Raw genomic sequence first — 71089 nt, forward strand, 5'->3', positions numbered from 1 at the left:
TGAGGTCCTGAGTTCGATCCCCGGCAGCACATGTGCCAGAGTGATGCCTGGTTCTTTCTCTCTCCTATCTTTCTCATTAATAAATAAATAAAATCTTTTTAAAAAATAAATAAATAAATTTAAGTTTAAAATGCAAATTTCGGGACAAGTTTATATTGCATCCTGGAGGGAATCACAAGCTACTATGCACAGGAACCAGGGTTCACGCTGCTGTCCCAACTTCGGGGTGTGAGGGGTGCTTCAGGAAAGGTGGAGTGGGCAGCAGGTGTATCTCTCCCTTTTTCTTCCTCCCTCTCCCCTCTCAGTTGCTCTCTGTCTTATCAAATTAAAAAAAAAAAGAAAAAATTATTGGCTTCTAAAAGCAGTAAATTCATCATGTAGATACTGACTACCACCAACAATCCTAGTGACAATAAAAGGTAATAATAACTTAGACTGGAGTTGATGTATCGCACAAGAGTAAAAGACTCTGGGGTGAGGTGTGGGGAGGAGGATTCAGATCCTGGAACATGATGACAGAGGACCTAGTGGGGGGGTTGTATTGTTATGTGGAAAACTGGGGGATGCTGTTATGCATGTACAAACTATTGTATATACTGTCAGCTGTAAAACATTAATCTCCCAATAAAAAATTTTTTAAAAGTAATAATGATACTGGAAAGCGATTATCTAAATTTCTGTCAGTTAGGAATTCTTCTCCAAGTTCCTCACTTAACTGCTTTAACTCCTTAAAGATGAAGGGAACTGTTTTTCCCAGTTTCTTAGAAGAGACAGAAAATAAATAAGTTAATAAATAAATAAAGCAGATACCTAGTGTCTCTTAGCAGTTTTCTCTGTGGATTTAGAGTTGTTTTGTTAAATTCAGAAATGAAAGGATTTCTCAGGACATAGATAAAACCCAGACCTAAGGACACAAGTCTAAAAAGAAAGAAATTGAAAGCTTGTTCTGAAAATAAGAAACGTCCCCTGACCAAATCTGCTGAGTCAGCCATCAAAGAATTAGGCTATTTGGAAAACCTTTTTGTTAACTCTTAAATCTTGTATCCCAAGAGTGATTGGGAGCCAAGAACAAATTTCCTTTCACTAATGTCAACTATTTTTTAAGACCTAAAGGCTTATGAGTCAAAGCATGCATTGCCACAAGATGGTGCTATAGCTTTCTTTCCTTGAGGAGCCAGAGATCCAAACAATACATTTGATTCAGAGGCGAATCTGTCAAAAACGAAAATGCATGTTGTACAGAAATGTTCAAGCACCAGTGGAACCAAGAAGGTGAAGGTCGTTCTAGGTAATCAGACCTTCTGCCACCTCCACACATACCCAAACTGCTGTCTCAAGGCTTCCTGGCTCACCTTTCTGCCCACTCCTTCACCAAAACGCCACTCCAGCCAAGACCAGGCAAATGTGCTTCAGGGAAAGTACTTGGAATGGTAGAGGGTGTCTCTGACCATGGAGACGCAGCTCCCAGAGGAAGACCAAGGCTCACCTCTCCAAAGCACTGACCCTTACCACTCTGGTCCCACTCATAATTCTTTCCTGTGAGTTTCCATAATCTGGTTGTGTTTAGCTCTTTCTGAACCCATCAACAGTAATTTTAGAACACTGTTGTTTCCATGTCAATTCTTCAAGTTCTTTTTAGCACAGAATCCGTGCCATAATGACCTCTCTATACCCCACTGCGCTGAGTATCTGACCTTGAACTGGCTGGGTAGGAATGCAGACAATCTGTAGTAAGAGATCAGTCCTCTTAGTGGACAGCCCTAGTAACTGGGTCTATGACTTGATTACACTTCAAAGTGAGTTCTTACAGGTAGGGTAGTGTAGCACCTGGTTGAGTGTACACATTACCATTTGCCAGGACCCAGGTCTGAGCTCCCCACCTGAAGGCAGGATGTTTTCAGGAGTGGTGTGTCTCTCTTTCTATCTCCCTCTCCCCCTCTCAATTTTTCTCCTATCAAATAAAACCGAAAGAAAAAAAAAATGGCTGCCAGGAGCAGTGGATTCATAGTGCTGGCACCAAACTCCAGCAATAACCCCAGTGACAAATAAATAAATACATAAGTACATAAACAAATAAATAAGTGTGTTCTTTGAAGTCATGCTTCTCTGGATCTATTGGAGTCATCTCTAAAAGATGAAGGTTTGACTGTCCTCCAGACTTTGGCTTCTTGTTGGTGTTTTGCTTCTCTTATGCTAGTGTATACAGAAGCCGTGTTTCTAACAGTGGGAAGTTAGAAATATTTGGATTGTGAAGGAAACAGAAGGCTGTGTCTGCTCAAGTGAATGATATTCGTCTTCCTGGAGCAATTTGTCTATTTCCCACCCTGTGTCTTGACAATCTGAGCTGTGGCACAGCAGTGCCTACCTGGCCCCTCCCTCCCTCTTCTGCCACCATATCCTCTCTAGTCCCATGGGGAGTCAAGGGCAATTAAGTGGAAATTAAGGGACATAGTGATGGCAGTCCCTGGCACCTATTCTGAGCCTGCTTGTAGCCAGAGGCTGGAGTTTAAAGGAAAATGGGAAAATAATGCTTCAATGCTACAGTGCTATTCTCTTTCCCTCTCTCTCTCTCTCTATTTTTCCTTTATTATTTTTTCTTTTCTTTTTTTTATTACCATCAGGGTCATCACTAGGCACTGGGATTCTGTACCTGCACAGGAATCCACTACTACTGGTAGCTATTTTTGTTTTCCTTATTTAGCAGAACAAGAGAAACTGAGAGGGGAGGGAAAGTAGAGGAGAGAGAGAGAGACACCTGTAGCACTTGCTTAATTGTTCACCACTTCCTCTTCTTCTAGCGTTTGCCCTTCTTCCGTAGCCAGTCAACAGCGTCAGGTTGAGCCTGATGTAAAGTTTCGAGACCTCCTTTGAATCTGGAGAGGTGGCAGTCATTGACTATGTGGGTCATAGTCTGTCTGTAGCTGCAGTGGCAGTTCGGGTCATCTCTGGCTCCCCAGCGATGGAACATGGCGCACCGGCCATGGCCTGTTCGATAGCGATTGAGGAGGGCCCAATCTCATGAAGTCACACACACACACACACACACACACACACACACACACACACACCTACACATACACGGAAGGACTGGAGACTAGAACCCAGTGTCCCATTTTTTCTATCTAAAAATAAAAATTGACAAAAAAAATAAAAATAGGGAAATTTGAATGATGGAGCAAGAATAATACTTATCCCTAAGGATAATGTCTAAGGACTTTGCTAGTTGGGAAACGAACACCAGGGACTGGTGATAAAAGACAAGTTCAGTGACTTTTTATTAGCAACTGGGAAGCGCAGTGTTTATTTCACTGTTTTATTGTGACCATCAGAAGGGAAGGGGATACTCAAAGACCCAGGTAAGACCCAAGTCAGGTATTCAATAATGCAATCAGGTTTTCATGTAGAAAGCGCCAGCAATCAAAAAAGAAATACATACCAAGTGTTTCCCAACTTTCCTTACATAGGATACGTAATAAACATATACGATAGAAGACTGACGTGACTTTAGCCTTCATGAAAAGAATTACTAGGACTCAGCCTCCCTCTTTTCCTAGCAGTAATATTCAGCAGGAGCATTTATCGATGCATCAATAATAATTGGGTCTTGCATTTCTCAACTTGTACCCCAAAAGTACAGTGTGTCCCCAAAGGCGTATATATACACACACATATACATGTACACATGCAAGATACAAATAAAACATGTGAAAGACAAATTAGGCTAAAGAAAAATAAATGTAGAAAGCATAAGTATTTGCAAAGAAAGTAATATCACTGAAACTCATTTCGATTGGAAAAACTAAAAATCGTCATATTGACAACACATTTATACATATATATGTATATATACATATATATATAGAGAGAGAGAGGGGAAGAGAGGAAGAAGGGGAGGGGGAAGGAGAGAGAGAGAATTATGTATAGGATAAACAAAGCATATAAGATAAACAGAGGAGAACAAAGTCTTAAAACAAAATGAAGGAACCAAATAGGATATATATTATGCAGTGTTTAGAATTAATTCAACTTTCTCTGTCCTAAATTAAACAGATCAGTTATATATTAAAACCCAGGAAAGTTTATCATTAAGATTAGCTCTCGTTGATTTAGAGTTTAAGGAAGAAAAATTCACAAAGGAAGTGAACTCACTGTTGGATTTTGAAGGATGTGGAAGAGTTCACAGAAAATGGGGAAAGGGCAAGTGTGAGCAGAGGTTTCTACCTGGTGAGTCAAAAGGAAAAAAATGCCAAGAATGTGCAACCTTAGAAAGTGAATTTTTGCCTCACTGATGTGTCCTGGGACTCCGCCTCTCCAGAGCCCTACACAACTAGGGAAAGACAGAAACAGGCTCGGGGTATGGATTGACCTGCCAAGGTCCATGTCCAGCAAAGAAGCAAAGGGATAAATAGGAAAGCTTCCACTGGAGAGGATGGGGCATAACACTCTGATGGTGGGAACTGTATGGAATTGTACCCCTGTATCTTCTCATCTTGTTAAACATTATTAAGTCACTAATTAATTTTATTTTTTTTAATTTATTATCTTTGTTTCTATTTTTATATTTATTTATTCCCTTTTGTTGCCCTTGTTGTTTTCTTGTTGTAGTTGTTGTTACTGATGTCGTTGTTGTTGGATAGGACAGAAATGGAGAGAGGAGGGGAAGACAGAGAAAGGGAGAGAAAGACAGACACCTGCAGACCTGCTTCACCGCCTGTGAAGTGACTCCCCTGCAGGTGGGGAGCCAGGGGCTCAAACCGGGATCCTTACGCTGGTCCTTCGGTCCTTGCGCTTTGCGCCACGTCGCTTAACCCACTGCGCTGTCACCAGACTGCCTTTTTTGTTTTTTTAAATGAAACTTTTATCTCACCCTGCCGCTTCCCAGCTCTAAATTCTTCAGTGGTGCTGTGTGCGCAGTCTGCCATAAAGACTAAAATCCCTTAGCGTGGTCTTGTAGTGAGACTACTCTCTGCCCTCTTTGCAACTTCTTTGGTGTGTCCCCTCATCTCACCCTATAGGTCTGAAACACTCCCATTTTCTTTCAACTCCCAGAACGAACCTGGTGACCAACCTATGACAATGTTGTCAATTTTTTTTTCTTCCTAATCCTGGGACCCTGTTCTCCTCCCCTCTGCCTAGCTTATTTCTGTTTACCCCTCAAAATTCATCTGAAATATGATTTCCAAACTGTTGAGGTCAGAAAAATTACAGGAAATAGTTGGGGGGGAAACACAGAAACAGAAACGTGTTGCCTATAGGGAAATGGAAGAGGAACAGGTGAGGGTGTGGCTTAGAGAGGGGGTGAAGGTGGGGCTTGTATGATCATGTATACTAGTCCTCTGGGTGTGGCAAGGCTTTCTCTTGTTCTCCCCCCCCCCACACACGTGGGCTGCCAACATGTGAGCAAATTCCTGAAAATCACACCTTCTCAATTCATTCTTTGTTGGGTTTATGTGTGATGATCTTTTTAACCATGTGGGGAACAATCTTAGCCTGATTCCCCCCAGTACAAAACTAGGGATTTACCTAAGTTTCCAGGTAAGGTTAATCTCTTAGTTTACACAGACTTTTTTTTTAAGCACCCATTAATGTTACAACATAATTAGTAAGCAGTCATGTGTTGAATGTCTACGTGCTGATAAAAATTCCCTGAGATCAAGTATTTCCTGTACCCATCCCTCTGTCCACAGCCCTGCTCTTAATGCTTAGATATAAGGGGAATATAATCAATGTATGTATATAATGTTCCAACTAAATAATTGAGTAAGAGTGACTTGGTTGGTTTGGAAGGAGGAGATTCCAAGAGTTGAGGTCCAATTAAGAACCGATGTCCCCATTCCTTCTCTCAGGGGTTGACACAAGAGAATGAAAAGTGAAACCATGGAAGAAAGGGGATAAAGAATATGTTTCTTTTTATCTCATTATTCTACTCATTACTTTCATTTTTAAACTATCATTATTTGATAGAGAGAGCCAGAAATTGAGAGGAGGGGAAGGAGATAGATAGATAGTGAGAGAGACAGAAAGAGACAGACAGAGAGAAACAGAGAGACACCTGCAGCACTGTTCCACCACTCTCAAAGCTTTCCCCCTGCAGGTGGGGACTGGGTACTTGAACCCAGATCCTTGTGCATTGTAACATCTTCACTCAAGTAGGTGCAGTGCCACCCGCCCCCCCCATTACTTTTGAATGTAGAATTTTCCAAGGTGTAAAGAAATGCCTTTATGTAGTTTATAAAGAAACAAAAATATATATGTTGAAGATGCTCTCTGAAAATTACTTTTTGTCCATAGAAGGTAAAATTGAGATAGCTGGAACCCCCCACCCAAATCAGAAGGGTCCCATCATCACTGAGCATCAGGATGAAGAAGGGATTGCTTTCAAACTGTTATGCTTGACCTATCGAGCTGAAACTCCTTGGACTGAGGAGAAAGAAAATCCATAAAGCTCATCAGATGATGAGGACAGAAGCTTCTGGAAAAGAACCACTATTTTGCATAGCAGAGTTCCCAAATCTGACTTCTCTTCATAATCACGTGGATGCTTAAAAGCAGATGCATAAGAGCAAACAGATAAGTAGTCTTTCCTGGAGATTTTGATAATCTGCCAGATTTGGGAGCCACTGCCAATGAACCACAACTCCCGTAAATGAACATCACTGGTTTACTCTCTTGGCAAACAGACATTATACTCATCCCATTCCTTATTTGTCTAACCATGTGTTTACTTAGTGATCGGACAATGGTTCACAAAATTGTAAGATTTCCATGTATAATTCTCGATGGCACTGACCAGCAAAGTTCTGTGCTCCTCCCTGTAACAATAACCACAGGAATTCTCCCAAAGGCTAAGAGAGAATTTGACAGCTTTTTTTTCCCACTCCTCCTTCTTTTTCTTTTTCTTCTTCTTCTTCCTCTTTTTTTTCTTTTCACCTCCAGTTCCCTCCACTTTGTCTCAAAGGATACAATATCACATTGTTTAAGTGTAGAGCAGTATTCCGTTGAATATACTTCCCATAAGTTCTTTATCTAGTCATCTATCAGTGAACACTTAGCTTGCTCCCACTTCTTGGCTATTGGAAATAGTCCAGCTATGAACATGGGGGTGTATATGTCCCTTCAAATTAGTGACTTATTCTCTTTTGGATATATACCTAGAAAATGTATGGCTAGATCATATGGTATTACTACTTTATCTATTTAAGGAGTCTCCAGACTGTTTTCCATAGGAGTTGCACAACTTTGCATTCCCACCAACAGAGTTTATCAGCATTCCTTTTCTTTTCCTTTCTTTTCTCTCTCTCTCTCTCTCTCTCTTTCTTTCTTTCAACCAGGGTTATTGCTGGGGACTTGGTGTCTGCACGATAAATCCACTGCTCCTGGCAGCCATTTATTCCCTTTGTTTTTCTTTCTATTTTATTAGATAGGGCACATAGAAATTGAGAACAGGGAGGGAGAGAGAGAGAGAGAGAGAGAAACAACTGCAGACCTTCATTGCTTGAGCAGGCAGGGAACAAGGACTCCAACCCAGGTCCTTACGCATGCTATTATGTGCACCTAACCAGGTGTGCCACTGCCCCTACATCCTCTCAAACACACAGTATTTCCTATGCTGGTGATTCAATATATATATATATATATATATATATATATATATATATATATATATATGTGTGTGTGTGTGTGTGTGTGTGTGTGTGTGTGTGTGTGTGTGTGTGCGTGTGTGTGTAGTAGAACATTTAAGAACTCAGTTTCCTGAAATTGGGGTAAATAGAAAGCCAGTCAGATCATAATGGATTTTGTAGGCCACATGTGCTACTGACTTTGGACTTTATACTTGCAAAGAGTTACTTATAAGCATTAATAACATTTATTTTTAGAAGGGGGGAGTATAAAAGACTTCTAAAGAATTTTGTTAGGCTTTTGGGTGTATAACAACAACAACAACAATAATAATAATGCTATGTATTCAAGTCACACAACCAGACATTATAAAGTGATATTTGCCATCAAGCCAATAGACGTGCCCTGTACCTTACACAGCTCCTTTCCTTTTGACCACACTGGACAGAATATGATCAGACTTTTTTTTTCGCAGACCCCTGCTGGCATGTCTTTCCTCTCTCTACCCTCCTCTCCACCATGTATGAGAATTCTTTTCAGAGCCAAATGCACTTAAGTATGGCCTCATACGTTAAGACTTCCCTTAGTCCTGGAAGCAGTGCCCTTTCCCTTCCCTTCTGAGCCAGCAACACACTTCCCAAGCTGTCACCAGTATTTCATACTTATATATATATTTTTCTACTTAACTAGGCCAGGAGCCTTTTGGAGTGCGGTGCAGACTGTCTTTGCAGATCCTTTGGTCAAAATGCATACTGAGGGGCCAGTCAGTGGCATACCTGATTAAGTGCACACACTACAGTGTGCAAGGACCCAGGTTCAAGCCCCCAGTCCCCACCTGCAGTGGGACAACTTCATGAGCGGTAAAGCACTGCTGCAGGTGTCTCTCTCCCTCTCTGTCTCCCTCTCCCCTCTCAATTTCTATCTCTATAAAATAATAAGAAAAAATGCATGTTGAGCAAATGAAAAAAGGAAATAAATGCATGTAGGCATGCATGCTTATACCTTAAACATCACTAAGTATTGGCAAGCGTCAATCTGTCAAGGATGAAAAAAAAGAAGTAAGGCAGTACTAAGGGTGAGGAAAAAAAAAACCCTATGTTCATCAGAACTGATAAGGGTAGCTGAAGAAGACAGAGGCTGAGTCAGGGGAAGATTAAGAGGAGAGAGATGGGGAGATCACTGTTGATTCAAAGGTGTGTTTGGGGATCAGACAAAAAGAAGGCACAGAATGCCAAGAGGAATGTTCAATAGCACTGGAATAGCTAAGAGTTTAGCATTAACCAAAGAGGGGATCACATAGCCAGTCCCATGGGGCTGTGTCATCAGAACCTCTGTCAGGGCAGTGACAACTCCAGGCATAGCCAGAGTTATTCTTCATAAAAGGTCATCTCCTGTTTTATAAAAGGTCACTGGTATGAAACCAAGACAAGATCTTACTCTGTCTTTCACTTCACCTATCATGACTGGCACTCAAAAAGGCTTTGTCCCCTGTTAAAATGTATACAGACCCCAGAATCTACTCCTTTTCTCTCACCTGATATAATTCTTGTTTTAAACAACTTCATTTATTTTGTTTGCTTCCTGGGTTACCGCTGGGGTTTGGTGCCTGCACTACAAATCCACTATTTCTGGCGGCTATTTTTATTATTATTACTATTATTATTATAACTAGTCACTTAATAATGACTGGCAAGATTGTGGGATAAGAGAGGTACAAATCCATACAATTGCAAGCACCAGAATTCCACATCCCCTCCCCTCAAATGGAAGGTTCCCTAGTCTTTATCCCTCTGGGAGCATGGACGAAAGATCTTCACGGGGAGCAGAAGGTGGGAGGTCTAGCTTCTATAACTGCTTCGCCATTGGACATGGGCATTGATAGGCTGATCCATACCCCCAGCCCATTTTTCCCTAGGGAGATAGGGCATTGGGAAGGGGGGGAGGGTTCTAAGACACACTGGTGAGGTCATCTGCCCAGGAAAGTCAGACTGGCATCATGGTAGCATCTGCAACTTGGTGGCTGAAAAGCACTAAGATATAAAGCAGAACAAATTGTTTAATAATCAAGAATCTAAAGGTAAAAGTATAGCAGATGAAATTTGGGGTCTTCATGTTGGAAGGAGACAGGAAGTTCATTTGAGGTATATTCCAAGGAGTCTATGACTTTACTAATTTTTGCCTGAGTCTGACAACTAACACGTAGGTGACCTGGGAGGATTTTCTGGGAAGAAGATGTTATCAGAGTTGAGAATACGACTAGAAAGCTGGATAAGGGCAGAGAGTAGCTCCCAAATATGGAGAAAGTACATAAATACCTGTAAACACCATTGATCTGACCTCTGCCCCATGTCTGCTCATATTTAGCACAGGAGCCTGTGTAACCTCTGCATTCCTGTAGATCTCAGCTCACATTCCATGGTCATAGCTAGGAACATTCTAGCCTGCACTCATTTCAGGACCCGTCTTCCTTGAGTAGTAGAGTATGTTGACCCAGTCTCCCTCTGGCATGTGGGCAATTTCTACTACTGTTCTTCTACATCCTGTAGAGGCCCACTGGAGGGTTTATGATGTTGTTCCTGATGGAGATGACCAGTGATGATAGACAGAGGGACCTGTTAGAGGGTCTAGGCCTATCATATTTATGTGGAAATCCCAGGATTCCCTGAGTAGGTCCCTGGATAATGAGGTGGCCTGGTAATGACCAAAAGGGCCATCTCTAAAGTGTGCTGGTCTCTTGTCCTTTTCCAGCCTTTGTAATCTTTACTTTGCCTAAGAAGGTTGGCCTTGGAGTGACTGAGGGAATTGAAATAGGGAGTAGGTGAGGAGGGTATCTAGGTGTAAATAGAGAGTATCTGATTAAGTACTTTATGGTGTCTTTTTAGGTCTTTTTACTTGCTGGCTACACTTATTGAGTCACTGTAGACAACTACACACTTTTACTTTAAGGTCTGTGTTTTCCCCCAACTTATGGATACATGTGACATGTGCCCTATCTCATGGGCCCTGGTCTGTAGCTAGGTTCTGTAACTTTGTTAGGAACTGCACCACCCAAAATAGAACTAAGGAGTCCTATGAGCTAGGAAAACTCTCATCAGAGTATTGGAACTGGAGGGTTGGCATCCCAGGCCTGGCATCTCTGGACACAGTCTGAAATGAAACATGAGGAGGTGGCCCGTTACATTGATTTGCTTGAGACCAGCGGATGCAGCATCAAGTGGTCTGGACTGAGAGAAGCATGAAGGAAACCAAGCAAAGCCCCAAAGGTTCCAGGACTGGGAGAAATACAGGTTTACAGAGCATGAGGAAGGTTCCTTGCTGTCTTAAGAGTTTAAGAAGGCAATAGATAGGGGGTTGGGCGGTAGCACAGTGGGTTAAGTGCACATGGAGCGAAGCATAAGGACCAGCATAAGGATCCCAGTTCCAGCCCCCGGCTCCAACCCCCGGCTCCTCACCTGCAGGGGGTTAACTTCACAAGCAGTGAAGCTGGTTTGCAGGTGTCTGTCTTTCTCTCCCCCTCTCTGTCTTCCCCTCCTCTCTTGATTTCTCTCTGTCCTATCCAACAACAACAACATCAGTGGCAAGAATAACAATAACAACAACAGCAACAAAGTGGGGAAAAAATGGCCTCCAGGAGCAGTGGATTTGTAGTGCAGGCACCAAGCCCCAGCAATAACCCTGGAGGCAAAAAAACAGAGAGAAGGTAATAGATAGTTATTATAACCAAGTTATTTTGGAACTTGGTTTGCTTTGAAAATCTCATGGTTCGGGGCCAGGCAGGGATGCATCTGGTTAAGCACACACATTACAGTGCACAAGGACCTGGGTTCAAGTCCCTAGTCTCCACCTGCAGGAGTAGTGAGGCAGGGCTGCAGGTGTCTCTCTGTCTCTCTATCTCCCTCTCCCCTCTCAACTGCTCTCTGTCTCTATCCAATAATAAGTTTAAAAATATAAATATTTTTAAAATAAAAAAGAAGATCTCATGGTTAGGATTTAGTGTCCCATACAAGACCTTACCAGGATGTATGTCATTGAATGCTATTTACAAGGAACTCTATCTGATATACTGACAAAAATCATTACTTCTGGTTTTCTTGGCCTAAGATTATAGGCTAATTAATATTTCAAAAAATATATATTAGAAATGTATGAACACTTTAAGCCCATTGCTTAAATGCAATCAGTTTACTAATTTGAAACGTTAAGTGTTTAGAGTGAAAGAATATGTACTCAGAGCTGAAGTCTATACATGGCAAAAGCTCAACAGGTGGTCTGGGATGGCAGTGCCAAGCTCTCATCACCACAAGTCAGTCTTCAGTCCACACTGCCCACTCCCAGGAGGCAGGATGTAATAGGGCAGACATGGGCAACTTCTGCCCAAAGAACGTAAGTTTCCTACCTCTGCTCAGCCAGGACCAACCAAGCAGCCAATGACTAGGGAGATAACTCAGCTTGCAAAGTGAATAGAGCACAGGACTTGCTTGTGTGAGGCCAGGTTCAATCCCTGCACTGAGTTTGTGTGTTCTCTCCTCTCCTCTCTCCTCTCTGCTTTCCTCTTCTCTTCTCTTCTCTTCTCTTCTCTTCTCTTCTCTTCTCTTCTCTTCTCTTCTCTTCTCTCCTCTCTCCTTTTCTCTTCTCTTCTCTTCTCTCCTCTCTCCTCTCCTCTCCTCTACTCTCTCCTCGCCTCTCCTCTCCTCTCTCCTCTCTCCTTTCTTCTCTCTCCTCTCTTCCCTTCTCTCTCTCTCTCTCTCTCACCAGAGTTATAGCTGAGGCTCTGTGCCATCACTATGAATCCACTGCTCCTACTGACTTTCTTTCCTTTTGTTTTTTTTTCCATCATTTTATTGGATAAGACACAGAGAAATTGAGAGGGGAGTGGAGGTAAAGAAGGAGAGAGAAAGATAGACACCTGCAGACCTGCTTCACCGTTTGTGAAGCGTCCCCACCGCAGGTAGGAAGTGGGGGCTTGAACCCAGGTCCTTGCACTTAGTGCATAAGTATGCCACAGCCCGACCCCTCTCTCTTTCCACTGTTCAGTACCCTCTTCTCTCTCCCCCTCTCGCTCTTAAACACACACACACACACACACACACCACTGCATATCTCTGGTTTATGGTGGTGTTGGGGCCTGAACCTGGAACTTTGGAGTTTCAGGCATGAAAGTCTTTTTGCAGAACCATTATGCTATATTGCACCACCTAATCAGAGACTTTCATATACTCTGGATTGACTTCTCTATCCAGACATGGAAATAAATCTAGTTTATGCTTTTTTTCCACTTTATACCCCCCTTTTGCCTCGCCCATTTTTGTTTCACTTTGAGTATACAATCTTTTACTATTTATTTATTTATTTTGACTGAGATAATGTTGATTTATAAGACATTTTGAATATTAGCCAATAATTTTCAACCTCCTGAAAAACTATGCTAGCACCATCAAAGTACAAATATCCCTCCAGTATGAGGCACTGGACACTCCTCACTCCTTTTCAAGATTTATTTCTTTTTAAGAGAAAGGAATGGAGAGAACCAGAACATCACTCTGGTACCTGCTCAACTTCACAGGCCAACCTTTTTGGTTTTTTGTTTGTTTTGCTTTGGTTTTTCTCTTTTCGCTAAATTGAGAAATGAACCCAAGATTGGCATATATGCTGAGAAGTCTTCCTAATCCACCTACTTATTTATTATTTTAAAATAATATTTTACTTACTGTAATGAGAGAGATACAGAAAGAAAGATACAGAGGGAGGAGAGCACTGCTCAGCTTTGGCTGATGGTGGTGCTGGGGGTTGAACCTGGGACCTTGGAACCTCTGGCAGGAAGGTCTTGTGGGTAACCATTATGCTTCCTCCCCAGTTTTGGCTCAATGTTTACTCTTTTATTATTGTTAGTGGGTGGAAAGAGACACCGCAGCACTTTCCCTGCCATTCCCTGCTCCCTCAAGGCTGTTCCTGGTGTTCCCATGCATTGCTGGGGCTCAAATCCAGGGGGTTCACACACAGCAAAGTACGAGCTTGTCCAGATGAGCCATCCACCCATCCTTCCTCACCTTCTGCTACATGTGAGACCTCCCTTCCCCACCTGAACCTTTAGGCCCCTTTGCTGCCTCTGCTGCTTCTCACCCCTTTCAGACTGGTTCAGAGTAGGCTGGAGGCTGCTGGACTACTCAGGAGGAGTAGAGCTAAGACAGGATATTGTTGGAACACAGAGATGCTTCGGGACTTTATTGGAGAAAACAGCATTTGATCTTAATCACACCCCATCTAAAAGTCTCTTTGTAAACCTGGAAGGTATGGTGAGTCAGAATCTGTGGGAAGCTGTTAGGCACAGTGATTACAGATGGCCACCCCCCCACACACACACACCTCTCTGCCACCCTGTCTGTTTAGGCTTATAGGTCCCAGCATTCCTCAAACAAATTATCCAGAAAGTCCATGAAAATACTACTTGGCAGGTGGGAGAGATAGCATAATGGTTATACAGAACGACTCTCATGTCTGAGGCTCCAAAGTCCCAAGTACAATCCTCCATGTTACTATAAACTACAGCTGAGCAGTGGTTTGGCACAAATAAATAAATAAATCTCATCACTTGGTGGGGGGGAGGGGGATGAGCAGTGGTATATCCAGTGGACCAGTTGACCGCACATGTTATAGAGCTCAAGGACCTGACTCCAAACCCTAAGTTCCCACCTGCAGAGGGAAAGCTTCACAAATGGTGAAGCAGTGATGCTGCAGATGTTTCTTTCCCTTCTTCTCTACCTCCTCCTTCCCTCTTGATTTCTTTTTTTTTTAACTTAAAATTTTTTTTTAATTATCTTTATTTATTGGATAGAGACAGCCAGAAATCAAGAGGGAAGGGGGTGATAGAGAGGGAGAGAGACAGAGAGACACCGGCAGCCCTGCTTCACCACTTGTAAAGCTTTCCCCCTGCAGGTGGGGACCAGGGGCTCGAACCTGGGTCCTTGCGCACTGTAATATGTGCGCTCAGCCAGGTGCGCTACCACCCGCCCCCTCCTCTTGATTTCTCTCTTACTCTAGCCAATAAATAAATAAGCCCCTACTGAATGTCTGTCATCATAGAAACCTGCAATTAGTGGCATTGTGGGACTTGGGAGAATGACTGAAGGGAGAGAACACTAAGAAATTCTTAGTGTGTGTTGGAGGAGGTGAAGGGGGTGTCGTGTCTGTGGCACAGGAACACCCTGGCATTCTATGAAGTCAGTGGGGAGGCATAAAAATATCCTCACAGCCTTGGCTCTATATAGGAAAAAAAAGGAAGAAAAAGGAGGAGTGAGAGGAAGAGGAGGAGGAGGAGAAGAAAGAATACAAAAAAAAAAGCATAAGACACTGAGAAATGTCATGCATGTACAAACTACTGTACTTACTGTTGAATGTAAAACATTAATTCCCCAATAAAGAAAAAAAATTTTTAAAGCATAAGAAAACACAGGAGAATCGGGCGGTAGCGGGGGAATCAGTTCACAGTCAGTGAAGCAGGTCTGCAGGTGTCTGTCTTTCTCTCCCCCTCTCTGTCTTCCCCTCCTCTCTCCATTTCTCTCTGTCCTATCCAACAGTGATATCAACAACAATAATAACTACAACAACAAAACAAGGGCAACAGAAGGAAATAAATAAATATCCAAAAAAATTTTTTAATTAAAAAAAAGAAAACACAGGCCTGAGACACAGATATTTATTGATATTTATAATATTGATATATTTATATAGCAATTATATATTATATAATATTGATATATTTATCTATATAAAATATATTGATTTTTAAATTTTATTTGATAGAACAGAGAGAAATTGAAAGGGGAAGGGGAGAGACACCTGCATCACTGCTTCACCACACCATTTATGAAGCTTCTTCCCTGCAGGGGGGGGTCAGAGGGCTTGAACCCAGGTGCTAGCATGTATTGACATGTGTCGTCAACCAATGGGTGTGCCACTACCCAGCCTATAAAGGTATATACATATGTATACAGTAGAGCCAGGTCCTTGAACATACAAGATCTCAGCTCTTCCACTGACCTTTCTTTAATGAGATGAAAAGAATGAGAGAAACAGAGAAAGAAAGGGCAACACATCAGAACTTCCTGTGATATCTGAGGTACTCCTGTGTGGAGCTGGGGCTTGAACCAGAGCCATACATACAGCAAAGCACATGCCCTACTGGTGAATTCTCTCTCTAAACCCCTAAAAATACAGTTTTTTTAAATTTATTTTTATGAGACAAAAGAAAAGGGGAACTGGCAGGGGAGAGACAGGGGTAGAAAGGGAAAAAAAGGGAGTGAGACAGAGAGAGATAGAGGAGGGGGAAAGGAGGGAAAAGGAGAGGAGGAGGGAGAGAGAGAAGAGGAGTAGGGAGTGGGAAAGGGAGGGGGAAGGTGGGGGAGGAAGGAGAGAGAGGAAGAGAAAGAGAAAGAAGAAGAATGGGAAGAAGAGGGAGAAGTAGAGAGAGAGGAAGGGGGGATGGAAGGGAAGAGGGGTAGGGAGAGGAAAAGGGAAGGAGACAGGAGACCATCACATCACTCAGTTCTTTCATATGCTTCTTTCAGGAAATTAAACCCAGGGTTTCAGGCATGCAAATTCCCTGCTCTATTACTGTCGAATGTAAAACATTAATTCCCTAATAAAGAAATTTTTTTTTAAAATAAAAAATAAAAATTCTCTGCTTTATTGCTGAAATATCTCCCTGGTTCAAAGATATTCAAATGCATAGACACACACACACACACACACACACACACACACACAAACACACACCTTAGGAAGATTGCAAAAGGCACCATCCTAAGCTAAACCCACATAGATAATATGCAAGGGTAAGATAAGAGCACTCACATTGTTAAGAGATACCTAACCTCAACTTGGAGAAAATTCAGTGGGTAGAACACATGAGCCAGGTGTTGGTGAACCTGGCTGAGTGCACACATTACAGTGTTCAAGGACCAGGGTTCAAGGCCCTAGTCCCCACCTGCAGGGGGGAAGTTTCATGAGTGGTAAAGCAGGGCTGCAGGTATCTTTGTTTCTTTCCCTCTCTATCTCGCCCTCTCCTCTCAATTTCTCTCGGTCTGTAACTAATAAATAAAAAAAAAAAACATTAAAGACAAAAATAGTACCCATACTTTGCTATGCTCAAGGCCCTGGGGATTGAAGCCTGGTATCACACTGGGCACCATGGACACCACTGACGGGGATACTGGAACTGTGCTGCGTTTCTCCCTCAAAAATAAGTTAGTGATAATAAAGGGAGGATGGAGGAGAGGGAAGCACACAGAGGGAGAGAGAGAGAGATCAATATAATCACTTCCGTAAGGAGGGAAAGACAGACCGACATCTAGGAAGAAAAAACTATCTGGATACAAACAACAGACTTTCAAAAACACCAGCTGAAGGCAGAAGAAGGTAAAAGACCAGTATGATTGACAGCATCATGGAAGACCTACAAGAAAGACACCTAGTGAAACAAGGACTGGGTGTGGTGTATTGCACCAAAGCAAAGGACTCTGGGGAGGGAGGAGAGGAAGAAAACTGTGGACACCTGGTCCATAAAGAAATTGTATGCATATGTCAGTGACTGCACTATTAAACCCCTCATAAGAAAGGAAGGAAGGAAGGAAGGAAGGAAGGAAGGAAGGGAGGAAGGAAGGAAGGGAGGGAGGGAGGGAGGGAGGAAGGAAGGGAGGAAGGAAGGAAAGAAGGAAGGAAGGAAAGAAGGAAAAAAGAAATAAAAAAAGGAGGAGAAGGAGAAGCAAGACACCAGCAGATAGACAACAGATACACTGAACTGTAACGAATGGCAGAATTTCACTTGACCAGTCAGACTCAGTCTCCGTGGACAAATATCTACTCTCTTCCTTTTCTTCCTGGCTTCCTTCCTTCTTTCTTTCCTCTAGTACCTCCACCCTTCTTTCTTCTTCCTTTTCCTTCCTTTCTTTCTTCCTTCCTCCCCACTCCAAAGTAAGCCAGCCTGTTTCCTTCTTTCCACCTCCCAAACCACCTATTTGAGGCTCTGAGTGCATTTGTAACTCTGATTAATCTTAATATTTGCTTGTTTGTTTGTTTGCTTGTTTTTAAAATAGGAGAAGAGGAGGTGGAGAAGAAGCCTCCGCCTGTCTGAATTTTGTCTCAGATGTCTGATTTGAAGTCTGTGGGCAATGTTAATAAGCTCTGGTCTGTTACAAAGATGTAGGCTGTCCAGAAACAAGGTGTTTTCACCATGCAAGAGAAAACAAAAAATTGGGGGGGGGGGTAAAAAAACAAACAGGGCTGGAGAGACAGTATAATGGTTATGTAAGAGACTTTTGTTCTGGAGTCAGGCAGTGGCACACTGGGTTAAGTACAGATAGTACAAAGCACCAAGTAACCATTCAAGGAACCTGGTTCAAGCTCTGGCTCCCCACCTGCAGGGGGTAGCTTTAAAAGTGGTGAAGCAGGTCTGCAGGTGTCTCTCTCCCTCTCTATCTCCCAATAAAAATGGGGGGGGAGGTCTCCAAAAAGCAGTAGATTCATTGTGCAGGCACTGAACACCAGCGATAACCTTGGAGACAAAAAACAAACAAAACAAAACTTTCATGCCTGAGGCTCTGAGGTCCCAGGTTCAGTCCCCAGAATCATACTATAAGCCAGTGTTGCACAGTGCTCTGGTATCTATCTGTCTATCTATATCTCTCAAAATAAAATAATAAAATAGAATAAAATAAAATAAGATTAAAAAATAAGCAGAGGCCCAGGTGGTTGTGGCTCACCTGGTTGAGCACACAAGTTACAGTGTTGCAAGGACCCAGGCTCCAGCCCCCATCCCCACCTGCAGGAAGACAGCTTTGCAAGTGTTGAAGTAGTGTTGCAGGTCACCCCCTTCCCTCTCGATTTCTGGCTATCTCTACCCAATATATAAAGAGATAATTTTAAATTAAAAAAAGCACACATGTTCAAATCACTGGTGTGTGTGTGTGTGTGTGTTGGCTGGGTAGTGAGCAACTTGTAACAAGTGTCTCCCAAAGAGATTAAATGTGGGGGGGGGATGGGTGGGGGTGGCAGATCTCTGAAGGGGGGGGGTCAGGTGGTAGCACAGTGGCTTAAGTGCAGGGCACAAGGATCCCGGTTCCAGCCCCCAGCTCCCCAAGTACAGGGGAGTCGCTTCACAAGCAGTGAAGCAGGTCAGCAGGTGTCTGTCTTTCTCTCCCCCTCCTCTCTCTGAACTATCCAACAACATCAGGCAACAATAACAATAACGACAACAATAACAATCAGGCAACAATAACATCAGGCAACAATAACAATAACGACAACAGCAAGGGCAACAGAATGGAAAAGAAAATAGCCTCCAGGAACAGTGGATTCCTAGGTAGTGCAGGCAGCGCACCGAGCCTCAGCAATAACCCTGGAGAAAAGGAAAGAAAGAAAGAAAGAAAGAAAGAAAGAAAGAAAGAAAGAAAGAAAGAAAGAAAGAGAAAAGAAAGCTTAAGAAAGAAAGAAGTTAAGAAAGAAAGAAAGAAATGAAGAAAGAAAGAAAGAAATGAAGGAAGAAAGACCCTGAAATGAAGAATTCTCAGGATGCAAGAGAACACATGGAATGGAAAATAAATAAATAAAAGTACATGCACCCCAGTACCGGCTGCGGAGCTCAAGTAGAGAAAGAGAGAGAGAGAGAGTTTGTGTCGGGGCAGGAGGCGTGATCAGCTCGTAGCATGTGTCCCCCCCAAAGAGAATAAATGTCAACTGGGGGCGGGGGAGGCGCCCGGGGAACGCCCCAGACCCCGTGGTCCGGTGCCTTGCGCTCGGTCGCCGGGCGGCCGCCACCCGCCCTGCCCGGGGTCCCCTCGCCCGCCCGGGTCCCCTCGCCCGCCCGGGTCCCCTCGCCCGCCCGGGTCCCCTCGCCCGCCCATGGCCGTCGCACCGCCTCGCCAATGGGGCCGCAGCGCCGCCCGGCCCGCTCCTCCCCCGGGAAGGTGTGTCACCGTTTCCTCACCTGAAACTTCCGAGCGGCGCCAGGGCCCTCCCTCCGGCCCGGGGCGGGGAAGGCCGCGGGTGGGGCGGCAGGGGCGGCCGGGCCTGCGCTGGGACGGGCCGGCGGGTGCCTGGGACCCGACCCGAAGGGCGCTGCGGAGGCCAGGCAGCATGTGACGCCGACCAGGTGGGTGCCCTCCCCGCGCCCCTTGCGGATGGGGGGTTCTCGGGGCGCCGGGCTGGAGGGAGGGGAAGGAGGGAAGGACTGGGTGTCTAGGCCTGAGCTTCCTGGGACCTGACCTAGCAGGGGCCCCGGGGTGCGCAGGCTCCGGAAGTGTGTAGTGGGGGGGGGGAGGTGGGCGGTGAGAGAGGCAGAGCTCAGGGGACCCCCCAAGGGGACCCCATTTCTGGAAGAGGAGGGAAGTTGGAGGAAATGGTCTCGCCTGAAAAATTTGCTTCCGGGCCTGGTCCCCGCCTTGGAAATGGGCACCCTACCCCCTGGAGCGTCCCAAGCCAATCATCAGGGCTCTTTCTTCCAAGTCCAGGCCTTGGGGAATGCGAACCACTGCCCCCAAGGGCTGCCTGAGGCCCTCTCTCTCCCTATCTCTCTCTCTCTCTCTCTCTCTCTCTCTCTCTCTCTCTCTCTCAGGAATTATTATCTACCTAGACAGGTTTTGTGTCTTCTCTCTGCTTGCCTTCATCTGCTTGCCCAAGAACTCTCCTGTGGAGCATGACTGCAACTCACTACTCCCTTATCAACCCAGGCTCTTACACCTGTAAAGAAAAAAAAAAAAAAAGAAGAAGAAGAAAAGATTCTTGTTCTGTCCCCTTGGCCCAAATTCCTCCTCTGTGGGAAGCACTTTCCAAACTTCATGAGAGTTATCCACAAACCTTCTGAACCTGAGGCAAGTGGGAGAAAGGGATGTTTATAGTTGGGGTGCTAGAACCAATGTTTGCAGCTCTATTTCTGAGCATGGCTTAAAAGAACCTTCCAGTCAAACTGCCCCAGACAGATGCCACAGGGCTCTGGACTCCTCCTTCTATCCTTCTTGGATCTCAGTTTCCAAGGCAGGTGTTTGCTTCCTATGTAGACGTGAACTCTGCCCAGGACTCTTGTCAGACTGAGAGGGGAGGGTGTGTCGAGCTGACAGGGGAGAGAAGGTGACCTCTCTTTCCAGCTGTTTCCTTCTTTTGCTCCTTCACTTCACACCAGGATCTTGCATCCTTGACTTAGTCCAGGAATCGCAATTCTTCAGAGGCCCCTTTCATAGACTTACTGTTGTTTCTCCACCTGGACTGTGAGGCAGCTCCCAATCTTGGTCTAAGGGTCATGGGGCTATTTGTTAATGGATGGTCAAGGCTGAAACTGAAACCTTGTCTGCTGAGAGTAGCTTCTGAGAGGGGTCTCTGGGGCTGTTTTTTGTTTTGTTTTGTTTTGTTTTTTGTTTTGTTTTATGGGTCTTAGCCTGCAGGAGGTGTATGTATAGCAGGATCCTTACAGGGAAAAGTGAATAGCCAGGAGGCAGGCAAAGGAATCCCTCTTGTCAAAGGAACGTAGTGATTCTGAGTGGAGCTGACACTTGTATTGTATTAGGGTCCCCAGTCTGTCTTAGGTTGACTGTGGAGCAGAGAACTGTGTCTGTAGTTAGAGAGGAACAGGCCATTTGTGGTGTCTGGAGTGGCCAGTCCCTCTGTGGTGTGGACAAGAATTTGGTCACTTGCAAGCTCAGCAGTGTCACTGGAATGTAGATCCAAACAGGTGAACTTACAACATCTTGTGTAGACAGGAGTGAGTCATTCCCAGTGTCTGGGAATAGGAGCTGGTCATTTACAGATTGTGCAGAATGGACCAGGGCCGCACAGTCACCCGCAGGGTCTGTGTTAAGGACATGGACAGGTCACACTTACAGGGACCCAGGAGGGCTTGGAAGCTACATGTCAGCATTGCTGCCAATAATGCTTCAGCAACACCATAAACCGGAAATGGAGAGGACAGTGCACTACTTTTCACACTTTAGCAAAGAGATAATAAATGTTTATTACAGCTTTCGCTAGGATGGTGGTAGGACTTTCCTCAAGTGGACAAAACACAGGTTTTTTTTTTTTTTTTTTTTGTTATTTTTTTTTTTTATTTAAATTTTTAATTTAAGAAAGGATTAGTGAACAAAAGCATAAGGTAGGAGGGGTACAACTCCACACAATTCCCACCACCCAATCCCCATAACCCACCCTCTCCCATGATAGTCTTCCCATTCTCTAGCCCTCTGGGAGCATGGACCCAGGGTCGTTGAGGGTTGCAGAAGGTAGAGGGTCTGGCTTCTGTAATTGCTTCCCCGCTGAACATGGGCGTTGACTGGTCGGTCCATACTCCCAGTCTGCCTCTCTCTTTCCCTAGTAAGGTGTGTCTCTGGGGAAGCTGAGCTCCAGGACACATTGGTGGGGTCTTCAATCCAGGGAAGCCTAGCCAGCATCCTGGTGGCATCTGGAACCTGGAAAACACAGGTTTTAATAGTTCATGGTCCAGAAAGCTTCTCTTACTTTGCTATCTTTGTGGCGCTGTGGAAAACTGTCAAATGGTGAATAAAAGCATGCATCTGAGTGGCCATCTTCACATTCTAAGTCAGGAAGAGAATTGTGTTATGATGCAGGGAATGTTTCCTAAGGCAAGTGGTGGTATAGACAAAGGTGTTTTAAGAGTGTAATCTCAAGAGTAGCTCAGTGATTTTTGAGGTTTGCCAGATTATTTGAAGTTGACACAGTAAGCTATAGGAAGTTCTGGAAGCAGGAGACATAGGTCAAAAAGACATAGGTCACTTGATGTCAGTGTGAAGACTTAGCAATATCATGTGAGGAAGAGGAGAGTTTTAAAACTCTCCATCTGTTGTGTAGGCAAGGATGAGAATTATTATGCTCAGTGCTACAGGGGTAACACTAAACTGTGTCATCTGTCATGTTGGTGTGGTGACTTGGAACATTCTCTCCAAATATGCATATGGACGGGTCAGTAGGTGGAAAACATCTCTGGTCTGGAGGTAGGCCAGACTGCCAGGATGTCATGCTGTATGTTAGCTGGGCTCAGATCAAAACGGATGCTTCGTGGTCTGGGAGTGGCACAGTGGATAAAGCATTGGCCTTTCAAGCACGAGGTCCTGAGTTCAGTCCCCAGCAGCACATGTACCAGAGTGATGTCTGGTTCTTTCTTTCTCTTCTCCTGTTGTTCTCATTAATTAATAAATAAAATAAAATAAAATAAAGGGAAAAAACCCTGATGCTTCACCCTTAGGAGAGCTGGAGATGAGGGGGTGACTCTAATGCAATGCACTATGTAAGTAAGTAAGTAAATAAATAAATATTTCTGTTGATACATTTGTAAGAAAGTACAAGGCCAGCAAAGTAGCTCACCTGATGGTGCGCCAGCTTTGTTATGCACACAATCTCCAGAATCTAGATATGAGCCCAACCCCTGCTGATCTAGAGGAAGCTTCCTGTTTCCATATCTTTGCCTCTCTCCCTCTGTCTTTATCTCTTTCTCTATCTGGAAAAGTAGACTTGAAGAATGAAGTGCTGGCAACTACATAAAATGTCTTTCTGCCTTATTTTATTCCTCTCTCTCTCCCTCTCTCTTTCTCTTCCTTTCTCTCTCTTTCTCTCTCTCTCTCTCTGTCTCCCTCTCCCTCTCCTCTCCCTCTCCCTCTCCCTCTCCCTCTCCCTCTCCCTCTCCCTCTCCCTCTCCCTCTCCCTCTCCCTCTCCCTCTCCTCTCCTGCCTTGTTTTTTTTCAGTGCTGGAAAATGAAGCCAGACTCTGGCATATGTGACACCATCCTTAGCAGCCAGGCATTTCATTTTTTATTTTAGAGAGAGTCAGAGCAGGGGTGAGGGAAAACGAGACAGACATAGAGGGGGAAATGGCATGCCAGCCAGCACCGCTCTACCAATCAGGGAGCCCCTCAACGTCATTCACGGTACTGCCATGTGGTATCAGGGCTTGGGTTGGGGCATCCTGCTTGGTGAGGCACAAGCTCTAATGGGTAAACTATCTCCTTGCCCCTTTACAGACTTCCTTTAGTCTTATCTAAGTTCCTTTATTAAAAAATTTCGCCAACAAGGTTATCGCTAGGGTTCTGTGCCTGAACAATGCCTCTGCATCTTGGTGGGCATTATCTTTACTTTTACTCTCTCTCTCTCTCTCTCTCTTTCTCTCTCTATTTCTACTTATTTATTTTGCTGGAGAGGGAAACACGTGCAACACTATTCCACCACTCATGAACCCCCCACCCCCCACCCCATAGCCCAGTGGGGAACTTCATCTAATTTTCTAATGCCTGGTTACCATAGCATTGCTAAGCTAGGATCAAATCTGAAGAATTGGCAACCCATTTCTTGTGACCTTTAGCAATTCCAAATGGATAAAGTCAGTGTTTGAAACCATGTCAGCAAGGTTGCCAAAGACAGGCGTGCATGGCATCACTGGAAGGAAACTGAAGATGTCCCTGTCACATGTGATGTCAAGAGATAGAACCTGGATACAGCAGGGATGAGCTTCTCCATTCAGAAACGACTTTGCATGAAGGACCTGGCTGTAGGGCCAAGACAATTCAGCTGTGGGCAAGAGGAAGCCATGGGTTTAGTTCCTCACATGGCCTCCTTAGGCAGGCAGAAGCCACATTGCAGAAAGTGTTTACAGCTTGCAAGTCTATCATTTAACCGTGCGGTTGATAAGTCAGGGAACACCGCAGGAGTGTTTGTGATGATGATGATCATATTTTCCACTTAGGGCTGACTGCAGAAACTTACACAACCACATGCTACATCTGCTAACCTGGGAAGGATATGAAAGTCCATCCACACAGATGCGCTTGCGTTAGGCATGACTCTTTGCTCCACATAGATCATATCTGTGGCGATGGGGTGGCCGGGAGCTTGTCACATACTGCATCTGCAGGGAGGCTGGGCGCCTGCTTGTTGAATTCCGTAGAAACTGCAAGGACGGCTCATTCTTTGTGTGTGTCCCAGTGTCTGGGTCTGTGTGCAGTATCTCAGCATGACGGCGGGGCGCCTAAGGCTGTGGTCTTCCTCTCTGAACCTGGGGTCTCTTCTGGGCCGGGAAGCTGCCAGTTTTCTTTCTGCTGAACTCCTGGTTGCTTATAGTAGGCCAAAGTGGGGAGGCCTCACATTTGAGTTCATTTGTGCCCTTTTCTGGGGAAAGTTGAGTTGCTCTCTTGGTTATCTGACCATCAAGAATTTCCTCAACTGTCCATTAACCGCAGCTCTCTTTGTGTCTCCAAAGGCTGTTCCACCTCGTAACTCCTTTCCTTCTCTGTCACACGGATTCTCGCTCGCTCACTCAAGTCAAGGATAATTGCAACACCTGAATTTCTGTGACTGTACTTTTGTGTTATCTTGTTTGATCTTCAGTAGAACACCTTGCAAGGGAAATGTTTATCTTTTCTTATTTCTTACACTTAACGTGATTTATTTATTTCAATGAGACATTGGCTTATGGTGCTGTCAGGGGTTGAACCTGGGGCCACTGAGCCTCAGACATGAGACTCTGGTGTGCTACCATTGAGGTATCTCCTAAGCCCTTATTCCCTTTTTAAAGAATGTGGGTGTCTAACAGTTTCTACAGTTGTCTGAAAAATAGCAAGCCACATTCACAAAAAGGGCCAAACTAACCTTTGAAGCACATTCCTTCGGGTCTTGTTTTATTTTTTTATTTTTCACGCATGTGCAAAATCTCCACTGATCAGCTAACCTTCTGCAGAGGAGGATGAACCCTGAGATGTGCATCTTCCTGGAATTCATGGTCTGGACCAGACATTAAATACATAATGACAAACCAGGACAAGAGTTAGAGGGGAAGGTTAGGTCCTTCTCTGGCAGGAGGAGTTGGGTTATAAGCTTAGGTGCTACTCCTGTGAAGAACCTAGGAGACAGAGAGGCCTTGATGTTGTGGGAAAGGGAGTAAGAGGCTGCTGGATATGTGAGCTTCTCACATTGTAGTCACAAACCACTGGAGGACTTGAACTGAGAATAGGACTGTTTACAGATCATTCTTGCTTCTGGTGCTGTGGTCTGGATGGGAGGGCAGTAGGCCTGTGGGTCTAGCAGTGGAACTGGAGAGCAGAGAGACTCTTAAGTTCTGTCGAGGAGGAGATGGGACCAGTAGGGTTTGGTGAGCGGTTCGATAGTAGGGCACTGAGTTGAGGTGAGGCATGTTAGCCTGGAAGAAATGAGGAATTTCATTCTGTCTTTGAAAAATAAAGAGCACTGGGGCCGAGTGGTGGCGCACCTGGCTGGCCACATATTACAGTGCACAAGGATCTGGGTTCAAGCCTCCGGCCCCCAGCTACAGGGGGTTAAGTTTCACGAATGGTGAAAGCTGTGCTACAGGTGTCCTTCTGTCTCTCTGCCTCTCTGTCTCCCTCTTCCTCTTGAGTTCTGGCTGTCTCTATCCAATAAATAAATATAACTAAAAAAATTGCACTTAATATGAGTCAGGTATTGCTCTTGGTATAATATAGTTGAACATAGTAGATGTAGTTGTGCTAGTTATGTATCTATAAGCCAAGGTTGTCACTGGGGCTTTGTGTATGATTCCACACCTCCCAGTGAACTCTTTATTTATTTATTTATTTATTTATTTATTTATTTTATAGAGGGAAAGTGAGCAGGAGAGACGCTCTAGCACTATTCTGCCATGCATGAAGCTCCTCCCTTTTCATGGTGGCCAGGGGCCTGGACCTGTGTCCTCACAAACTCTCAAGAGTGCACTCTTCCAGGTGAGTGTACCACCTCTCAGCCTTACCTATATGATTTTTTTTAAAGATCTTTCTAAATTAATTTTTGATTACTGGGCAGAGACATAGAGAAATTGAGAGGGGTGGGGGAGATAGATAAATGGAGAAAGAGAGAGACCTGCACCCCTACTTCACCACCTGTGAAGCTGTCCTCCTCTAGGTGGGGACCAGGGATTTGAACCCGGGCCCTTGCACATTGTAGTGTGTGTGTGTGTTTAACCAAGTGCACCCCAGCCTGGCCTCTATTTATTCTCTTTATTTTACTTTTAAAATATTTATTTAACCTTTACTTATTTATTGGATAGAGACAGCCAGAAATCGAAAGGAAGGTGGAAGGAGAGAGACGGAGAGACGTCTGCTGCCCTGCTTCACCACTCATGAAGCTTCCCCTCCCCACCCCGAAGGTGGGGACCAGAGGCTCTAACCCACATCCTTGCACATTATAGCATGTGTGCTCAACCAGGTGCGCCACCACCTGGCCCCTAAATATTTATTTGTTTGCTTGTGTGTTTAAGAGAGAGAACCAGAGCATCACTATGGTACATGTGATGCTGAGAGTTTAGCACCATACCCACCGTATCACATCCCAGGATGCAGATTTTTCTTTTTCTTTTCTTTCTTTGCTTCCAGGGTTATTGCTGGGGCTCCGTGTTGGCACTACAAATCCACTGATCCTGGAGGCCATTTATCCAATTTTGTTGCCCTTGTTGTTAACCCTTGTTGTTGTCATTATTATTATTGTTGTTACCATTGTTGTTGTTGGAGAGGACAGAGAGAAATCAAGAGAAGAAGGGAGCCAGACAGGGGAGAGAAAGACAGACACTTGCAGACCTGCTTCACCGCCTGTGAAGCGATTCTCCCCCCACCCCCCGCAGATGGGGAGCAGGGGGCTCGAACCAGGATCCTTACACTGGTCCTTGCGTGTGTGTTCACGCCATGTGCGCTTAACCTTTTATTTCTTTTTAATGCCATATCGGGCAGTGAACTCGGGACCTCCCCCACACATGATAGCATTAAGTAGCCTCTCAAGGGCATTTTTTTCCATTCTTTATCTCTTTGAGAGAGAGAGTGAGAGAGAAAAGATACCACAGAACCACTTCACCGCCTATGGAAACTTCCTTCAGTGCTGTAATGCCCAGTGTGGTGCTGGGTCTCAAACCCAGGATCTCAAACATGGTGTAAAAGTGAGTTCCCTTCCAACCCCCAGATACAGTTCTTGACCTCAAGAAGCTTATTCTTTGAAATAAAGGAAAACAGGTATATCAATACATTTCCATAAGGATAGCAAAGCTATAGGGAGGTGTAAAGTAAGCTCTAGCTGTTGATCGGTCCTACAAGGAGTCATGCCGTATGCTTGAGCTGGGGAAAACACATGGCATTAAACCAGGAAGACGGTGTTTCACAAACAGCAAGACCACTTCCCGTCTCAGAAACGGGAAATCCTGACAAGACCCCAGACAAGCCCCCGTGGAGCCTCCTTGGACTTAGCGGCAGGAAGGTGGCAGCTGTGAGATGTTGAGGAGATGAGGCGGGAACAATGTCTTTGACAAGTTAGAAGGCCACGTGTGTGTGCTTTGATTCAGACAAGATGGCCGCTGTAGAGAAGGCAGTGGAAGGACAGAAAGGCCCCCTGGGTGTGGGGAAGCTTGGGAAGGCAAGAGAGGAGATTGCAGCCAACAAAAGCAGTCCTTCTCCCTTCCTTTCTAAAGAAGACTTCCCAAAGCAGGAGAGGAGGCTTCTGCTGGCAGGGAGAGGTATGGGGTGGGGCAGGACCAGTGTTGAGAAGCATTGAGCCCACAGGGCTGTGGTAGGGAAGGGGGAGTGAGAAAGTTGAGGGCCGTGGGCTTGATTTTGGTGTGTGTGTGTGTGGTGTGTGTGTGTGTGTGTGTGTGTGTGTGTGTGTGTGTGTGTGTCTGGAGAATGAACATTGTGCCTTGTACATACATGGTACATACATGACACACTTGAGTATTCTCTCAGGCCCAACTTTTCCACCTCTTATTTTAGAAAGAGGAGAAGAAAGAGGCAGATAGAGTAGAGACAGAGACACCATCACACTGCTCTACCCCCCCATGGAGCTCCTCTGTTATCTCTTGTGGTGCTTCTGTATAGTGCAGGGTCTCGAACCCAGGCCCTTTGAGATAATAAAATGTCTTCTACATTCAGTGGGCTCCCACCTGGCAGCTAAGTATTTTTTGTCTATTTTTTTTTCTGGATTTATTTATTTTTTTTAATTAATGCTTTATTTCACATTTATCTGAAAGGACAGAGAGAGAAATTGAGGTTTAAGTGGGGACAGAGAGACAGCTGCAGCACCATTTCACCTCTCGTGAAACTTCCCCTTGCAGGTGAAGAAGACCCAGGGCCTTGAACCCAGGGCCTTCAACATGGTAATGTGGGAACTAGACCAAGAGAATCACCACCCTTCTCTTGTATTTATTGATATTAATTTATTAATGAGTTAGTGAGAGAACCTGAGCCTTGCTCTGGCAAATGCGATGCTGGGGATTGAACTTGGGATTATATGCTTCAGAGTCCCGTGCTACTTTTACTATGTCTCCTACATCTACTCCCTGGCTCCCTGCTAAGTATTTTTTAAAGATTTATTTATTTATTTACTTATTTTACCACCTCTGGTTTATGGTGGTATGAGGAATTGAACCTGGGACTTTGGAGCCTCAGGCATGAGAATCCCTTTGCCTATCCCTTATACTATCTACCCTCACTGAAGACTTATTAATTTAAGAGACAAAGTGAGAAAGATGCGGAGTTGGGCGGTAGCACAGTGGGTTAAGCACACATAGCTACAAAGCGCAAGGACCAGCATTAAGGATCCCAGTTCGAGCCACCAGCTCCCCACCTGCAGGGGGTTCCCCTTCACATATGGTGAAGCAGGTCTGCAGGTGTCTATCTTTCTCTCCCCCTCTCTGTCTTCCCCTCCTCTCTCCATTTCTCTCTGTCCTATCCAACAACAGCAACATCAAAACAACAGTGACATCAATAACAACAACAGTAATAACTACAACAATAAAGCAACAAGGACAACAAAAGGGAATTTAGAAAAAGAAAAAGTGAGAGAGATAGCCAGAGCACCATGTAACTTTATCATAAGTTGGTGTCAAGGACTGAACCTTCTGCTTCAGGACTGAACCTTAGGCGTGCACATCTGGCGCCCTAACTGCCTAGCTATCTCCTGGGCCTCCTACGGTTTATTTTTATTCATTCCATAAGAGAGATAGAGACCAGAGCGCCTCTCTAGCATATGCGTGGCTGTAGATTGAATCCAAGACCTCAAGTATGCAAGTCCTTCGCTCTACCACTGAGCTACCTCCCCGGCTGCCCAGGTTCTGTTTAAAAAACCTTAAGCTATGCTGGGCCATTAGCAATGACAGCTGGACTTGTTTTAATCCCCTATGTGAGGACCAGGAGGTAGTTCTCTCTGAAAACAGCTCTTCTCAGGGCTGTTAAACTAGGGTGTGGTGTTCACAGAGTCTGGGAATTATATGGGCCTGAGTCATTGTTGCTGTCCAGGGAGCTAGCAAGGAGAGAGGGGAGATGACATCATGAGACCTGAAGCAGAGTGACCACTGGGAGTAACTATTCCTCTCAGACAACGGTCTCCTGCGGTCATTGAATCATCTACTATCTGCCTCACGCATGAGCCTAAAGGCTCCCCGGGGAGCAGACTTTCTGTCACTTTCACTCCCGAATATTCTTTTTTTTTTTTTTTTACTTTTTTAAAAAAATATTTATTTATTTATTTATTTATTCCCTTTTTGTTGTCCTTGTTGTTTTATTGTTGTAGGTATTATTGTTGTTGTTATTGATGTTGTCGTTGTTAGATAGGACAGAAAGAAATGGAGAGAGGAGGGGAAGACAGAGAGGGGGAGAGAAAGATAGACACTTGCAGACCTGCTTCACCGCCTGTGAAATGACTCCCCTACCGGTGGGGAGCCAGGGGCTTGAACCGGAATCTTTATGCTGGTCCTTGTGCTTTGTGCCACGTGTGCTTAACCTGCTGCACTATCGCCTGACTCCCCACTCCCAAATATTCTATGCGTCAAGGATCACCTTTCCAGAGAAATAATAAAGGCTACATGTTTTAAAGTCTTGTCTTGTTTGAGAGCTTCTTATCTTAGAGAAAGAGTCTCTTTTTTCTCAATAATTATTTTTCATTTCTATGTGTTTATTTTGGGTAGAGACAGGGAAGGAGATAGAGAGAGAGGGAAAGAGAGATGCCTGCAGCCCTGCTTCACCATCCTAACCCCCTTGCAGAACCGACCAGGAGCTTGAACCTGGATCTTTGTGTATAGTAAGTAGCATGTGTCCTCTACTAAGTGGGCTGCCGTCCAGTCCCCCAAAGGACTCTCCATAGAATGAGAGCCATGCCTCGCTGTTTGATTTTCCTCTTTACTTTATTTATTTCATATGAAAGAGAGGAAGCCAACAAGAAACCACTCCATTACATACAGCACTGAGATTCAAACCAGAAGCTTCAGGCATGGAAGTCTCGAGCTCTAATGACTGAACTCTCTCCCCAGCTATATGTCTCTCGTGTACTGAGTCTGCCCTTCTGAAGGCTAAATGCAAAGACAGTGCTAGAAACTTTGTCTTGTTTTCCTCCTCAGGCTCCAGCCCTGATGGCGGCTGAGGAACCTCAACCCGCAGGAGCCTCAACTTCCATTCCTGCCAGAGCAGAATTCCATGTGAACCCCAAAACTCTCCTGAGAAGCAGCCAGTCCCCAGCCTTGAGACACGAAGCTCAAGACCCACCTTCTGAGCCTTCACGGGGACTCAGCCCTTTGGAGACGCGACCGAGCGATTTCCAGGATGTGAGTGACTGTGTAGCAGAGAGCATGCCCTCCTTCCCCAAGGAAGCCTCCACAGAAGTGGAGACCCACCAGGAAAACCTTGGGACTGAGGCCTGTGACACCCCAGAGTGTCAGGAGGCAGGGTCCCCAAGCCTGGTGAGCAGACAGTCCACAGCCAGGACACTGATGTTTCCAGAGCTCTGGATGGAGCAGGACCCTCTTGGTGGGCTGGAGGTACAGTTAACATCGGAACTCACACCTCTGACACTTGTTTCTGACCAAGATGAAGATGAAGGAGGAGGAGGAAGAGAAGAAGGAGAAGGAGAAGTAGTAGCAGCTTCTCCAGACCCCTCTGCTCAAACCATACTTGATCCTTCCCAAGAAGGGCAACCTGATGGGACTCATCAGCCTAGGGACCCTGAAGGTGCAAGTGTCAGGGCAGGGTTTGAGCAGCCGTGGATAGGAGGCCAAGAAAGTCAAGAGCAAGAAGAGGCCTGGGGACTGCAGGAGCAGAGGCAAGTAGAGGCGAGGCTTCAGGGAGAAGGGACGTCAGGAGGGGATGTCTGTGCAGGTGGACTTGTAAGAGAAGAGGAAGGAGGACATCGTCTAGAGGGAGAGCAGAGGCAGGAGGTGAAGCAGGAGCAAGATGGCGAGGTGCTTGTGAATCTCGAAGGAGAGAGATTCAGTGGGAAAGTGGACAGTGTGTGTGAGGACGGTGAGTGGGCTCAAGAGAGTCAGAAAGTTCTAGAACAGTTGGGTCAAAGGGAAAGGACCCAGAGGAGGCCAGAAGAGAGCTTGGTGGGAGCTCCACAGGAGGAGAAGCAAAACTTAGAGGGAACATCAGAGAAAGTATCTGGAAAGGAAGGAAAGGGCCTGCAGGGGAAAGAGATGCAGATAGATGGGCTAGGGGAGGCAGGGTGGAGCAAGGAGGTACCAGAGACAGGGGAACCCCTGCAGGGAGTGGGCAGAAAGGAAGAGGGAGAGGAACATGATGGTCCTTCCACACTGCCTCTGGGGCCCCCTGCGGTTTCTTCTCCTTGTGAGGACCACTGTCCCCCCATACCTGGAATTCCTGGGATCAGGACAACACCCAGGCCTGAGGCACTGTCTCCACCTCCAAACCCAGAGCTGGGAGGAGGGCTGCACCCATCCATATCTTTAGCTGGCTCCTACCCTGCTGGGGAGTCACCCAACCAAGAAACAGACCAGGGCAGCCAGGAAGAGGGGTTCAGGCTGAGACAGGGGCCTTTATCTGGTCAGGGGACCAAGCTGGCCTCTCTCTGTCCACCTGCACTCCCTCCAAGGATGCCAGATTCAATTACTCACAGTCCCCATGAAGTTTCTGTGTGCACCCCCGCCTCACCATCTGCCAGCAGCTCCCTGACCATTCCTCTGAGGAAGCCTTCTCCTGCTGTCTGTTCTCCAGAAACTTCCAGAACTTCTCTGTCATCTGACAGCCCATCTCCTTATGGGGCTTCTGAGATGCCCCTGTCTGCCCTCCATGGCTTCCTTGCTACAGAGACCCTCATGGACCCCTGGACTATGCGTCAGAGCCCCCAGAACAACAGCATGGGGACAGTACCTCATCTGAGGAGCAAGTCCTTCCCAGGTTCCCACAGGGCAGGGTCTGCTCCAGACCTGGCGGGCACACCCTTTTCCTCCTCCCACTCCGAGTTGCCCCAGAAGCCCCCCAAGCCTGCCAGCTATGACTCTGCTGTCCCCAGGAGGGATAGGAAAATCAGAGGGCATGGTTGCATCATCCCAGAATCTCAGAGTCTACTCACAACTCTGGGGCAGGACCCAGGAGAATTCCCCTCACATCCGGAAAGACCCAGCTCCCCATTGAATCCGGCTTTTATCCCACACTCTTTGGCCTGTGGGTCTTCCCCAAACTCTGTCACCATGGATTCCAACAATTGTCACCCTTACAGTCCCCGTACCTGGGAGAAGAGGTATTCCCTGCCCTCCACTGTGCAGACAGACAGACAATTGAATATGATGGGCCCCACCCTGAAGCGGTGTCACCACCCTCCTCCGCTGACTCTGATCACCAGACCACACGCCCCTGCAAAAGGCCCGCTTCCCCAGGCTCCTGACCCCCTGGTGGCAAGGCAACTACGACCTCTGCCCTCTACCCCAGACAACCCCCATCATGTCCCGGCTTCTTTCTCCCCCAAGCTGAGGTACAACAAGCCACTGCCACCCACTCCGGATCTGCCCCAACATCCTGGTTCCTCAGCCAGCAGCCCAAGGATCTACAAGCCTCTGCCCCCCCTCCCTATCCTAGAGCCACCCTCTGAAGCACCCCCACTGCCCCCCAAGACCAGGGGGAGGAGCATGAGCACTCTGGGAGGACTCCTCCAGCCAAGTCAGCCCAGCCCAAAGCCGGTTCATCAGGAGTGGACGGTGCCCAGCCCACATTCTGCAGAAAGGACCTCCTGGCCCCCCGCCACCAGCAGGACCACGGAAGCTTTGGTCCCCTCAGGTTGGACTAAGAGTGAGGCGGCCTCTGTTCTGGCCTTCAGCAACATGACAAACCTGATGATGCCATCCTCCCCCTCCACCCCCTGGACTCAGGCTGAACCAGGTTCCTCTGAAGAATCAGAGACCCACGCCCATGGTAGCCCGAGGAAGACGACCACTCAGAAGTCAGCCAACAGCCTGAGGAGGTCGGAAATGGGCCGAGCAAGGCCTGAGGACAGACCCAGTCATCCCCAACTGGAGAAGTCATCCAGCTGGCCCCACCGGCGGGACCCGGGGAGAGCACGTGATGCCAGCACCAGTGGGCAGAGCAGTGTTCCCAGTGAGGGAGCCAATAAGCAAAAGAGCTGGAACCGACAGGGCCTGCGTAGACCTTCCATCCTGCCTGAAGGCATGACGGGTAGGCTGGGTCTGGGAACTCAGGGGCACTCTGGTCAGACCAGGCTTTTTCTGGTTCCACCCCCTTATCTCCTCAACAGAGCCTCTGCTGTCTGCTGTCACCCTCATGTCCACCCCAGAGAGAAGTCCTGGGTTCCTCCATGTTCTGCCCTCTCTTCCTTGTAACTCCCATCTGTCACCACACCTGGGCCTTTGTTTTTTCTGGAACTTTTTCAACTCTCCAAGGACCAGAACCTTCTCCATGTCCTCTTGGGCAGTAGAAGGCATGCTTTCCTTGTTCAGTTCATGGTCTGACCCCAGAGATGAGGACAGACCCCATATTTGCCTTCTAAGATGCTACTACTGGGATATGTCTCTCCCCTACAGATTCCCAGTAGAGTCCTTTTCTTCACCCATCCCTGACACCTACATCTTCCATTCTGGCCTTCACCTCATTCACTTCTCTGGCTTCTCAGTCTTTTTGCCCATTCCTGTTTTCAGATGCCAAGAGTTTCATCATGGAAAAATCTCCCAGTGCTGCAGACACCATTGTTTTCCGGTGAGTCTCTTTTCTTTTAATGGACACTCTTGGGCTCTCTTTTCTTAGGATACTCAGAGCTGGGAAAGTGGCTCTGGGTAGAACACACTCCTCACATGCATGAGAGGGTTTGATCCCTTTCACCAAAAAATAAAATGTAGTACAACAAAATAAAACTTAAGTATTCTGAGATTTCCAGTAGCTGAGAAGGAGTTAAGAATCCTGTATGGCTCAGCTGTAGCTATTCGAGGGGTGGGATATAGAGGAGAGAGACAGAAGGATTCCGGGCAGAGACCTCATTGATCTGTCTGATTGTGTCAGCTAAGTTCCAGTCTCCCATCCACCTAGACCCTCTGATGTTGATCTAATAAACCATTCTGCACATGGAGCTGTAACCACTCACTTCTGGGCGTCTGACCCTGAAATATAGGACACATCCCAAAAGACAGAGACATTCTCTTCTTTTGTCATCTTGGAGGGGTTTTCTCTATCGAAGGGCCTGCAAACACCCTGGGATCCTTCTTTTCCTCCGCAGGGAGAAGAAACCGAAGGAGATGAAGGCTGGTTTTGCCAGACGCTGCTCGAAGCTCATCAACTCTTGTGAGTACCAGTACCAGCCAACAGTACTGGAGAGGACTGGGAAGGAGCTGATGGCTCTCGGGCAGTGGGTAGTTAACATTCCCAGAGAGAGAAGACAACAGGACAGGGGAAGTTAAGAGGGAGGGGGATAGACACACAGAAGCAGACCCGTGACCTCTGTTTCTGTGCCTCTAGACTCACCGTCCCTTTCTCCTCCCGAATCCTCTCCCCTCCACCACCGTCCCACGTGTCTCCTTCACTCCTTAGCCCAGTTGCTCTACCAGGAGTACAGCGACGAAGCTCTGAACAAGGAGATTCAGAGCCAGCAGAGGCTGGACAGTATAGCAGAAGAGCCTGGGCCTGCCTCGCCTCGACAGCCCCGCAAGGGCCTGGTCTCATCTGAGTCTTACCTGCAGCGTCTCTCCATGGTCTCCAGCGCCTCCCTCTGGCAGGAAATCCCCTTAGTGCGCAATAGTGCCGTGCTGCTCTCCATGACCCACTCAGATCAGAAGCTGCAGGAGGTACCCGACTGGGGCTGAGGGAGGCTGCAAGCCAGCTGTCCCTGCTGTGCGTACCTGTATACCACTCTGCGGGGCTTCACTCTTCTCTCCGTTATGCGTGGGCTATGCGTGGGCTCCTTCCTCCCAGTTACTGGTTTGGGCTCCCGTACCTGGATCTGTTAGATATGCACTTAACTCCATCACTGCTGCTTCCGACTAGGCTAAAATGCCCCCCTGCAACCAGGGTTTCTGACTACACTAGAGTTCTTCTCTTTGACCAAGGCAGGTGCAAAAAGCTTTTGGGTTTGGGCCCCAGAATAGTACTTTTTGCAATGATCCTCATGTCCATTGGTTTCATAAAGGCTTTCGGGTGACCATACTTCTCCCTTGTGGTCCTGAACCCTAGTAGCAAGACTGACACAGAGGCTGTTTGCCTAATGTTACTGCCATGACTAGGTTTTACATGGGAAATGTTTTGTTTTGTTTTGTTTTGTTTTGCCTCCAGGGATATTGCTTGCTGGGGCTTGGTGCCTGCACTATGAATCCACTGCTCCTGGAGGCTGTTTTTCCCATTTTGTTGTCCTCTGTCTCCTTTCTGTCTCTCTATCCAAAAAATTAAAGAATAGGAAATTGACTTAGGAAAGCCACTCAGTTTAATTGTGCATGTGTGAGACCCTCCTTTCATCCTTATCTATCAGGCAAAAGAGAAGAATGCAAGGAGGGAGGGAGAAAGCGAGTTCGTTTTACAATGCTAGGGGGTTTTGATGCTTCTATTTGAGGACTTTTTTTTTTCTTTTTTTTTTACTTTTTAGAAAAATGTATTATCTTTATTTATTTGATAGAGACAGCCAGGTATTGAGAGGTGGGGGGAAATAGAGAGGAAGAGAAACAGAGATACCTGCAGACCTATTTTACCACTCATGAAGCTTTCTGCCTGCAGGCAGGGAGTGGGAGCTGGAACATAGTAACATAGTAAGCTTGAGCATAGTAACATGTGCACTCAACCTAGCCCCCTGATTTCAGCTTCTAAAGCACATGGAGGGATATCTTGAAGTTATTGGTTGCTATCATGTCAGTGAAATAAGCCATAGGGAGAGGATATGAACTCTAGCTATTTCACCAAAACCAGCCTCTTTAGGCCACTCCCATGTTCTTTGGCCCACTCTGGCCTCGTTTGCTGAGAAGAGAGGTCTCTGTGCCTCTTATATACATTTGTATTCCTGGACCTTTTACAATGTGGCCCTCCTAGGATCAATAGAGTCCCTCAAGACTATTTCTTTTGACTGCTCACCATCTTTGTGAGATTGAACCACTACACCTAATAAAAACACAAGCAAACTGAAATTCAGGAAGGTCATATGAGCCACTCAGATTCACACAGGGGACTGGTGGTAGCTCAGTGGGTTGAGCATCCATGTTAACTATGCACAGGGGCCTGGGTTCAGGTGCCCAGGCCCCCACTTTCAGGGGCAGAAGGTTCACAGAGTGGTAAGGCAGTGCAGCAGGTCTTTTTCTCTTCTCTAGCTCCTTAATCCCCTCTCAATTTTTCTCTGTCCTATCTAATAAAATCTTTTAAAAAATAAGTAAACTAAATTTTGAGAAAAAGTATTATTAAAAAATTCACAGTCACTGGATATTAGAGCAAGGAAGAAATAATTAGCATTCAGTGTCTAGATTCAGTGTTACACGGGAGGGTCACCTAGTTGTAGTATGGGCGTGTGTGTGTGTATGTGTGTGTGTGTGTGTGTGTGTGTGTGTGTGTGTACTGTCCGTGCATCTCTTTGTAAGCCTCATGCTCGGGTGGAGAACGTGCCCAGCCCAGTTAGAGGAGGACAGGGCTAGGGGCCAATGCGTCCCCTATTGGAATCTCCAACCGGGTTTCCAAAGTGCTGAGCTATTTCCAAAGAAGCACAGTTGCACCATCTTGTCCTTAGATACTCTGCATGCTTTCATTCCTCAAACCACAAAATCATGTTCATCTCCTAAATCAGTTTATTTTTCAAAGTCCTCTAGTTGTGAGTGACTTCTTTCTTCGTCCAACTCAAAGCCAGAGACGCCAGCTGTGACTCTGCCTGCCCCCATGTCTAGCAAGTCAGCTAGGGCTTCCAGTCTAGCTTCCAAGGAGGCAGGAAACTGGCTTACCTGCCTCTGTCCTGGCGACCTCTCCTTCCTCATCCTTCATCTGATATGACTCCAGCTGTCCAGTTTCCTAACATGACTACTTTATAGCTTCTGTTGTTTTCTTCGCAGTGAGCTCTAGATAGCTTGATTGAAGAAAATTTTGGTCAAGTAAGTACCTTACATCAAGCTTGATTTGTTATCCTCACATCCCCTTAAGGCGAAGCTAGTTTACATAATTCTGTAGACATACTCTGTTTTCTTGGTATCATCATCTTTCCTCCCTCCATCCTTCTTCTCTCCCTCTCTCCCTCCTTTCCTTCCTTCTTTCTTTCTTTTCTCCCTCCCTGCATTCCTCCCTCCCTTCTTTTCTCTCTCCCTCCCTCCCTCCCTCCTTTCTTTCCTTCCTTCTTTCTCTTCTTCCAAGAGGCAGAGAGTGAAAAAGACCACAGCACAGACCTTTCCTTTAGCGTGGTGAGGACTGAGGTCAAACTTGCGTCACACACAAGGCATAGCGGCACCCAGAATCCTTTCCTTTTCTTTTCTTTTTCTTTCTTTCTGCACTACTCAGCTCTGGTTTAATGGAGATGCAGGGGATTGAACCTAGGACTTTGGAGCCTCAAGTATGAGAGACTCTTCATAACCATTATGCTATCTTCGTCCAACCCCCAGCATCATTTTCAGCTACTAGTTTCATACACAGGGTTGTAGAAACGTTCAGCCTATTTAAGTTTCTTGAAAGCATCGTATTCTCTTGCTCTTTTGGACTTTGCACATGTTTTTACATCCTTGACCTCAAAGCAAAAGAAGGCCCTTGTCAGGATGGGATGTGATGAGATTGAACTGGAAATGGATAGGTTTTGTTTATTTCTCTACTCCTGGCACTCTTCACAGTGGTTAGAATATACAAGGGACCAAATGAAGACTTTATATGAGATTATCTTCTTAGAAAGAAATCGAGTTGGGGGTAGGGACGGAGAGTGGACCATGTGGTTAAGCGCATATTGTTACCATCCAGTGTAAGGACCCAGGTTTGAGACTCTGCTCCCCACCTGCAGGGGAGAATGCTTCAGGAGTAGTGAAACAGGTCTGCAGCAACTGTTTGGCGTGTGTGTGTGTGTGTGTGTGTGTGTGTGTGTGTGTGTGTATCCCTCTTCTCTCAATTTCTCTCTTCCTATCTAATAAATTAGAAAAAATAGTTGCCAGGAGTGGTGGATTCATTGTACTGGTGCAGAGCCCCAGCTGTATCCCTGATGGCTATAAAAATAAAATAAAATAGGGAGTTGGGCGGTAGCACAGCGAGTTAAGCATAGGAGGCGCAAAGAGCAAGGACTGGTGTAAGGATACCAGTTCAAGCCCCCGGTTCCCCACCTGCAGGAGAGTCGCTTCACTGGCGGTGAAGCAGGTCTGCAGGTGTCTATCTTTCTCTCCCCCTCTCTGTCTTCCCCTCCTTTCTCTGTTTCTCTCTGTCCTATCCAACAATGACAACAGCAATAACAACAACAATAATAACTAAAACAACAATAAAAAAACAAGGGCAACAAAAAGGAAAATAAATAAATAAATAGTAAAATAAAATAATAAAACGGACAAGAGAAAAAGCTGAATGTGGAGTGTGTGTAGAGGGAGGTGTATGGATGAAAGTTCCTCTCAGTTCTGGCAGTGCCGGAGATTGTAATTGGGACCAAGGACTCTCAGGCAGCTCCTGGGTCCTAAAACTGCTGAATTTCCTTGACCCACCAAGAAATATCTTTGCGTAATCTTCCTGCTCCGTAATCTCCTAGGCCAAATTCGAGCTGATTGTGTCTGAGGCCTCATACCTACGCAGCCTCCATATAGCTGTGGACCACTTCCAACACTCCTCCCAGCTCCGGGCCACCCTCTCCAATCAGGAGCACCAGTGGCTCTTTTCTCGTCTGCAGGACGTGCGAGAAGTCAGCACCACGTGAGGCTCCCCTCACCCCACAACCTCACCTCACTCAGCCACCCTTGCTTTTGCCCTGCATACCTTCCACTGAGTTTTCTCTCCTTTCAGACCCCTTTTGCCATAATCTGCAGGAGTATCCAAGAACACGGGGATGAGAGAAAGGCAAAGAGAGAGGGTGTAGGAATGTCAACTCATTAGAGGAACAAATAAATGAGGAGCCCAGCCTGGGTGGAGGGCTCAGACATTCTGGAGAGCTGTGAGAATCAGCTGAAGAGCAAAAAGCCGTTGGGTTGTCAGAAAAGTTACGGCATATTTTGCTGTGTTTTTCTATGTAAAAAATGCATTATTGGGGTCGTGTCATGGTGCACCTGGTTGGGTCCACATGTTAGAGTGTGCAAGGACCCAGGTTCAAAGCCCTGGTTCCCACCTGCACAGGGAAAGCTTCACAAGTGGTGAAGCAGTGCTGCAGGTGTCTCTCTGTCTCTCTCCTTATCATCCTTTTTCCTCTCAACTTCTGACTATCTCTGTCCAATTAATAAAGATAGTAAGTTTTGGGTTTTTTTAAGTGCTTTATGAGTTTTCTGACAACCTAAATAAAACAGGATGAAGAGTAGACTTTTTTTTTAATGGAATATGAGGACCAGAGAGTTATATCAGGGCCACACTGGGGAGAGTCCAGTGTGGAAGTCACTCTGGTGGATAGTGGATAGCAAAGGATATTGAGTGAAATTCAACCAGGGAGACTTGCTGACCAAAGAGGAGATACCACAAGTCCCAAGCTTAAGGTCAGCCAGCGGCCCCTTTGAATGCCCACAGGCCTGATGGCATTTGTTCTCATACTGTATACAGGTTCCTTTCAGACCTGGAGGAGAACTTCGAGAACAACATCTTCACTTTCCAAGTGTGTGATGTCGTCTTGCACCACGCCCCCCACTTCCGACGCGTCTACCTTCCATATGTCACCAACCAGACCTACCAGGAGCGCACCTTCCAGAACCTTCTGTGAGAGCCCAGTTCATGTCTCCCAATTCCTAGCCCAGAGTTCCATCCCCAGACCTCACTCCCTCATGCCCACCCTGCGTTCTCGAACCTCCGGTAGCCTCCCAGATCAGGTGGTCTTCAACTATCACATCTGGATCTGACTTGAAGTAGACAACCCTCAGCCGTTCTGCCAAACCTCTTCCCCCCCCCCCACCGCCTTCTCTGGGGTCCCCAGTGCTCCCAGTTCTCCCTCCTGACCAGACCTGCTGCCCATGCAGGAGTAACAACAGCAGTTTCCGAGAGGTCTTGGAGAAACTCGAGAGTGACCCCGTGTGCCAACGCCTTTCCCTCAAGTCCTTCCTGATTCTGCCCTTCCAGCGCATTACCCGCCTGAAACTGCTGCTCCAGGTACTACAGGTCCCACCAAGGTCCTCACTCCTCAACTCAAAGGAGTGTTCTGAGCGTGCGCCAGCCAGAGGGCGGGCCACTCTTCTGTCACTTTGTCACAGAAGGTGTGAGCAGTCTCTCTTAACAGCCTGTCCTCTTTGTGATGACGATTAAGATTGATTTATTGGAATCCGGCAGTAGTGCAGTGGCTTAAACACACATGGTGCAAAGCGCAAGGACCAGAGGAAGGATTCCAGTTAAAGTCCCCGGTTCCCCACCTGCAGGGGAGTCGCTTCACAAGCCGTGAAGCAGGTCTGCAGGTGTCTGTCTTTCTCTCCCCCTCTCTGTCTTCCCTTCCTCTCTCCATTTCTCTCTGTCCTATCCAACAACAACAACAACAACAATAATAATTACAACAATAAAGCAACAAAAGGGAATAAATAAGTTAATTTTTAAAAATTTGTAAAAAGATTGATTTATTATTGATGTGAAAGAGAGCGAGAGGACCTAACATCACTCTGTCACTTTGAGATGCCAAGGGATCAAACTCGGTAGCTCCTGCTTGAGAGTTCAATGATTTATTCACTGTGCCACCTTCCCGGGCGTTTTGTTTGCTTGGTTTTTTTGGTTGTTTTTTTTTTATATAAAGATTCACTTATTTATTATGGGGAGTCAGAGAGATAGCTCACCAGGTGAGAAGCATCTCTTGCCATGCTCACAACCCAGTCTCAAGCCCCACCACTACACAGCGCCAATGGGGAATCCCCACTGTATGGGCGGGGAGGGGTGTGGTACTACAGAAACTCTCCCAGCGGCCCGCCATCTACATGGGAAAGTCAGCCCTGGAGCAATGAAATCACTGCGAATGAGCCCCCAAGACCCTGACTCTGTAAGAAAAACAGAAAAAGATTGACTTTTTTTTTTTTTCCTGTGAGAGTAAGATCAGAGCACTGCTCAGCTCTGGCATATGGTGCTACCAGCAATTGAAGCAGTGAACTCGAGGCCTCAGGCATGCAAGGCCCCTGTGAAAATCTCCCTGGCCTCCACCCTCTTCTTCACAAATATTTGCTGTTAACATTTTATTCCAGGATTTCTCCACTAATCAACACACCTTCCCCCACAACCTACTAATTAATCCTTCCTCTTTTCACATCTTCTTTACATCTGCCTTTTTTTTCTTTTTACTTGCCACCAGAGCTATTGCTGGGGTCTGGTGCCATCACTACCAATCCACCTCTCCTGGTGGCCATGTTTTCCTTCTTATTTTATTTTTTAATTTCTAATTTTTATGAGATAGGACAGATAGAAATTGAGAGAGGAACGGTAAAGGAAGAGAGGAAGAGAAAGAAAAGCACCTCCAGACCTGCTTCATTGCTCATGAAGCAGATAATGACCCTGAGCTTGATAAAATGTGCACTTAACTGGGTGCACCACAGCCCAGTCCCCTCTGACTTTGTTGTTGTTATTGTTCCATAGAACATTCTCAAGAGGACACAGCCTGGCTCCTCAGAAGAAGCAGAGGCCACTAAGGCACATCACGCCCTGGAAGAGGTCGGTGACCATCCTGTTCCTTCCCTGTCTCCTGCTTGTGCTTTGCAGAGAAGTTTTCCCCAGTCCAAGCCCATGGTCCCAGAAAGCACTCAAGCCTCCTCTCTGGCTCTCCCTCTGCCAGAGCCCCACATGCCTGGACCCCCTTTCCCAGCCTCCTCCCCTGCAGAGACTACTCCACACCAAGAGGAGAGACGCTCTCACTGCCACATTTCCCAGCTGACATATTCCTTCCACATAATCTAGAAGGTTCTGTCAGGTCACACAGAGTACGCCAGAGTCCTTGAATATGAACTTCCTGTTGCTGACACCCAATTCCAGTCTTTCGACAAAGAGGGAAGATGCCACAAGGGCTTTACAGATTTCTTGCGGGAATTCAGAAGTCCCATTCTCTGACACCCTAGTGTCTCTCTTTCCTCGCTCAGCTGATCCGAGATTGTAACAGCAGTGTCCAGAAAATGCACCGGACTGAGGAGCTCATCCACCTGAGCCAGAAGATTGAGTTTGAGTGCAAAGTGAGTCTTCTCTTGTGCCTCCACACCCCTCAGTCCACATTCTGTGGGTCACCTCGCTCAACCCCCATCTCTGACCTCATTTCTGCATGCTTTCTCTTCTCTCCGATCTGGGAGCTGTCTGAATGCCTACAGCAGTCTCCAGGCAGTCCAGTGAAGTGCGAGAGGGAAGTTGACCCTAGGGGTAGGGACAGATCTCAGCCCAGTAGAACATTACTAAGTCTCCAGAGGGTGCAGGTTCAATCCCTGGTAACACCGTCTGTCAAGGTTAAATAGTGTTCTGCTCTCTCTCTCTCTCTCTCTCTCTCTCTCTCTTTCTCTCCTTCCCTCCCTCCCTCCCCTCAGTTCCCTTTCTCTACCATGATAAATACATTTTTTTTCAACCAAGATAAAAAGTTGTACATTCTAATAAACATATTACTGTAGACTTTTTTTTTTTTTTGGTGATTCTTGGACTTGACTCATCTGTCATTTCACTACTTTTGACCACTTTTATTCAGATAAAGAAACACAGGCATCAGAGTTCCCCCCTACCCAGTACCATAATACTTCCCAGGTGGTGTCAGGACTCAAACCTAGGGCACCCATGTGGCAGAGCAGACACCCTACCCCCTGAGCTATTTCTCCAGCCCTTAGTGGATTGTTTTTCATGGGGGATTAGAGGAAGTTTTCAATGTAAGCTTCTAAAAAAGTAGGTTTGGGGAGACTGGGCAGTGGCACAGTGGGTTAAGTGCACATGTCACAAAGCTCAAGGACCTGCAGGGGGGTTGCTTCATAAGGAGTGAAACAGGTCTGTAGGTGCCTATGTTTCTCTCCCCCTCTCTGTCTTGCCCTCCTCTCTTGATTTCTCTCTGTCCTATCCAACAACAGCGACATCAATAACAACAACAACAATAAACAACAAGGGCAACAAAAGAGAAAAAAATAGCTTCCAGGAGAAGTGAATTCATAGTGCAGGCACCGAGCCCCATCTATAACCCTAGAGGCAAAAAGAAAAAAAAAGAAACAAACAAAAAGAGATAGCTTTGGGGGTACTTGGACTATTCAGTATTGTATCAAGTTTCCACCTAGTCAAACCAAAGCAACATACAATCGACTCAAAGACCAGGGATATAGCTCAGCCTGTTAGAGTGCACAGCTAGCATGGCAGCCCTAAGTTCTACCCTGCCCCCCCCCCCCCCAGTACCAGAGCTAAGCAGAGCTCAGGTCTTTTCCCCTTTATTCTCTTTCTCATAATTAAAATGAATATATCTTTTTTAAAAAATTAACTTGTTTGGGGGCTGGTGGAATGGCTCACTTGGGCAGTGCCCAGTTTTGAGATGTGTGTGACCCAGATTTGAGCCTGACGTCCCACTGCACTGAGGAACATTGATGTTGTGGTCTGTCTGTCTCTCTCTCTCTCTCTCTCTCTCGCTCTGCTTCTCTGTCTCTATCTAAGAAAAAAATAACTTGTATTTGTTTATTATTATTAATAACTTGTACTTGTTTATGTGTTTGTTTATTTTAACAGCCACCAAGGTTACCACTAGGGGCTTGGTGCCTGCTCTACAAATCCACTGCTCCCATCACCTATTCTTTCTTTCTGCTTTCCTCCTCTTTTTCCTCCTCCTTTTCCTCTTCTTTCTCCTTCTCCTCCTCCTCCTCCTCCTCCTCCTCCTCCTCCTCCTCTTTCCTCTACTGCTCCTTCTCCTCTTCCATCTTCTTCTTTGACAAGATAAAGAGAAATTACAGAGAGGGAAGGGAAAGATAGAGAGGGAGAGAAATAGAGACACTTAGAGCCCTCTACTTCACTACTGTAACACTTTCTCCCTGCAGGTGGGGACCCAGGGCTTGAACCCCACTTGGCATTCATCACTGATTCCTACTCTGCCTCTCATAGATGAGAGAAAAAAAACCAATAATATTCAAAGACAAGAACAGATGTCATATAGACCAAGAGATGGCAAGGCAGTAGACCTGACTTGTGAGCGAGAGGTGCTCATTTTGAAACTTAGCACTGTCTATGCTAGAGTGATAGGCTAGTGTTCTTCCTTTCATTTTCTTATTTTAAAAATTGTTTTATTATCTGGATTTATTTATTGGATAGAGATAGCCAGAAATTGAGAGGGAAGAGAGTAATAGAGAAGGAAAGTCGAGAGAGATACCTGCAACACTGCTGCAATACTCGCGAAGATTTCCCCTTGCAGATGGGGACCAGGGACTTGAACCCGGGTCGTTGCACATTGTAACATACGCACTTAAACAGGTGCCGGCCGGTTTACCACCCAGCCCCATTTTATTTTCTTTCTCTTTCTGCCTTTCACTCTTTTCCTCCTCCAGCCCCTATTAATAGATCAATATATCTTTAAGAAAAGAGAACCAGTTGTCGGAACCATGCCAGTCATTCACCCTCTGAGACACCCATCATACCCTTCCTTGCTGACAAGCTCTGTCTGGGTTCTACCTTCTCCATTGATGGCTTATAGGGCTGACCATCCACAGAGTCACTTTCTTGGGTTGGGCCATAGATGTTGGTTCTGGATATTGGAGCCACCCAGTAGTAGACCCTAGACAGTGGAGAAGAAAGATAGGAGGAGATGACTCTCTCTGTTGAAAACTGCAAGGAGGAGGCATAGTGAGCAGGGCAGCCCTGGGAGGAAGTCCCACACTTATTTTGTAAGTGACTCTGTCTTCTCTCTCTCTCTCCGCCCACCCTACAGATATTCCCGCTCATTTCTCAGTCACGCTGGCTGGTGAAGAGTGGAGAGTTGATGGCCCTTGAGTTCATTGTCTCCCCAGGGCTTCGAAGGAAGCTGAACACACGCCCCATCCACCTGCATCTCTTCAATGACTGTCTGCTGCTGTCTCGGCCACGAGAGTCAGTGACTGAAAAGGGAGGCCAGAGCCCAGGAGGGAAATGGGATGGGGCAAGAGGGAAGGAGATACAGGGACAGAGAAGGGCCACGTTCCCAGAGGCACCTTCTTCAGTAGCTCAGTCTAATGGGTTCTGGGTCAAGTCCCTAAGAAGCAGAAAAACAAAGCTCTAAAGTAAAGACAGGGATCCCCAGCTACTTATGTTCTGAGATGCGGGAGACCTACTTTGCTGCCTAGCTACAGAGGGAAAGGCAGCAAGTTAGCCGTTGGCATTGTCAGAATAGTCTGTCAGTAGTGTGTTTGCCTGAGGCTCATCAGCCTATCAACCTTGAGATGTTTAGCCAATTCCGGGTCCTAATAACACTTTGGTCTTATGGACCTTGGAAATTCTCTGTGGCTTCTGTCTCTTCAACTCTTTCTTGAAAGCGGCAAGGTCTCCACGGGACCTGATGCTTTGGTGATAAATCCCTGGGAACATTGGGTGGGGGGGTCTCATCCTGAGAGCACGTTACCATCATCTTTGGGTTTTTGTGAGAATCTACCAAGAGAAGTAGAAGCATAGGAGAGAGCTGAATTCAAAGGCAGGAGGAAGAGCAAAGTATAGGAAGTCCAGAGCTGAAATGAAGAAAGAAAAAAAAAAAAAGCCTTTTTCTTCACAGGGGAAGCCGATTCCTGGTATTTGACCACGCTCCCTTCTCGTCCATCCGGGGCGAAAAGTGTGAAATGAAGCTGCACGGGCATCACAAAAATCTCTTCCGCCTTTTCCTGCTGCACAACACACAAGGCACCCAGTCCGAGTTCCTCTTCAGCACCGAGACTCAGTGAGATGGGGGTCAGAGGGAGGACAGGAGGGGAAAGAGCTGAGACTGTGACAGAAAATGGATCCCGAGAATAGCTACCCGCACTTTTTAGCTCAGATAAAGCATGGCCTAGGAAAGCTTCTTGGGAGAAACCCCGGACTCCTAGAACTAATAGAGATGAGCTTGGAGTTGTCTAAAACCACTGCCAAGGCTTAATATCTACCATCTGCTGTGTAGTCAAAGACAAAAACCACAAGATACTCGGAAAGAGAGAGAGTGGTGCAAAGTAATAAAAAATCAGATAAGTTGACATCCACAAGCAAATACTCACATGTACAATCTAGAAATGTCTCAGAACCCCAAGCTGATGTGAACAAGATGAATCCATAGGATGCCTTTAAAAGCTTTCCTGTCTCCGCTCTCCTTTCACCCTTCCCCCTGCTGAGCGGAAACTCATCAGAGTGAGAACGCTAACTTGATCCTCTTGTGCATGAAACATATCCAGATCCATTCACACAGAGGTCTGTTTTAGACAGCACTCTGAAAGGTTGCCTGCGGAATCTTTCTTCCCAGTCCCTACCATAATAAAATTTATAAGGCCGTAGCTATTGCTGCCATAAAAGATACAGAGAGTCTCTCTTCCTTAAAAAGTTTAACCTGGGGGTCAGGGGTAGATAGCGTTAACAGTTATGCAAATAGACTCTCATGCCTGAGGCTTCCTCAAGTTCCAGGTTCAATCCCCCACATCACCATAAGCCAGAGCTGAGTAGTGCTCTGGTAAAAAAAAAAAAAAAGTTTGACCTGGGGAGTCGGGCAGTAGAGCAGCAGGTTAAGCACACTTGGTGCAAAGCGCAAGGACTGGGCATAAGGATCCTGGTTAGAGCCCTCAGCTCCCCACCTGTAGGGAGGGGGAGTTGCTTCACAGGCGGTGAAGCAGGTCTGCAGGTGTCTGTCTTTCTCTCCCCCTCTCTGTCTTCCCCTCCTCTCTCCATTTCTCTCTGTCCTATCTAACAATGATGACATCAACAACAATAACTACAACAACAATGAAAAACAACAAGGGCAACAAAAAGGAAAAAAAAATACATATATATATATAATAATAATAAAAAGGTTGACCTGATATTGAATCAGCTAATCAGAGTTACTTCCCAGCTCTGTGCCTGCCTCTGAGCACATGCTGGGGGTGGGTCAATAACGTCTGCCTCTACTTAGGGGACACAAGTCTGTTTGTACGTGAAATAGCACCTGTGTCAAGACAGACTTTGCTGCTTTTGTTTAAGCGCTTTGGGCAGCATCTTCCAGAACCTATAAAAAGATCAATTCTCAATTACTCAGGCATGTTTGGAAACAGAGGCTGAGGTGATCCAAGAACGTTCACACACTTCTAAAATTAGGTTTGATTATATTACCAGACATGAAAATGCTAGTGGGTTTCTCTCCTTGATTTAATTATCTTTTTTTTTTGAAGTTGATTTTTTAAATTTATTTTATTTATTCCCTTTTGTTGCCCTTGTTGTTTTATTGTTGTAGTTTTTATTGATGTCGTCGTCATTGTTGGATAGGACAGAGAGAAATGGAGAGAGGAGGGGAAGAGAAAGATAGACATCTGCAGACCTGCTTCACCGCTTGTGAAGCGACTCCCCTGCAAGTGGGGAGCCGGGGCTCGAACCGGGTTCCTTACACCAGTCCTTGTGCTTTGCGCCTCCTGCACTTAACCCACTGCACTACAGCCCGACTCCCGATTTAATTATCTTTAAAGAACACTTTCTATCTGTGGGATATTTGATGGCAGGGAGGTGAACAGAGGAGTGTCAAGAATTTTGCTGAGTGAGAAAGGGACTCAGAGATGAATATGTTCCTTGGCAAAAGCCCTTACATGGAAAGCCATTACATGTACAATTTGACAGTTGACCATAAGCTCCCACTTGAAAGATATGAGATTCCATTAGGAGAATATGCTTAAAATAAAAGTAAATTTAAAAAAAAAGGAAAGGAAAAAATTTTAAAAAGTGACAAGGCACATTGACATATGTTGAAGATCCTACTCTTATCTCCAACCAAGCGGAGTCCCATAAGCTTGTCCTAGATGTCACTGGACTAGATAACTTTTGCACTAAACTAGTCCTTCCCATAGTCATTTTCCTCCCCTGTATGGACTCTTGCCCGTTTGTTTTTTTGTTTTTGTTTTTGGTTTTTTACAGCTAAAGCAGAATCAATGACCTTGGCTTGATTTTTTTTTTTCCCAGAAGTGAGAAGCTTCGCTGGCTCTCAGCTCTGGCCACACCAAGAGAAGAATTGGACCTTCTAGAATGCTACGGTGAGTGACAGTGTAATGAGGAGGCAGTCAGAAATCTCCTTTGGATGCAAAGGGTGTAGAGGGCTGGATAGGCAAAACGTCTTAAGAGACTTATGGGTTGTGTTTTCTTGTTTACAATTGCCCAGAACTTCAGGTCTGGTATCTGGCCACTTCAGCTTAAACAACAAGCATCTGCCTTGAACCCTCCTGGGAATTCTGCTCTTGTTCTGGGATTCCAGGTCACCATGGGGGAGTGACAGGTGCACACACATGTACCTGCATTCCTGTGAGACCGGTTTTCGGAGTCTTTTATTATCCCCACCATGGTCCTCTAGAAGATTAAAATCCCTAAGTTGTATCCAGAAAGGAACTCAACACAAGAACTGGGCATTGGATCACTCCAAAGAACAAACAGAAGGAAACAGGAGAACCAGACTAGAAACTGAGTTCTGTTAGCTTCTTGAGTAGGTGATCTCTTCCCTGGTAAAGATAGCGGGCAAGATAATTCTTCCTCCCTCACTGGGACCTTGAAATTGGCAAAGGGGAGGGGGGTTTCAAAAAGGAAGTCTGCATAATAAGGCAGTGTGCTGGCTCTAAGTGATAGCTCACTAGATAAGGCACATGCCTTGCCAGGCACATGGTAGAGGTTTGAGTCCCCAGCACCCAATGGGAGAACTGCAATACCAGAGAAAGCTCAGGTGCTGTGGGATTTCTTCCTATCTCTGTCTCTCTGTATTTGAACAAGAAAAAGCAAAAGGCCGTGTCCTGAGCCTGCTCTGAGAACTCAAACACTCTGTGTTAAAGTAGAGCAGTGAGTCCATACAAGATGGAATGTGGGTGGGTTGAGTAGGCTCCCGGGCTCACTGTTTTGAGCCTCAAAACTATGGTAATTGGGGGCCAGGCGACAGCACAGCAGGTTTTAGTGCACATGGTGTGAAGCACACGGCCTAAGGATCCCAGTTCGACCCCCCAGCACCCCACCTGCAGCAAAGCTGGTATGCAGGTATCGATCTCTCCTGCTCGATGTCTTCCCCTCCTCTCTCAATTTCTCTCTGTCCTATCCAACAACAATGAAAGCACGGGCAATAATAGCAACAACAACAACAAAGGTAGCAAAATGGGGAAAAAAGGCCTCCAGGAGCAGTGAATTCATAGTGCAGACACTGAGCTCCATCTATAACCCTGGAGGCAAAAAAAAAAAAAAAAAAAAAAAAACCCTGAAAATTTACCCAGGTTCACAAAAATAAGAGAAAATCCAGAATTTCCCCAAGCATCGTCATTATCAGTCCAGTCATTTACAGAGGAGGAAACTGAAGCTAAAAAAGGATTAAGAGGTTTATTTACATCATACCTAGAGCATCCGGTCCTGTAAAGACAGTCAGGAATGAGTCACAAACTTAAGTTGTACCCTCTAGTTAGAGAGGGGGAATACAGGAATGAAGCAAGAGAGAGGCCATAAAGGCTGCAGCATGGGTGATCACTTTTAAAATGAAAAATGGACTCTCCAAAGGGCTGGACTGTTCTAGAACCCAGGACCTGAGTTTGAGCCCCTGCTAAGCAGCAAAGTAGGTCTGTGGGCATCTGTCAGTCTACCTCCCTCTCCTTTCTTAATTTCTCTCTGTCCTCTCAAATAAAGCAGAAACAGAAAAGGAGGGGAAATGGTTGCTGGATTCATGGTGTAGGCATCAAGCTCCATCCATAATCCTGGTGGCAATAAAAAAAAAAAAAAAATGAAGGAGAAGGAGAAAAGGGAGGGAAATGGGAGGCTGGTATGTATGAAGTGGCACTTGGATGTGGGGGGATGGACTGAGAATAAATTGAGCTGAACTTCACTCCATTTTTAATATGTTAAAAATAAATCTGGAGACAAAAGGACTTAAATGTCCTTTTGTCCTCCCCTCCCTTTCTGCTAATCTTACCCTCTTGAAACAGAAAGAATAGTTAAGGACCTAAGGACCAGCAAAATTATTCACTTGGGTAGTGCATAGTTTTGCCACGATTATGCCCTAGGTTTGAACCTGGCCCCCAACACATTGAAGGAAACTTTGGTTGTGTGGTTTCTTGCCCTCCCTCTCTCTGACTCTGTCTTACTCTTTCTATCTGAAAAAGATGAAGAAGGAAGGAAAAAGAGAAGAAAGAATAGGGTTAAAGCCAAGTATGGTCTTTGTTCTAAATTCTTTGAGAAGCCAAGTCTTCCTTCTCTGCCTCCACTTCTATGCATAATCAAAAGCTGACATTTTGGCAGGAGAGATTAGAGATGAAGTTAGTATGCTCCAGCTTCTGCTCGTGGGATCAAGCAGCAGTCGAACAATTTGCCTTCAGGAGACAAATCCGGTGTGACAGAGTTTGGCTTTCTGTGGTACTGGGCAGAGGGCTCTGATTTGACTTCAGAAGGATTTCAGAAATCATTGCAAACTGGAGCGTCAGGGTAACTGAATCTTGAGCTGAATATAAAATTTTTCTAATAATGATTCAGTAAAGGTGGTCTCCGTGCACTGCATGTTTCACCTCCCATGGAGAAATAGAATTCCCAACTCATGTCAATCCTGGTATTTCAGTTTCCTCATCATCCATGTCAGCATCCCCTGGTAGAAGATGATGTTGCTTCCAATTGTTTGGGGTTTTTTTGCCTCTAGGATTATTTCTTGGGTTCTGTTCCAACACTACAAATCCACTGCTCCTGGCTTCCCCCCCCCCCCCCATTGGATAAGACAGGCATTGAGAGGAAGGGGGAGACAGAGAGGGAGAGAGAAAGATAGACACCTGCAGACCTGCTTCACCGCCTGTGAAGCGTCCTCCCTGCAGCCCCAGGGGGCTGGAGCCCAGATCCTTATATGGGTCCTCGCTCTTCATGTGTGCTTAGCGGCACCCGCCGCCACCAGGCCCCACTGCTGCTGCTTTTCATACCTTTCAACAACCTAAATTTTGTTTCTTCCAAATCCTCCTATGCCCCCCCACCCGCTACCTTATAATTGTCTCACATTCTTCTCCTACCCTTCCCTCCCACAGACTCCCCTCAAGTCCAGTGCCTTCGAGCCTACAAACCCCGGGAGAACGACGAGTTGGCACTGGAGAAGGCTGATGTCGTGATGGTGACCCAGCAAAGCAGTGATGGTAAGACGGAGAATTGAGGATGAGTGGATGGGGTCCTCTACTCGTGGGGAGACATAGGTGGATGCATTTGTTTTCTAAAATTTTGTTGTTGTAACAAGTCACCTCAAATTGGATGACTGGAAACAATGACTATGTATTACAGGGGCGGGGATAATAGTGCAGCAGGCAGGCAGGCAGTTTATGGAAAGTTTATGGAATTTCATACCAGAGGCTTAAAAGTCTCAGATTTAGTCCCTAGCACTGCAATAAGCCAGAGTTGGGCAATACTACAGCTCCCTTCTCTCTTTCTCTGTCTCTCTCTCTCTCTGTGTGTGTGTGTGTGTCTATCTCTATCTCCCTCCTTCCCTCACTTGCTCTCTCTCTTTTTTAATATTTATTTTATTTATTTATTCCCTTTTGTTGCCATTATTTTTTTTATTGTTGTAGTTATTGTTGTCATCGTTGTTAGGACAGAGAGAAAAAAGGAGGGGGAAGACAGAGAGGGGGAGAGATAGACACCTGCAGGCCTGCTTCACTACCTGTGAAGCCACACCCCTGCTGGTGGGGAGCTGGGGGGCTTGAACCAGGATCCTTACTCCAGTCCTTGTGCTTTGCGCCACGTGCGTTTAACCCGCTGCACTACAGCCCGACTTCCTGCTCTCTCTCTCTCTCTCTCATCTCCTTTCCTCCCTCCCTCACTTGCTCTCTCTATCTCTATCTCCCTCCCTCCTTTCCTCCCTCCCTCTGTCCCTCCCTTCCTCTAAAACAAAGGTGTTAGCATGGTCAGATCCCCCTGAAACCTCTTTAGGAGGTTCCTTGCCTCATCTAATCTCTGACTGCCTCAGGCATCCCTTGGCTTGTGGGAGCAGGGCTCCAATCTCTACCTCTCTCTTCATGTAACCATCTTGTATGTCTGTATGTCCAAACATCCCTCCTCTTATAAAGATGCCAGTTATACTAGATGAATGCCCCCCACTTCACTGAAGTATAAAGTCTTCCTAATTCTATTAATGACATCTGTAATTACCACCCCAATTCGTAAAGAAGGTCACATTTGGGGGTTCTGGGGTAGTTGGAGTTAGGACTTCAAGACATTTTGAGGAAAGACAGTTCAACTCCCATGAGTTTTGAAGGCCCAGGGTAGACAGATGTTGGCTTTGTCAAACCCCAGGGCAACCAGGGTTAGTACACTGGAAGGTGGGAATTCTCATACTAGGGGCTGTCTCATCTGTTCGTCATTAGGATTCAGAAAAAGATTCTGGGAAGACGAATCTTTCCAGGGAAGGAATGACTAGGAGCTAATTCTTCTTCTTCCCATCCTGTGTTCACAGGTTGGCTGGAAGGCATGAGGCTCTCTGATGGGGAGCGAGGCTGGTTCCCTGTACAGCAAGTAGAGTTCATTTCCAACCCAGAAGTCTGTGTGCGGAATCTGAAGGAAGCCCAGCGTGTCAAAACCGCCAAACTGCAGCTGGTAGAGCAGCAGACCTAGCTCTTCTCTGGGAGGGATTCCCATGAGCTGAAGAGTAAGACATCCTAGAGAGAGCTAGCCCCAGACACCTGTAACAGAGGCCTTCTGCAGACCAAGAACAAGTCTCTCTGCCAACCCAAGGACAAACTCCAGCTACCAGTCAAGAGTTCCAGGCCTCCTTTTCTGTGCTTTGTGCTTGGTGGGGGGGATTTTAAGGGATTTTGCACTGGACTCCAGGAACATTTTCTTATAAGAAAAGGGAGTAATGGGACCTAAGTCAAGGAACTCTGGACTTCTTGGTTTCCAGAGTGCAGATTCAGAATAAACCAGCGCTGATGTCATAGTAATGTGTTAACCAGAATCCGACTTCCCCTAGAGGAAGAAGTTCAAGGGGGAATTAGCTCAACAATGGGCAGGTCAGATTGTTGTCATCTAAGAGATCTTCCAGCCTGAGAGATTTCCCATAATTATTAGTGCAAGGGTGAGTGTGTGCATCTCGGGGGTGTATCTGTTGGTGGGAATGTGAGAATATATACGCTCTCACTCTAATAAACTTGGCACTTCTCGAGCTTGTCTGTCTCCAACTCCTCGGTACCAAACAAGGTTCTGAACATAAGGATTTGATTTGTTGTTATAAAAGACCAAGATGGGGACTGGGAAGACAATATAATGGCCCTGCAAAAGATTGTTCATGCCTGAGACTCTTGAGGACCCAGGCTTAATCTCCAGTGCCAGTGTAAAGCAGAGATGAGCAGTGTGCTCTGCTATCTCTCTGTATTGTCGCTCTATTTCTGACACTCATTAAAATTAAATACACAAAATATTTAGAAAGGCCACGCTAGTGCCTTGATAAAGCAGGAACTGACGTCTGCTTCATGACTCCAGAGAATTTAGACTTGTTTCTTACAGCCTCAGATATTCTGAATGGAATTAAAAGGAATTAACAGGTGAGGAAACCCGTATTTAAACCTCACTTTTAACTCTACCCATAAGTTAGTGTGTAGAAGCGTTTGAGTGGAGTTAGGAATCCTACACAGACTATTCATTACTGTATATTTAAAAGTTAATTTATGGGGCCAGGCGGTGGCAAACTGGGTAGAGCACACAAAATACTGTGCACAAGAATCCCAGGTCCCCACCTGCAGGGGGAAGCTTCACAGGTGGTGAAGCAGTGCTGCAGATGTCTCTTTCTCCCTCTATCACTACCGCCTCAGTTTCTCCTGGTCTCTATCAAAAGAATGAAAGTAAGAATGAGCAAGAGGAAAGGAAGGAAGGAAGGCAGAAAAGAGAAAAGAAAAATGGCCACTGCACTGGGGAAGGTAGCATAATGGTTATGCAAAGGACTTTCATATCTGAGGCTCTAAGGTACCAGGTTCAATTCCCAAAACCATCATAAACCAGAACTCGGCAGTGCTCTGGTGTCAGTCTACCTCCATTCCTTTCTGTTTTATCTTCTCTTTCTTCCTTTCTGTGTTTCTCACTCATTAAAAATAAATAAATATAAAATAAAACTCATTCTTTAAAAAGAAAGAGAAGAGGAAAGAAAATGGAAGAATGGCCATCAGGAGCAATGGATCTTTCATTCACCATGCTACAATTGCCAAGAGACCCTGTGATAACCCTGGTGGCAATTCAAAATAAACAAGATTAACGTCGGTTTGCAATGTTGTGAAATGTTAGTGTCGTTTCACACCTGTATGTGTGTGTGTGTTTGAAAAGCATACACTCGGGAGTCGGGCTGTAGCGCAGCGGGTTAAGCGCAGGTGGCGCAAAGCACAAGGACTGGCATAAGGATCCCGGTTCGAACCCCAGCTCCCCACCTGCAGGGGAGTCGCTTCACAGGCGGTGAAGTAGGTCTGCAGGTGTCTATCTTTCTCTCCTCCTGTCTTCCCCTCCCTCTCTCCATTTCTCTCTGTCCTATCCAACAACGACAACAACAATAATAACTACAACAATAAAACAACAAGGGCAACAAAAGGGAATAAATAAATAAAATAAATATTAAAAAAAAGAAAAGCATACACTCCTAGTAAAATGTAGTCATATAAATCACTAGTTAATTAATATGAGAGGGGGAAAATTAATTGTATGTCTCGAAGTTTTTCAAAACACAAACTGAATCTTTTTAATAGATAGGCTGTGTAATTGATATGCAGACTCTCTCAAAAGCCTAGATCAAGTAGATCAGAAGCAACCAATAGCACAGCTATATACAAGATACTGGGTACTGTACAGCAAACCCTAACAAAAGGACTTTTCAAAGTTAACCCAATTACCAAATAATGTGATGATAACATTAACTATCGATTGTCTTTTTGAACCCTAAGACAGCAGGAACCTCACATCTCCACTATAGAGCCTCTACTTCCCCCAGTCCTGGAACCCTTAGATAGGGCCCACTTTCCCGTATGACTCTCCCAATCCATATCAAATAATATTGCATCTGCCGATCACAACCTAACCAACACAATGATTGCCACCTCAACATGCTTCACTTCAGACTGTGTCCAGAGACTACACGTGTGGAATGACAACCCTTCAGCTTCATTACTCGGGTGAGACCTTTCCTTTCATAGTGTATTTCATAGTATATTCTAATTCCATCTCGGATGGTTACTTTCTAACAAAGTCCCAAAACCTAGATATACACCAGTTTCTGTGAGAGAGAGCATATCTTCACATGTATCCGTAAACTACTGCAAAATATATGCCTGAAAGCAGAAGTACACTAGAGTTTGCAATGAGTACCCCCCTAACACTTCCTCTCCACTATTCCAAGCTTTGGGTCCATGATTGCTCAACAATTTGTTTGGCTTCGTATGTTAACTCTCTTTTCAGTCACCAGGTTCCAGATGTCATCAGGATGCCAGCCAGGCTTCCCTGGACTGAAGACCCCACCAATGTGTCCTGGAGCTCCGCTTCCCCAGAGACCCACCCTACTAGGGAAAGAGAGAGGCAGACTGGGAGTATGGACCGACCAGTCAACGCCCATGTTCAGCGGGGAAGCAATTACAGAAGCCAGACCTTCCACCTTCTGCAACCCACAATCACCCTGGGTCCATGCTCCCAGAGGGATAGAGAATGGGAAAGCTATCAGGGGAGGGGATGGGATATGGAGATTGGGTGGTGGGAATTGTGTGGAGTTGTACCCCTCCTACCCTATGGTTTTGTTAATTAATCCTTTCTTAAATAAAAAAGAAAAAAAAGCATTACACCCAACACCCCAGTAACTATAACTTTATACTTGGACTTGAATTACTGTGAAGGCATCTTCTCAGTGATCCAATCTCTTTGCAAAAGGCAGCACAGCATAAGGGAAAACCCACTAAATTCCACACCAAGGAGCCTAAGCCTCAGGTACCACACTGCCGTGCTTCAGTTACCTGTGTTTCTGTTTCCTTCACCATGACATGCAGGGTCAGGCCAAGTAACCACCAAAGTCCCAGCCAAGTCTACAAGAAGTGATTGTCTCCTTCCAAGTGGCCTGTTCAGTTCCACAGCATCCCTCTCCATTTCCTTCACATCCAGAGCCCTCCTGCACCAATAGTCAAGTGACCTTTTCAGGTCGGATCATAACATACCCCTCAGTGGATCATGTACTATTATTGGCTTTTGTCTTTAGAAAGGCTCAGAAGTAGAGAAGCATGATGATAATCTAAGCTTTGTCCTGTGTCTAGTTCATGATGAGGTGACGTGGTAATGGAACTTTTTGATAACACAGTGTGTTTTATTTAACTTTTATTTTGTTAAAAACCACTAGGGTTATCGCTGGGCTTTGGTGCCTGCACGGTGAATCAACCACTCCTGGCAACCATGCCTATTAACTCATTTGTGATAGAAATTGAGAGGGTTGGGGTAGAGAGGAAGAGAGACACCTGCAACACTGCTTGTGAAGTGTGCCCTGGGAGGTGGAGACAGGTTGGCGGGGAATGGGGGCTTGAACTCAGATCCTTGCACATAGTAATGTGCATTCTACCAGGTGCACCACCAGCTGGTCCCAATAACACTTTGTGTTTTCAGTTCATCCTAAAATAAGCTTAAGATTTTGAAAACCACAGGAGTTGAGGTGAGGCTGCTATTTATATAAAACAGGTTAGTTGATGTACTTGTTTTCATTTTAAGAACCTAAAATAGGAATGCTTAAGAGACATTTAACTTAGGTAATATCTCTCTATTTCCATGCTAGTTTTCTATTAATAATATGTGACAGGTCATGTGCATATATTAACATATAGAAGAACAGCTGGTTCTTATTAATAATGAAAACAATGATTATAACTTAACTTATTTGTTCAGACCATAATCTGAATCTGAATCTTAACTATGTGGCTAAAACACAGCTTTTTTTCAATATTGTTTTTTCTAGGTAACTTCTCTTACCCACCCTACCCCACCCCCCGCCTGCCAAGAGATCACCTATAGATTCATGAGTGATGTACATGCAAATACTTTTTTCAGTTTAAAAAGTATTTTTACTTTAAATTTGTTTTTCAACATTATTTTTTCCCCCTCAAAGTTAGCAGGGGCTCAATTCTGGCATGATGAATTCGCTACTCCCAGCAGCCATTTCTTCTTTCTTTTCTCTTTTTTCCTCTTCCTTTCTCTCTCTCTCTCTCTCTCTCTTACTTTTGGGGAGTTAGAGAGAGAGAGAGAGAGAGAGAGAGAGAAAGAAAGAAAAGACACCAGTAGAGCTGCTTCATTGCCCATGAGGTATCCCCCCCCCCCCCAACAGATGGGAAATGAAGGCTCCAACCTGGGTCCTTGCTCATGGTTACACAGGTGCCCAATCCCCCATGATTTATTTATTTTATTTGATAGGACAGAGAGAATTTTAGAAAGGCAGGGGAGATAAAAAAAAAAAAAAAAAGGAGGGGGGAGAAAGGAAGACACCTGAAACATTGTTCCACTGCTTGTGAAGCTTTCCCCCTGCCAGTGGAGACCAAAGGCTTGAACCCGGATCCTTAGGCGTGGTAGCAAACATGCTCAGCCAGGTATGCTACCACTGTCCCACTGTCCGGCCCTTCTGACTGTGTGTGTGAATAATTTTTTTTTTATCTAAAAGATCTAAGGCTTCCCAGTCTTCTTTGAAACGACATTGTGCAAGACTTCTAAAACTTCTTTAGACAGTGACTATTCTTCTGAGTTAGCCTCAAATGGAAAATTAAGACTTTGGGTTTCTTTTAATCTTTCCTTGGTTAAAAAATAAATAACTATACCCCCATCAAAATATTACTTAGGTCTACATGATCTCTCATCAATAAGAAATGTGTCCTGGAGCCCAGCTTCCCCAGAGCCCAGACCTACTAGGTAAAGAGAGGGGCAGGCTGGGAGTATGGATCAGCCTGTCAACACCCATGTTCAGTGGAGAAGCAATTACAGAAGCCAGACCTTCCACCTTCTGCAACCCACAATGACCTTGGGTCCATACTCCCAGAGGGATAAAGAATAGGAAAGCTATCAGGGGAGGGCATGGGATCTGGAGTTCTGGTGGTGGGAATTGTGTGGAGTTGTACCCGTCCTATCCTATGGTTTTGTCAGTGTTTCCTTTTTATAAATAAAAATTTTAAAAAATACCAAATTCTCTTCACTATGCATTTCAAAGATAGGGAACTCAAAGAACTTCATTTATCTTTTACACAGAAAAATAAACATTTAGGAGGGAGAAAAAAAAGTGAAGAAGTATCAAGACATAGGAATTTGGTACTGAAGTAGTGAGTTAGTAAAGAAATGGTGAGACTGAGACTATGTGTGTGTGTGTGTGTGTGTGTGTGTGTGTGTGTGTGTGTGTAGTGTGTGCATATATGAATGTAGTGTCCACCAGTATCAGTGCCTGCCAGAGTCAGAAAAAGTACATCCCTGACAATGAGTAGGGCATATAAAACGTGAAACATCAGCACACTCCTTTTGTTTTAAATTGCAGACTAATGTTATTCTCAGAACTGGATTTTCTCCCCTCAAAATTAAGGTTTTTTTTCCTCTTGGATATAATGAATTATTGCTATCTGAAGCCAGTTTGAGGTGTCAGATGATGAAAGGTGTGCAGCCTGATTTAAAAACCAAACCCTAACCCCCTTTAAAGAACAATAAAACATATTTTACATGCAAAAAAAAAAAAGAAATGTCTCAGACTTCGTTTTTTTTAGTTTTTTGCTTTTTTTTAGTGATTGCTTTTTGCAATATCAGGCACAGGAGTGATTTATTTTATTCAAGATGTTGTTGTGGTGGGATTGGCTGGTGGCACACATATTACTAAGCGCAAGGATTCAGGTTCCAGCCCCTGCTCTCCACCTGCAGGGGGTCTGCTTCATGAGTGGTGAAACAGGTCTGCAGGTGCCTATCTTTCTTTACCACTCTCTATCTACTTAGCCTCCCTCAATTTATCTCTGTCCTATCTAATAAAAATTAGAAAGAAAAAAAGGGCTGTCAGGAGTGGTTGGATTGATTAGTAGTGCAGGCACGAGCCCCAGCAATAGCCCTGGTGGCCAATAAATAAAAAGTAAAAACTAAAAATATCATTACTGTCCACTACTTACTTTATCAGATCCCTTTTTAACTTTGACCAGACCAATCTGCAGGTTCTTTTCGGAAAAAGATCACCAGTTGTGAATATGCCTACTCTCTCTCTTTTTAAAGATTTTATTTATTTGTTTGTTTGTTTATTAATGAGAAAGATAGGACGAGAGAGAGAGAAAGTACTTGTGCTACCAGAGATTGAACTCAGGACCTCATACTTGAGAGTCCTATGCTTTATCCACTGTGCCACCTCCTGGACCATGATATACCTATTTTCTCTTATTTCATTTTTTGTCCAATACAACATTTATGTCCAAGATGCAAATAAAATGGTGTTTCATCTTACAATGAATGGTTTTTATTTTAAATATCCTTTAGGGTAGAAGTCATTTAAACATCTTTGAAAGAATTATGATATGACATCCACAACATTCCCCCCCCCCCACACACACACACACAGTCTCTTTGGGACTCTGTGTTGTACACACAGTAATGTGTGTTTTTAGGAGTTACTGAATAGGCTCTGTTTGCAGCCACTTGTGAATGAGGTCAATTTACAAACCCAGGATTTTGATGCCATTGTTTCTAGACACAATTCTTTCTTATCCACCCACGCCAAGACACGTCATGGGCAGGTTTACAGGTCCAGGCCTGGCATTTGCAACTTCTGGGTAGATTTCATTTGGTGGTGGCCACTAAGTTCTATCACCAGCACAGCTCAGTGACCAAAGAGGTGCTGTTTGCCGTAAACATGACTCAGGAGGTACATGATTAAGGCCTCTCCCAAGGCTGTTGCTCAGTGTAACCTTCTAACTCAACTCAGGTGAGTGCCAGGGCCAAAGGTTATATAGTCTAACAGATACCAAACAGTGTCACGATTCAAATACTACTTAGAATGTTCCCTGTGTCTAACAGTTTGGAGACCCACTTTTGCCAACCACCATTTTAAGTGACCATTGCTGAGGTGAAACTTTCTCTGGTCTCTACCTCAGAAGAGGTATGGGTAAAGTGTCCCGTGAGGGTGCAGGATTCCCAGGGACCCTTACAAAAATCAAGGCCACAGGCTGAAAGGCTGTTCAGAGAGCAGAAGTGAGGAGAAGAGGAAGCTGTGTATTCTTTCTGAGTGGTCTGCAAACAGGGAAGCTTTGGAGGAGAGCTGGATAGGCGTGTGCTGCAGTGTAAACTTCCCTGAGCTGGCAAGCCTGGCGCTGAGGAAGATGGGAGTGACCGCTGATGCCTGCTGCTTAGTGAATGAGTCAGGAGCCCCAGAGCAGAGAGGGCTGTAGGGTGGGGCCAGTCTGGCCCACTGCCTTCTTCCCCAGGAGTATCAATAGGCTGCTGAAGATTTTTCCTGGCAGTTTACCTGAGCATTTCAGAGAGGTGAACTGTGCACATAGAAACTCAGGAGGAAAGTGGGAACTAAGGTGGCTGCTTGCTCTGAATAAGATGGGAGGTTTTTTTATTTTTATGTTTTTATTTATAAAATGGAAACACTGACAAAAAACCATAGGATAAGAAGGGGTACAACTCCACACAATTCCCACCACCAGAACTCCAGATCCCATCCCCTTCCCTGATAGCTTTCCTAGTCTTTAATCCTCTTGGAATATGGACCCAAGGTCATTGTGGGTTGCAGAAGGTGGAAGGTCTGGCTTCTGTAATTGCTTCCCCACTGAACATGAGCTTGACAGGTCGATCCATACTCCCAGCCTGCCTTTCACTTCCCCTAGTGGGAGAAGGGCTCTGGGGAATTGGAGCTCCAGGATACATTGGTGGGGTTGTCTGTCCAGGGAAGTCTGTTTGGCATCATGCTAGCATCTGAAGGTTTTAAATCTGCTCTGCAGATTCTCAGGGCTCCCCAGCTTCTGAGAGGAAGTTTAAATAGACTCTCCTAAAAAGGGTAGCTGAGGGCATAGACCAGAGACTACTGTTTCAAAGTTCACCAGACTTCACAAGCCCAGCAAGTGAGACTTTAATCATCACCGAAGCAGACATTCTCTTTCTTTTTAAAATCTTTATTAGTGACTTAATATTAATTTACAAAATTATGAGATAACCGGGATATAATTCTGCTCCATTCCTACCACCAGAGTTCCGTATCCCCATTCCCTCCATTAGAATTGAGAGTACTTCTCCCACGGTTGCAGATAAGAGTTGATATAATTTCTCTAAATAACTGTCTATAATTAAATGTATTTGTCCATTTTTCCCTATGGTCGTGCACTCTCTTCCTTTGCAGGCTACACCTACACTGATTATTACTACTGAGTGCCCTTTTCTCTGTTCCTCTTCTCTCTCTGGGTCATGATGCAATTGGAGTTCAGAGCCCTCAGGTCATCTTCCCCATGTCATTTTTCCCCACTGGGAGTACGGACCAACATTCTTTGGGGGGTTAAAAAGGGTGGGAGTTCTGGCTTCTGGAATTGTGAAGCAAATATTCTCAAGGAAGAAAAAAACTGCAGAAAACAAAGCAAAGGAGGGACTGAATCAGCCAGTTCTAGATTATTTTATGATTGACACTGATAGTAAAAAAGAAGATCTAAAGCTATTTGCAAGGAACCGGGGGAGAGATGATTTGCCTTACATCACAACTCGTTACAAAACTATAACTAAGAACAACTCAGAGGCTATAAAATTAATATATAGAAATCAGAGGCACTCCTCTAGGCAAATCATAGCTAGGAGAGGACAAAATGAAGAAAGAAATGCCGCTTACAATGGCATCAAAAGGAATCAGATATTTAGGAATAAATTAAGCAAAGGAGACAGAAGACATGTGCATTGAAAACTGAGTCACAGGAGCCGGGTATTGGCACACGGGGTGGAGCACATGTTACAATATGCAAGGACCCAGCTTTAAGCCCCCAGTCCCCACCTGTGAGTGGTGAAGCAGTGCTGCAGGTCTCTCTCTCTCTTTCTCTATCCCCTTCCCAATCAATTTCTGGCTGTGTCTTTCCAATAAATAGAGATGATTAAAAAATTAAAAGAAAATGAAGTCACTATAAATAGAAACAAGATGGGGGGAGGTTCGGGCAGTGGGTCACCTTGTTTAGTGCACATAGTTTAAAGCACAAGGACCCGTCTCAAGGATCTAGATTCCAGCCCCCTGGCTTCTCACCTGCAGGAGGGATGCTTCACAAGCAGCAAAGCTGATCTGTCTTTCTCCCTTTCTATCTCCCCCTCCTTTCTCAATTTCTTTCTGTCCTATTCAATAAAATGGGGAAAAAATGGCTTCCAGGAGCAGTGGTTTCATAGTGCAGGCAATGAACCCCAGCAATAGTCCTGGAGGAAATTTAAAAAAAAAGGAAGAGGAAAAGGAAGAGGAGGAGCAGGATGAAGAGGAAGAGGAAAAAGTGGAGAAGGAGGAGGAGGAGACGCAGAAGGAAAGAAAGAAGGAAAGGAGACAGGCACAAGAAAAAGGAAAGCTATCCCACATTCATGGATTAAAAAATAATATCCTTAAAACCACCACCTGATCAAAAGAAATATACAATTCAATGTAATCCCCACCAAAATATCTCAACTTTTTTTTTTTTTAACAGGATAGAACAAATGCTATATGTGGTCCGGGAGGTAGCGCAGTGATAAAGCTTTGGACTCTTAAGCATGAGGTCCCGAGTTTGATCCCCGGCAGCACAGGTGCCAGAGTGATGTCTGCTTATTTCTCTCTCCTTCTAGAACAAATGCTACAGAATTTTGTCTTTAATATCAAAAGACTGCAAATCACGAAAGCAATTCTTGAGGGGAAAAAAAGGGTAAACAAGAATGGAGGCATCAGATTTCCTGAGTAATTTATGACTGTTCACTATACTGAAGGCCTATATTCATTACAACTGTGTGGTATTGGAGCAATAATAGATAATCAGATAAATGGAATAGAATTGGCACCCGAGAAATAAGCCCTCACATGTAGGACAGTAAGCAATGTCAAAAGGACCCAGAACCTTAAGTGGAGAAAGAAAAATCTCTTTAATAAAGGGTGTTGAAGGTTGTTCAACAATTTGTTTGGCTTTGTATATTAACTCTTTTTTCAGCCACCAGGTTCCAGATGCTACCATGATGTCAACCAGACTTCCCTGGACAGACAACCCCACCAATATGTCCTGGAGCTCCGCTTCCCCAGAGCCCCACCCTACTAGGGAAAGAGAGAGACAGACTGTGAGTATGGATCGACCAGTCAACGCCCATGTTCAGTGGGGAAGCAATTACAAAAGCCAGACCTTCCACCTTCTGCATCCCACAATGATCTTGGGTCCATGCTCCCAGAGGGATAAAGAATAGGAAAGCTATCAGGGGAGGGGATGGGATACGGAGTTCTGGTGGTGGGAATTGTGTGGAGTTGTACCCCTCCTATCCTATGGTTTTGTTTATGTCTCCTTTTTTAAATAAATAAATTTTTAAAATGGTGTTGAAGGGTGGGGGAGACAGCATAATGGTTATGCAAACAGACTGTCATGCCTGAGGCTCCTAAATTCCAGGTTCAATCCCCCGCACCACCATAAGCCAGAGCTGAGCAGGGCTCTGGAGTTTCTCTCTGTCTCTCTCTCTCTCTCTCTCTGCATCTCTCTCAAAAATAAAATAAAATAAAATAAAATGGTGTTGAAAATCTTGAGTGGCAACATGCAGAAGAACAAAACATTACCACCATACACCACCTTATACAAAAGTTAATTCAAGATGAATCAAAGATATTCGATCAGAAATCATAAAATACACAGAAAAGTCAACAAGAAAAGACTTCACAATGCCAGCTTTGAATGTGTTTTTGGAGACTTGAGTCCAACAATAAGGAAAACAAAAGGGGAAAAAAAGGAGCCAATAGGAATATATATAAAGTTGTAAAACCTCTGCACAGTATGAGGAACCATCACTAAAACAGAGAGATACCATTAGGATGAGAAGATATATTTGCACGCCATATGTCAGACAGAGGACTAATAAAAATCACATAAAGAACTCCCCAAACTCGGCAAATACAACAAAAACCATTCATACATGAGACAAATTACTTAACGGTCTTCACCACAAAAGATATGCACAATGGCCAATAGATATATAAAAACTGATCAAAATCACTGACTATTGGAGAAATGTAAATCAAGACAACTATGAGATTGCTGTCTGACTCTTAGGAGAATGATCAGTTTCAAAAAGGCTGAAACAAGCAGTACAGGCAAGGATGTGGGAGAAGGGAACTCTTCCACATTGTGGGCTGGATTGCATTTCAGTGCAGACCCTATGGAATACTATACTATTGGGAGATTTTTTTTTTTTCTTTCCTCCAGGGTTATATCTTCACTATAAATCCACTGCTCCTAGAGGTCATTTTTTTTTCCTATTTTAGTGGATAGGACAGAGAGAAATTGAGAGGCACGGCAAACAGAGAGGCAGAGAGACACCTGCAGACTTGCTCTACCACTTGCGAAGCATCCCCCTGCAGGTAGGGAGTGGAAACTTGAACCCAAAATTTTGCATGGGTGCTTGGGCTTAGTACTATGTGCACTTAACCAGGTGCGCTACTGCCTAACCCCGAGATTCTTTACAACATTAAAAGTGAACCTACTATGAAACTCAGCAATTCCTCTCCTCAGTGTCTACACAAACAACACAAAAACACTTAACATCATCCATGTTCATGGTAGAGGATTTTTGAGGGAGTGGTCAAATCTTTCCCATTATTTTTCAGCAGGTTTGGGTGAAGAAATTGATTTTGATCAGGAAGAAAGTGAAAACTAGAGTGAAGCGTGGTCCTTGCAGTCAGGCTACTGCCCATAGGCTCTTTTTTTTTTCCTTCTAATTTTTATTTATAAAATGGAAATACTGACGAGACCATAGGATAAGAGGGGTATAATTCCATACAATTCCTGCTACCAGAACTCTGTATCCAATCCCCTTCCTCGAAAGCTTTTCTATTCTTTGTTCCTCTGGGAGTGTGGACCCAGGATCATTACTGCTTGCAGAAACTGGAAGGTCTGGCTTCTGTAATTGCTTCCCCACTGAACTCGGGCATTGGCAGGTCAATCCACACTCCCAGCCTGTCTCTTTCTTTCCTTATTGGGACAGGGCTCTGAGGAGGTGAGATTCCAGGACACATGGGTGGAATCATCTGCCCAGGGAAGTCCATTTGGCATCATGGTAGCATCTGGAACCTGGAGGCTGAAAAAAAAAAAAAAAAAGAATTACGATAGAAAGCAGAATAAATTGTTGACTAATCATGAACCTAAAGGCAAGAATATTGAAGATGAAGATTTGAGGTCTCCATTTTGAAAAAAGCTAGAAGGTCTATTTTAGGTATATTCCATGGAACTCATGACTTTACTAGTTTTTGCCTGAGTCTGACAACTAACATGGAGGTGGACCACAGGTATTATTTGGAGAGATAGTGTCATAGTTGTAAAAAGGACTAGAAAGCTGGATCAGGGAAAAAGAGTAGCTCCCAAATGGGGAAAGTATATAAATATTTTTAACTGTGAGCCCCATCAATTTTATCTGGGGTCTATATTCTGCACAGGAGCCTGTGTAATCTCTGTGTCCCCTATAGGTTTGAGCTCACATTCCACTGTCCCAGCTAGGAACATTCCAGGCTGCACTAATCTCAAGACCCATCTTCCTCGGTAGTAGGTAGAATATGTTGTCCAACCTCCCTTTGGAGAATGAAATATTCCCTACCATTGTTGATCCACATTAAGAGCAAGGTTCTCTGCATGCTGAGGTGGTAGGGGTTGCACTGATTAGGGCGGTTGTACTTGGTATGAATTGAGAGAAACATGCAGCAAAGTGAGACCCACCTCAAAGGTCCCAGGACTGGGAGAAATGTCGGTTTTGTAGAGAATGGGCAAGTTTCCTGCTGTCTTAGGGTTTAAGAAGGCAATTGGTTGGGTTGATGGTAGGGCAGTAGCATAGCAGGTTAAGCTCACATGGTGCAAAGTGCAAACACCGGTGTAAGAATCCCAGTTTGAGCCCCCAGCTCCCCACCTGCAGGGGGCTCGCTTCACAAGTAGTGAAACAGGTCTGCAGGTGTCTATCTTTCTCGCCCCCTCTCTGTCTTCCCCTCCTCTTTCGATTTCTCTCTGTTCTATCCAACAGCAATGACATCAATAACAATAATAATAACCACAACAACAATAAAAAAACAAGGGCAACAAAAGGGAAAAAAAATAGTCTCCAGGAGCAATGGATTCATGGTGCAGGCACTGAGCCCCAGAAATAACCCTGGAGGCAAAAAAAAAAAAAAAGGAATGAAGAAAAAAATCTTTAAAAAAAAGAAGGCAATAGATAGTTATTGCTATAAACAAATTATTTGGCAGTTGAGTTAACTTTGAAAATCCCACTGTTAGGATGCATCCAGTTAAGCTCCCATAGTGCTATGCACAAGGGCCATGCAAGAACCCAGGTTCAAGACCCTGCACCCCACCTGCAGCAGGATGCTTCACAAGGAGTGAAGCAGGTCTGCAGGTGTCTCTGTTTCTCATTCCCTATCTCCCCCTCTCCTCTCCATTTCTCTCTGTCTTATCAAAGAAAATGGGGGGTAGAAAAAATCAAATCAATGGGGTTTAAAGTCAACAATATTTATACCCCTTTCCCATATTAGGGAGCTACTCTCTTCCCTGATCCAGCTTTCTGTTCCTTTTTCCAGCCATGACATCATCTCCCCAGACAATAACTTGGATCCATCTGCATATCAGATTTCAGGTTCAGAGGAAAAAAAGAAAAAGAAAAAAAAAACACTAGTATAGCCACAAGCCCTTTGGAATATAAAATATGCCTACTAGCTATCTACAAAATGGAGGACCCACCAACTCTTCATTTGCACTATTCCAGCCTTTAGGTCCACGATTGTTCAACAATTTGTTTGGCTTTGTATGTTAACTTTCTTTTCAACCACCAGGTTCCAGACACGAGCATGATGCTGACCAGACTTCCCTGGACAGACAATCCCACCAATATGTCCTGGAGCCCTCCTTCCCCAAAGCTCTTCCCCACTAGGGAAAGAGAGAGACAGGCCGGGAGTATGGATCGACCTGCCAACACCCATGTTCAGCAGGGAAGCAAATACAGAAGCCAGACCTTCCACCTTCTGCATCCCATAATGACTTTGGGTCCATACTCCCAGAGGGTTAAAGAATAGAGAAGCTATCAGGGGAGGGGATGGGATACGGAGTTCTGATGTTGGGAATTGTGTGGAGTTGTACCCCTCTTATCCTATGGTTTAGTCAATGTTTCCTTTTTATAAATAAAATTTTTTTTAAATGGCCGCTAGGAGCAGTGGATTCATAGTGCTGGCACCAGCCCCAGGAACTAGAGGCAAAAAAAAAAAAAAAAAAGACAAACTTATTCAATCAATAATCATGGACACTTAATGATGTTTTTAGGGGTAGGATGATAGATCAGCATGTCAGAGTACGACTTTGCAAATCTGAGAATCCAGTATCAATAGGTTCAGTCCCCAGAGCTGAGCAGATTGTCTCTTTCTTTATTCTCTTTCTTTATTTTTTTAATACTTATTTATTCCCTTTTGTTGCCCTTGTTGTTTTATAGTTGTAGTGATTATTGATGTTGTTATTATTGGATAGGACAGAGAGAAATGGAGAGAGGAGGGAAAGACAGACACCTGCAGACCTGCTTCACTGCTTGTGAAGTGGCTCCCCTGCAGGTGGGAAGCCGGGGGCTTGAACCGGGATCTTTATGCCTGTCCTTGTGCTTTGCGCCACATGCACTTAACCCACTGCGCTACCGCCCGACTCCCCAGATTGTCTCTCTTTTCTTTCATTCACACAAATAAATAAACAAATCATAAATTGTTATTTATTTGACAGCAGTTCTTGGTTCTGAAGATCTTTATTTTGTCCACTGAATATGAAAACACACCTCATTTTGCCAATGATAGAAGCTGCAGACTTCAAAGTAGCAACATAAAAATCAACCCCAGTGAACAATGAGGATGCTGGTGAAGTAAGGGAGTAAGCTTAATTGTAGTGCTTAGTAGCTTAGAAAGGGGCCTCTGAATATCAGATTGCAGCCCTGACAGGTAAGAGGGATGTGCCCAGCCAGGGGCAAAATTGCTAAGTTGGAAAGGACATATGGGATAGCGTTTGATGGAAAGGAAGGTATGGCAGTAGGAAATGTCCAAGAACCATAGACGCAAACACTAGAGAGGAAGAAGCAGAAGCTGTAACACGGAGACAATAAAGACTTCCTCTGGGATTTCAAGCTTTCTAAATTGAACTCCCAGGATGTCAGACTCTCCTTCTGCACCCAGTGGGTATTTTCACTTGCCTACCTACACAACCAAGTTCTGTTGACTTCTTTCTAGCATCATCATGTGTCACAGTGATTACCTCCCGGGGTCCCCTCCCCCCCACGCTCCACCACTGTTTGAGACTCAAACACCTCACTCCTAGACACCAGAGTGACTTCCCTACTGGTCGGTCTCCTCCCAAGCTTTTTACCTACAATCTTGCTGGAAGAGCTATGGCAAATTTGATGGCATCCTCTTTATCCTTCTCCGCATCTAGCAGGTAGTAAGACTTTTCATGCCTGGACCTGACTTAGTCATTCAGCTCTAACAAGCTTCCCCCACCTCCAGTTTCTTAGTTTATCTCACATAGGCCTACACGCACACTCTTTCACTTTCCCCTCTGGTAATTATTTCCATTCATTCCAATTCCCTTCCCAATGCTCCCCTTCGATCACTGTTGTCTTTTTCTCTGGCTGCTTCACAATAATGACCCTACTTCTTTTCAAATCAGAACGGTCCTGAGTTTATATATCAGTTAACTCGGAGACACAGATTTTATGAGAGGAACTGATTCTCAACTGGGCCAAGAATACACTCATGGTCTTATTAGTCTCCCTCTCAGTGTATGACCTTCTTTCTTATCTCCTTAAAAATGCATCAATATTCACTGACTCTTTAGGTTGGTCCTTGAGCCTCCTGATAAGTTTACATCTGACCCAAGATATTTCTTTGAGAACTTCAGTAAAGTCTCAGATCTTCAGCTGTCAAGCTGGTAACACCTTATAGGGTAGTGTGATATGAAATTACTCTTGAGAGTCAGACAACAAATGCTAAATGGGAGTCAGGTGGTAGCTCAGTGGGTTAAGCGCACGGTCTGGCATAAGGATGCCGGTTCGAGCCCCCCCCCCCTGTTCCCCACCTGTAGGGGCATCACTTTACAGGTGGTGAAGCAGGTCTGCAGGTATCTATCTTTCTCTCCCCATCTCTATCTTCCCCTCATCTCTCCATTTCTCTCTGTCCTATCCAACAACGACAACATCAATAACAACAACAATAACTACAACAACAATAAACAACAAGGGCAACAAAAGGGAAAATAAATATTAAAAATATAAATAAATGCTAAATACAATATTATCATAATGAATATTTTATTAGTGATTTAATAATGATTAACAAGATTTTAAGATGAAAGAGGTACACTTCCATACAGTTCCACCACCAGAGTTCCAAGTCCCATCCCCTCCACTGGAAACTTCCATATTCCTTATCCCTCTGGAAGCATGGACCAAAAAATTTTATGGGGTGCAGAAGGCAAAAGGTCTGGTTTCTGTAATTGCTGCTCCACTGGATCTGGATGTTGGCAGGCTGATCCATACTCCCAGCCTATTTATATCTTTCCCTACTGGGATTGGGCTCTGGGGAGCTGAGGTTCTGGGACACATTGGTGAGGCCGTCTACCCAAGGAAGTCAGGAGGGAATTATAGTAGCGTCTGCAACTTGGTGGCTGAAAGGTGGTAAGGTCTACAACGTGAGTACGCTGAGGAATATTTTAACTAATTTCCGAGGGAAATAAGTTGTTTTCCTTGTGCTCTCATATAACATACAAACAAAATAAAAACCGGACATCCTGTCACAGCTCTTTCAGTTTTTCAAATGCTACACTGGTATTTTTGCAAGGATCCTC

At 45.1% G+C, this 71089-nt stretch overlaps 2 protein-coding genes across 3 annotated transcripts; both read left to right on the top strand.

Annotated features, from left to right (window-relative positions):
* The first annotated feature begins 19581 nt into the window (after nucleotides 1-19581).
* Nucleotides 19582-32021, top strand: ARHGEF35 (Rho guanine nucleotide exchange factor 35). Its single transcript, XM_060195675.1, has 3 exons — nucleotides 19582-19765; nucleotides 31007-31904; nucleotides 31954-32021. Exons 2-3 carry the CDS (start codon nucleotides 31019-31021, stop codon nucleotides 32019-32021), a joined length of 954 nt encoding a protein of 317 aa, XP_060051658.1. The 5' UTR covers nucleotides 19582-19765; nucleotides 31007-31018.
* Nucleotides 31891-54217, top strand: ARHGEF5 (Rho guanine nucleotide exchange factor 5). Of its 2 annotated transcripts, none has more exons than XM_060196758.1 (14): nucleotides 31891-34070; nucleotides 34550-34607; nucleotides 35122-35186; nucleotides 35361-35686; nucleotides 39568-39728; nucleotides 40560-40712; nucleotides 40970-41099; nucleotides 42555-42629; nucleotides 43052-43141; nucleotides 45838-45995; nucleotides 46651-46812; nucleotides 49041-49111; nucleotides 52100-52204; nucleotides 53515-54217. In XM_060196758.1, exons 1-14 carry the CDS (start codon nucleotides 32078-32080, stop codon nucleotides 53670-53672), a joined length of 3705 nt encoding a protein of 1234 aa, XP_060052741.1. In that variant the 5' UTR covers nucleotides 31891-32077; the 3' UTR covers nucleotides 53673-54217. The 2 variants fall into 2 exon arrangements, with proteins under 2 accessions (XP_060052741.1, XP_016043306.1); XM_016187820.2 differs by having other exon boundaries at nucleotides 35433-35686.
* Nucleotides 54218-71089: the final 16872 nt, after the last annotated feature.

This window comes from Erinaceus europaeus, chromosome 8 (genome assembly GCF_950295315.1).
Source record: "Erinaceus europaeus chromosome 8, mEriEur2.1, whole genome shotgun sequence".
NCBI lineage: Eukaryota > Metazoa > Chordata > Mammalia > Eulipotyphla > Erinaceidae > Erinaceus > Erinaceus europaeus.

Bases quoted from the DNA above. Each gene is read 5' to 3' on its own strand.
- ARHGEF5 (XM_060196758.1), top strand. From the start codon at position 32,078: ATGCAGATAGATGGGCTAGGGGAGGCAGGGTGGAGCAAGGAGGTACCA. The intron at 35,687-39,567 runs GTACCCGACTGG...GTAATCTCCTAG, and splicing joins CAGATCAGAAGCTGCAGGAG to GCCAAATTCGAGCTGATTGT. The intron at 49,112-52,099 runs GTGAGTGACAGT...TCCCTCCCACAG, and splicing joins GGACCTTCTAGAATGCTACG to ACTCCCCTCAAGTCCAGTGC.
- ARHGEF35 (XM_060195675.1), top strand. From the start codon at position 31,019: ATGGCGGCTGAGGAACCTCAACCCGCAGGAGCCTCAACTTCCATTCCT. The intron at 31,905-31,953 runs GTGAGTGGGCTC...GTTGGGTCAAAG, and splicing joins GGACAGTGTGTGTGAGGACG to GGAAAGGACCCAGAGGAGGC.